General features: G+C 42.1%; 4 protein-coding genes and 1 pseudogene across 4 annotated transcripts; all 5 read left to right on the forward strand.

Annotated features, from left to right (window-relative positions):
- Window positions 1–788: 788 nt before the first annotated feature.
- On the forward strand, window positions 789–8,706 carry LOC146978300 (uncharacterized). Its single transcript, XM_085790577.1, has 2 exons — window positions 789–981; window positions 7,312–8,706. Exons 1-2 carry the CDS (start codon window positions 789–791, stop codon window positions 8,568–8,570), a joined length of 1,452 nt encoding a protein of 483 aa, XP_085646703.1. The 3' UTR covers window positions 8,571–8,706.
- Window positions 8,707–10,540: 1,834 nt separating this feature from the next.
- LOC146978301 (uncharacterized) lies at window positions 10,541–21,523 on the forward strand. The gene is made up of 3 exons (XM_085790578.1): window positions 10,541–10,733; window positions 19,127–19,740; window positions 20,812–21,523. The coding sequence occupies exons 1-3, from the start codon at window positions 10,541–10,543 to the stop codon at window positions 21,445–21,447; spliced, it is 1,443 nt and encodes a 480-aa protein (XP_085646704.1). The 3' UTR covers window positions 21,448–21,523.
- Window positions 21,524–25,167: 3,644 nt separating this feature from the next.
- Window positions 25,168–36,570, forward strand: LOC146978302 (uncharacterized). The gene is made up of 2 exons (XM_085790494.1): window positions 25,168–25,402; window positions 34,898–36,570. The coding sequence occupies exons 1-2, from the start codon at window positions 25,210–25,212 to the stop codon at window positions 36,106–36,108; spliced, it is 1,404 nt and encodes a 467-aa protein (XP_085646620.1). The 5' UTR covers window positions 25,168–25,209; the 3' UTR covers window positions 36,109–36,570.
- Window positions 36,571–50,162: 13,592 nt separating this feature from the next.
- On the forward strand, window positions 50,163–52,002 carry LOC146978303 (uncharacterized; annotated as a pseudogene).
- Window positions 52,003–58,421: 6,419 nt separating this feature from the next.
- Window positions 58,422–68,474, forward strand: LOC146978304 (uncharacterized). Its single transcript, XM_085790579.1, has 2 exons — window positions 58,422–58,614; window positions 66,976–68,474. The coding sequence occupies exons 1-2, from the start codon at window positions 58,422–58,424 to the stop codon at window positions 68,127–68,129; spliced, it is 1,347 nt and encodes a 448-aa protein (XP_085646705.1). The 3' UTR covers window positions 68,130–68,474.
- The last annotated feature ends 3,348 nt before the right edge of the window (window positions 68,475–71,822 follow it).

Raw genomic sequence — 71,822 nt, forward strand, 5'->3', positions numbered from 1 at the left:
AAATTTCACTCATTATCTACTCACCCTCATGTCGACTAAGAGCTGGGAGAAGTTTCAGAGTCCTCCGTGCCTTCTCTGAGTTACAAATACCTCCATGGTGGTCGTCTATAATGTCCCTCTTGTATTGAAGCCCCGACATGAGAAATTGTTCCGCCGGTCACAGGAAGAGCAGTGAACTGAGACACTGGGAGCTTCCGCTACAAACAAGCTTAAAATATAGACTTATTTAATTTTTCAGGAACAACGTCTCATGTAGCTATATGGATATATATCAGTAACATACAGTATATCCAGTCTGGCTTTTAAATGTTAAAATGGCTTGTCATACATTACACATAGCCTACCTAATTGTGAAACATCCTACTGGCAAATGTAGAACCTGTGACCAGCATGAGTCAGTGCAGCCTGTTCTGATGGACTGTATAAGGAGTATGAGAGAGAGAACTGGAAGTGGGGAAACAGGGTTAGTGGGCAGGATTTAGTCATTATTATTTTTGGTTTGTTTGTTTTTTCTTTTCTTTCTTTTCCTGCTAAATTGAATGTAACTGCAACACTCCAGTCCGGTTGGTGGCGGCAATGCACCTGCCAGCAGGATGTCAGCCGCCATTCACATCCGACAGAAAAACAACACAAGACACCCACGTGACACGGATACAGGAAACTGGCGCGTTGTGGACATGGATCGTGGATCTATAATATAACCTAATACATCCATGGTCGTGGAGCTTCTTCCTTCTCGCTGCTGTCTCACGGGGAGTGAGTGTGTGTCTGTGTGTGTCTGTGTGAACATGGCTAAAGTCCAGGTGCTGAGAGCGCTGGTGGAGCAGCGACTGAGTTCGGCCGTCGAAGAGATCTTTGTTCTGATTGAAAGAACCGTGGCGGAGTACGAGGAGGAGCTATGTCGGTCAGAGCAGGAGAAGCAGCGACAGAGGAAACAACTGGACGCTTTGTTAAACCCTCGGGTTTTGTTACAGAGAGCAGGTCAGTTATTAACGGAGAATCAGTTTGTCTCTGTTTGACTTTTTAATTTTTTATTATTATTGACAATTACATTTACAGAAACACTTGGCATAGTACAGTGCAAAGCTAAATAAACATAGGCTACAGACAAGCATTACATAGGCTATAGCTTCATTGGTACAAAAGATTTAGGTTTGCTTGTAAAAACAAATATTAAAAATAAATAATAAAATAAAATAAATAAAAAGAGAGAAAAGATAGGAGTAGAGTTAAAAAAAAAAGAAAAAGAAAAAGGGGAGAGAGCTAGGGGAATGTAGTGAGGTCAAGCTCCTCAACTAATTCATGAAGTTTCACAGCATTCTTTTTTTCCACACATTTTAAAGGTGTACAGAAAAGAAAATTGAATTTGAGCCCACTCTGGGTCATACAATTAGTGTAATAACTCATCTTTCAGACGATGTAGGCCAAACTTTGTGCAAAATTCTATTTTTGAGTAAATCCAGGATGAAAGTGTGTATTTTTTTCCCCGCATTGGATAATGCAGGCGCACAGATTATACGTCAGCCTGTACACGATTCATCAGCCACTGATATTGGATCCGTAATCCGTCATTCAAATGTCTGAGACACGCACACACACACGGAGCTCGGGCTCGCCCGAAACTTTGAATATCCCGCCCGCTCGATAACGACCAATCAAATTCGTTTTCCTTACTTGGGTAAACTCGTGTTGCAGCTCGTGACAACTCGGCGCGACAAACAGGACAAACGGCCATTTCTGTACACCTTTAAAGAAGAGTAATGGTGACACAGCTCCTTATGAAAGACATAGATTCGGGGCCTTGTCTTCATAACTTTGTTTTTGTGTATAAAGAATTTGGCAAGGATAATTATTGTGTTGATTCCGAGGTCATTTGAAGGTTCATTTATACGTATACCATACAAAATATTCTCCTTCTTTACACCAGAGAAATTGGCAAATCTGGAAGACAACCAGTCTCTGTTTGACGTAATTTAGCGGAAAAATGTTGGTGGTGTTTAGGACCAAGGGGATGAATTATCGGGCTATGACTATGTGTAACTCGCAGGCGGCCACATTGGGCCAGGCAACTTGCTCTGGCAGTAGATGAGTGATCCAGTCATCTCAAACTATTCAGAACTACTTTTGTCCGTATGTTACTTTAACTTTTTGAAAATGTTACCTTAGTGTTACTTGAAAAGTACATGATTAAAATCATTTGTGATTGTTTATGCAGTAGGCTATCATAACCGCATTTCTAGACTTGTAACCGAGACCAAGACACTACCAAGACCAGAGAGTATCAAGACCAAGACCAAGACCAAGACTAGTTCAGCTCAAGACCGAGACCAAAAAAAAAAAAAAAACGAAAACAAATTGTTACACTATATTTTGCTATTTTGCTTGAGTTGTAGAAAATAAACACCATACTGGGTTCAGCTGCTGTGATCAGTGTCATCCTGAGGTCCAGTACTACCAGTCTGAAGTGGAAGGGTCAAGTAATAACGGGTAGTTTTTAAGAAATATGAATCCTAACGTACATAGAATACAGTGAAATATGGAAGTTCAAAGGGCTTTTATTCTGAAATCCCACATCAGATCAGATTGACCTGTTTTTTTTCTGAGTGTCATCCTGAGGTCTAGTAGCCTACTAAAAGTCTAAAGTGGAATGGTTGAGTAATAACCATAGACTGTAAAAAATATGGACGTAGCGTCCGTGACATCACCCATTGGTTTTGGGGAGTCGTTTTTGTGACTCAAATATGGCGGCCTGAACAGCGCCATGTTGGATTGGCCGGCCGAGAACCCGCCCACTGTCTCCTGACCGATCCGGACCTGTCACTCAACGTTTCCGTGCCCTAATTGGCCAGAATTTTAACCTAATAACAGTAAAACGGTAGAGTTAAAAAGAAATTCACCCCCCTCAGAGTGTGTGCGGGGGTAGAAACTATCGGTTGAGACCAAAAAACATGTTGACACCAGGCTTTGATCATGTTTATTGAGGATGTAAAGTTGGCGATTTTAACATGGGGGTCTATGGGGAATGCTGCTTTCTGACACCAGCCCCCAGAGGAAGCTCTTGGGGGGGAGTTCCCTGTATATATCAGGGATGCAAACAGCGCGCCGAAAAGCGAAACTCGCTTTTTTCATGACCAATTAGGTGACAATATGAATCGTTCAGATCCGAAGAGTTTTTGTTTTTTGGGGGGGGGGGGTCTCAGCGTCTCAGCTGGGGTCAGTAAAATGTTTTTCTAACAGGCTCACAGTGACAATCACGTGAAACTGAGGCAAACTCATTCATGGTTGTCTCTGATTATACTGATAACAGACTACAGTACCTCCAATGTAGACGCGCGACGTGCGCGCTTATTAAAGCGGCGCGTATCCGCGTGCAGTCGGTGCGACGGCGACGCCGTTTTTCCCCCCGTGCACCGTGGAGCTGTGCGCCGCGGACATGCACGGTTCCCTACGTTGCTGTGTCAGGCAGGTGTCTCCCACGGAGCTCTGCCCCGTTTCAGAGGTGAAGGAAGCCCTGAGTGGAAAGACGTCGCCTCCGCGATGTAGAATGTGTTCAATTAAAGTGAAACTAACACATTATATATTTACACACTGAATGAAACATCCGATGTCTTTATTTATTCTGTTTATTTTAATAGTTATAATTAGGCTATGACTAACATTCAGTGAAGACCTAAAATTCAGTATCTCCAAAATGGAAATATTGCAAAGGAATTTTTTTTTTTTTTTTTAAAGCATTTTTAATATAGAAATGTTGGCCTTCTGAAAACTGTCCATCTATATGCACTCAATACTTGCTTGGGGTTGAACTACTGGAAATTGACTTTTCCGTGATATTGTAATGTAATTATTTGTTAATAGTGAGCACCCCCCACCCCCGGCAAATTCCTCTCTTTTTTGGTCCTGACCCGTTTGCATCCCTGATATATATCTATGGTAAAAACGCAGATGACATCATGCATGTCACGAACGGCAGTACGAGGTAAAACAAAACATAACAAAACGCATACTTCCTCCCCCTCAAGATGGCGGTGGCGCCGACGTTCCGTTCCAATGGGCAGCAGCGTCAGAGGCGGCATCTACGTGTATATATCTATGGTTTTTAAAGCAGAAGTAAGCGATCCGGTCGTTTTGGCTAATGCTGCGTTCCAGGCAGGCTTTTGAAACCGTAAATTACAGCTTCAAGTCACAACTTACGACTTTGTAGCGTTCCAGGCAACCCACTCGTGTTTTTCCGACCTGTTTTACCTGTGAAAGTCACTATAACGGCCACTCGTAACTTCCGACCCGTGAACTCGTACCAGATCGAACTGGTACGAGTTCACAGGTCGGAAAAACACGAGTTACGAGTTGCCTTGAACGCACCATAACGTCCTCGTCCCTTCGTCACCGCATTCACGGCGTCCCTTGGCTGCACACACAGCCCTGCATGCCGTTCTCTCTCCTCATTGGATAAAAATTGTAGGATACAAGAAAAGTTTTCTCCTCGGCTCAGAGCAGAGCAGAGTGACTGACAGACCCGTGTTTCAGTCCAAACACTCTATGTAAGTGATTGCTGTCGGAAGATATAACTATTTAAGACTTATAGTAACACAAAAATATCGCTTACTTCTGCTTTAAGTAGCTACTAACATTCTGAAGTGGAACGGTCAAGTAATAACGTTTTTTTTATTTTTATTTTTTATTACTAAGTGATGCCAATAGACAAGTGGAGAACTACAAAAACATACCAAGACAAAGCAAAACGAAACAAAAAAAAACAGGTGCAGACAGTGCTGTACATATATGGATACGTATATGGTGGAGGATAGTAAACGTGTATGTGTGCGCATCCATGTGAGTGTGTGCGTGTGTGTGTGTGTGGAAGTCGATGTTTTGAAACTGGAGCAACTAGTGCTATTGCTCAAGACAGAGCATAAGCAAGGAGAAATAGAAAGATGTGAGATAGAGAAGAAAAGAAAGTTAAGGTGCTGCTCTATGATGAGAGAAAGAGAGAAGAGAAAGAAAAGAGAGAAAAGTGGAGATTACTGTGCCCTGTGCCCTGTACCCCTCGTCACTCGCCACCAATGCCCCTCTACTCATACCCAACCCAACATCTTTGCCATCTTGTACCCGGAGTTACAGGGGCTCTCCCACTTCAGCTGCTTCCAGACCCTGGGAAGGAGGCCGACCGGTGGGGGCAACCTGCTCTTCAGCCTACATAGAACCACTCCCAGACCCATTCGGAGGGGGTCTGTTCAAGAGGCTAAATATTCAATTTTTGTGTTAATCCATTTTTTAATTAATTTTGAGTAATTATTTTTAATTAATTAATAACTGGTAGTTTTTTTTAAAAAACAAAACAATTACCGTAGATGACCATTTAGTAGCCCGGGCGTTTAATATGCTAAATCGACTTGGACCCCAGGCGTTTATAAGAACCAGGCGCGTATTTGCAACAGGCTACAATTTATTTTTGCAATGAGCAGCACCAGACCATCATGCAAAGAACGAAGAGGTCACCCTAGGACCACTGGAACAAAACTACTCCCGACATCGTTATTGACATTAAACAATAAATACAAAGACTGTGTAACCGCGACACAGGGAGCTGATCAGATCAGTGTTATGAACGAGGGGGGGTCGATCGCGGTAATTTCAACATAGCGCATTTATCTATTTGTCTTTGTCTATTAGTAGTCCAGCGCGACCTATCCCGCTGGCGCACCTGTGTTTGTGTGTCTGTGTGTGTGAGTGCGCCTGCATGCGAGAGAGAGAGCGAGAGGAGGGGCTGACTGACAGAGAGGTGAGAGCCGGTGATACGCTGTTAAAAAAAACTTTTTTTTCTGTGCAAGGCTATGGTAAACACGTAATCGCCCGGGCGTTTAATTGAACCGGCGTTTATTATGCCAAATGGGCTCGGACCGCCTGTGCTCTAATAGCGCACAGGCGCGTATTTGCACGCGGGCGACTATTTGGTCATCTACGGTATTCCTACTGTACATACAGTCACATTTAAAAGTTCAAAAGGCTTTTATTCTGAAATTCCACATTATATTGACCTGACTTTTCCTGGGTGTCATCCTGAGGTCTAGTACTACCAGTCTGAAGTGGAATGGTTGAGTAATAACAGGTAGTTTTTAAGAAATATGAATCCTAATGTACACAGGATACAGTGAAAAATCGCCTATACGGAATTCAATATAGAGGACTATATAGTGAACTCACTGGTCAAATGAAAAAACACTTTCAGACACTAACGTTACTCCGCCACACGGTTAATTACGTCATTACGCCGGGGCCACACCGGATGCAGAAGTGCCGAGAAGCGGAGCCATTTACATTTTGGCGAGGGCTGGGACGATATGCTTTTCTCCTGATTCGATTCTTCTACGATTTTTTGGATGCCGATTTGATTTAAATTGCGATTCTACGATATTGCCGATTTTCTAGATTTTTTAGTCTGCATTTTTAACACCTTTTCAAAACCTGGACTCTCTGTATGTAGAAAGGGCAAACAAATGCACATTGCACAATATATTTTTTTAAATACCCCCCCCCCCAAAAAAAAAAAATCGATTTTTGAAAATAAAAATCGATTTAAAAATCGTCAATAAATTTTGCGATACTTATGTGAATCGATTTTTTCTCCCACCCCTAATTTTGGCGCCCATGTTAACAGATTGTGTCCTTCTCACTAGACGCGCCGCGGCCGGCTCGTGCCCTGCCGTGATCGTTTCGGCGTCTGGTCTCTTTTGTGCGTGAGCCAGTGTTATTTATTGATCTATTTAATTATTGTGTATTCTTTTAGCAAAGAAAGCAAAGAAAATCCTCAAAGACACAACACACCCTGGTCACTGTCTGTTTGAGCTACTCCCCTCTGGCAGGAGATACAGGACAATTAAAGCTACCACAAACAGATTTAAGAACAGTTTTTACCCCAAAGCAGTGACTGCACTTAATACTGAGTAATGATGTTAATGTGTGTTTTATGCTTTTTAAAAAAAAAATGTTTTTATGAATTTTTGCACTGCAGGAGATGCACTTTTAATGTCGTTGTTGTGGAAATGACAATGACAATAAACGTATCTATCTATCTATCTATCTATCTATCTATCTACATTTTATACAATAAATATACGAGGTGGGATGTGGTTACATTAGCCATTTAACAGAACAAACAAACAATAAAACCAAACATGCATTAAAGGCCATAAATACAAGTCAGACTGAGAACACTGCAGTCATGTTTGTGCTCTCAAAGCGTATTAGAAAAGCAGTCTCTTCCCAAATGATGTGAGCTGTTTTAAGTTGTGTGTAATGTTTGTATTTCAGAGTGTGTGAGGGCACAGGAAGTTCCCACAGAGCAGCAGGAGTGGAGCTCCAGTCAGGACCAGAGGGACTCTGAGCCTCTTCATGTAAAAGAAGAGCTGGAGAACGCTTGGACCACTCATGGAGGAGAGCAGCTTCAAGGACCAGAGGAGTTGAAATTCATTCCTTTACCTGTGAAAATTGAACGTGAAGAAAATGAAAGGAAACCTCCGCTCTCACAGCTTCAACAGGGTCAGACTGAGGAGGACGGAGGAGCAGAGCCTCCAGCCAGCAGCTCCCCTAAACACATGGAAACAGACACTGATGGAGGACCTGAACCAGACAGAAACACATATTCAGACAGACATTTACAACCAGATACTAATGACAAGACCTCCGAATCATCTGACACTGAAGACAGTGGAGATGAGGAGAGGGAGAAAAAAGAACCTCAGTCTGGGTTGAACTCTGAAAATAATGACTGTGATACTAACAGGAAACTACTTAGCTGCTCTGAGTGTAATAGAATATGTGTAACAAAGTCAAAGCTGATAGAACACATGAGAACTCACACAGGAAAGAAACCATTTAGCTGTTCTGCGTGTGGTAAAACATTTCGCATCATTGCACAGCTGAGGACGCACATGAGAACTCACACAGGAGAGAAACCATTTAGCTGCTCAATTTGTACTAAAGGATTTACACAGAAGGGAAATCTGACGAGACACTTGGCCACACATAGAAATGAAACATCATTAAAGTGCATCTTTTGTGGCACAAGTTTCACCTGGATTCATAAGGTCATAGATCACAGTTGTGTTATTGAATCCTCACAGGTAACATTTGGATGTAAAACTGGAAAGAAACAAATGAGCTGCTCTCTGTGTGGTGAAAGACTTCCCTCCAAGACACATCTGGAGTTGCACATGGCACTTCACAGGGGAGAGAAACTATACAGCTGTTCAGTTTGTGAGGAAACTTTTAGATTTGAATCGAAATTGAAACAACACATGACAACCCACAGTGGAGAAAAACCATACGAGTGTTCAGTTTGTGGTCGACGCTTCACTTGGAGCGACAGTTTAACTGCACACATGAGAAAACATGCCGATGACAACACATTCAGCTGCCAAGTGTGCGAGGCCAGTTTCGAATGGAAAGGCAGTTTTGAGGCACACATGAGAGCCCATGGATGCAAGGACCCGTACAGAAAGGTTTATAGACGACCAATAGGCAATCAGCGTCGGAGGCATCGTCTTGGCAGCGATGATAAACCAGTCTGAAGGATTCAATGCTCTGCTGTTGTTGGGACATGGGTTAAAGTTCACTGTGGTAATACTAGTACTAACACCAATCTGTGAATTTGTTCTAGAAAACATTGTTGACCTTTTCAGGTGTGGTGTTCATTTGATAAAATGTTGCTAGGATGTAAATATATATTATTGGAATGATTTGAGTCTTGGCAAAGATTTTATTAGTGTTAAGTTTTGTCTTCTTGCCGCTGAAAAGTCAGTTTCATTCCTGATGCTTTTTCTGCAAGGACCTATTCGTTTATAGATTTTGTCTTCCTGTTATGTTTAAATGATGATAAATAGACGCATCTCCCGCTGTGGCAAACCTCGCCTGACACAGATTACACAAAGTGATTTGAAATGCAGGCGCCATCTTTCGCTTTTTATTCATTTTTTTATGCACCATCTTTCTCTAATGTCAACGATACTCTACTATGACAAGATGGCTACAAGCTGCACCAATGACATGAAATGGTACTTCCTGTTTACGAAGAGGGCGAGGTCATGTCACCTGTACCCCCACCTCCTGTTGTGAACGTGTGTGTGTGTGTGTGTGTGGATTTATAAAGGTTGTTGTGTTATTCATATTTTCTTGTGATAACATTAAATATTCCCACAGCTAAAGGCCCATTCACACCAGAGACATACTTTTCTTGTGAATAATTTGCGCGTCTGTATTTTTTACAACAACAACGACAGCGAATGTGACACAGCAAAGGCACGTACGTACTTTGTTTTTCGCAGTGAGGTTGATTTTTCTAAACTTTCGCCCGGTAACTAAACGCATCAACCAATCATGTAGCGTGAAAAGGAGGTACGTCACAACACTGTGACAACAATGGCGGATCTACCAGAGCCAGTCTATTGACGAGCCTTGCCACTCTCCATTAGCCCCATTGTATTGAACTTGGTTGCAGTTCCACCAGAATTCCACTAGGAGTGCTCGCGGGCAAGTGCAGAATGAATGGGGCCCTATGGAGCTAGAAGGCTAAATTTGTCCCTTTCACCTGGTAATAGTCAAAAAATCGCAAATATTGATGTATTTTCTGCAAGATCAATATGGATTATAGGTTAAAAGTGAAATTGTTGAGAAGTTTTGTCCTTTCGATTTCCTACAGGTTGGGCTGTTGTTGCCCATAAAACGCTAGCATTCTGCTAATGAATGCTGATTGGTCAGAGACCTGATGACACAATAGCTGTAAAACGGGTTTTATTTCCTTCTGTAACGCTGTTATTATGCACTTTATTAACTATTAATATTTTTTCAAGCGAGAAAGTAACTGTTTAGTCCCCCAATATGCGGTCAGTTTATCCCCATTTATATTTTATATTTATCCCCATTGACTCCTATTCATTCTGCACTTGCCTGCGAGCGCCCCCACATGGACGTGTTCCGAAAACCCGGAAGTTGGACGAGAGTGGCACTTCTCCTCAATATTAGAAATTCTCTGGGTCTACTAATAACCTGCGTCTCTCATCACCCTGTGTTATTTGACAAGGGACACAAAAATGTCAAGGACAACGAAGTGAAGGATAATGTGTGGCAAACAAGTGATTGCTGTCGGAAGATATAACTATTAACACAAACATTCCGCTCAGGAATTTTGTCTGCATTCTGGTTCCCAGCGAGCGGATCCGGAAATCGCCAAAGTAAAAGTGTTCACCAACATAAAACTTGTAAAATAGACATTAACTTGTAATACAATAAAAGCAAAATGTTGATTTAATGGCTCAGGGACTTTCTTGTGAATTATATTCCTTAAATTAAAGAGTTTCGCTGCATTTTATTAGCTTGGTGCTTTTATTTTGACGGGAAGGCCTGTCTCTCTCGCCCTGCATCCGGTTGCTGACCAAGACAGCGAGGCAACGGCCCCGGACTAAATGGACTCGTCGTGGAGCTTCTTGCTTCTCGCTGCTGTCTCAAGGGGAGTGAGTGTGTGTCTGTGTGTGTCTGAGTGAACATGGCTAAAGTCCAGGTGCTGAGAGCGCTGGTGGAGCAGCGACTGAGTTCGGCCGTCGAAGAGATCTTTGTCCTGATTGAAAGAACCGTGGCGGAGTACGAGGAGGAGATATGTCGGTCAGAGCAGGAGAAGCAGCGACAGAGGAAACAACTGGACGCTTTGTTAAACCCTCGGGTTTTGTTACAGAGAGCAGGTCAGTTATTAACGGAGAATCAGTTTGTCTCGGTTTGATGTAACGGGGAAATGTTGGCGGCGTTGAGGACGGACCAACTGACCGTTATAAACATGAAGAGTAGACGCCGCATCGGCTGCTGGGGAGCAAGAAATGCGGCCGCCATCTTGAACAGTTGAGCAGCAGAAGTAACAGGACGCCAGAGCACTGTTCGTCCAGGCAAAATAGCGTTTTCCGACAGAATAATTGTAACAGAATGTTTTTCACCAGACACCATTACTATGAGGTGTCCAGAACAACATACTAAAAGTCCTAAGAAATCCTAGTTGGGGAAATATGTTTAATTCTCATCAATCCAAGATTGATTTACTGTATAAAAGTCTATGATGCCAATGAGGCCAGACAACAAACACCCCAATTGGGCTATTTTTTTCCTTTACTGCTATCACAATAAAAGTTTACACATTGAAAGTATCGATGAAATGTAACATTTTTTGTATTACAAGTTCCTTTGAATATGCAAATGAGCAATACACTGAATATGTCCAAAATACACCCAAAGAGGCTTTTTTCCCCCCTTTACTCCAACACAATGAAACTTTACAAAATGTAATAAAAAGTAACATTTCTGTATTTCAAGTTTCTTGGAAAATTTATTTTAAATATGCAAATTAGCTCAATACTAATCGACTTATGGTCAAGAAGCCATAAAGCCGCAAACAGCAAAAACAGGGGCCAAATAACTTAACACATTCATTTCCATTCAGTAAATTAACCCATGCATACACACAATGTGAAGTCACTTGCCACACTTGACCAATGCATACACACAATTTGATGTCACTTGCCACACTTACCTGGGTCACTAGTTGCCACAAAAAGACTTGACCTTAAGAATTGATTGCACAGTCTTGTCTCCAGTTTCTTTCTAAATCCATTTTTTATTAGCAAACAAGCCTTACCTAATGACTTTCCCCTCAATTTGCAGAGAACATCAGAAGAAAGTCAGAATACATTAAAGTCGTTTCAATGACTGTGTGTGATGTTATGTTAAATATGCTGTTATGTTCAACAACATATGAGCGGGACTAATAACTTAGATATTTGGCCCCTGTTTTTGCTGCTTGCGGCTTTATGGCTTCTTGACCATAACTCAATTAGTGTTGAACTCATTTGCATATTCAAATTTATTTCCCAAGAAACTTGTAATACAAAAAATGTTACTTTTCATGTATACTTTCATTGTGTGAAGTTTCATTGTGGTAGGAGTAAAGGAAAAAAATAAGCCTATTCAGGTGTATTTTGGGCATATTCTATTAGTGAATTGCTCATTTCCATTCAAATTCATTTTAAAAGAAACTTGTTATACAAGATTTTTTACTTTTGATGGGGGTCATTCCTATGTTCCCTCAGCCCTATGTTCCCACATTTCTAACTTTTGTTGTCACTGAAAATTAGGCCCTATGTTCCCTCAGCCCTTTGGTCCCACCATTGGTTGGGTTTAGGCAATGAAGAAAGGAGTTGGTTAAGTTTAGTAAAAAGACCAGGTAGAGGCTAGACAGGCCAGATAGATAGAGTCCAGGGGCCTGTACTGCGAAGGAGGCTCAATATACCTAGGCTTTGTGCTCAAGATGCAGCTCAACAAACCCTCAAGTCCGCAATCAGAGCTAAACGGTACTGTGACGGTGGTTATCAACTTAATTAGTCAAGTCCGGTTCTCAGCTTTGTGCTCTGCGCGCGTTCACATAAAAGGGGGCGTTTGACGTCATATTATTCTACTTCCGCACGAAATTGATCCACAACGGGCTGATTTCAGCCAAGACGAGTGCAATTGTTTTAATGGAGAGAGTATGAGCGATATTTAAAAAAAGCATGAAGCAACAGTGTTGCTGCAAATATGACAAGAGAGGAGGCTGCTTTTAATTTTTCTGACAGCTCTTGCGCTACTTTTAAATATGAAGCTTTATCCATATAAACTAGAGCAACATCAACCGTCATTTTAAATTGTGTTATATTGTTATATATTTCACTGATCGCAATTATAACGCGAGTGTGTGTTTTATTGGAAGCGAGGCTGGATAGGTTACAGTGAGGATTTTTTTTGGGTGCTGTAGCTACAAGCAAATCTCATAAACAAAGACCTTTTTAAATGTGAAAACAGCGGAGACTTATTCAAGATTTGCGTTTGGGCAACACTGAAATATAACAGGCGACACATCGGAATTAATTTATTCACGGCCACATTAAGTGAAATTATTAACTTTACCGATTATCCATCTGATTATCTGTCCTGCTGCGAGCGGACAACTTCTATCAGTCGTGACTGACTGTACCTATATAAAAGTAAAATATAGGCTATAGTCTAATATATAATGAGCTCCTGACGCTCAGCTCAACGGGTGAGGAGGCGGAGACAACTCTCGGCGGAGACGCTCAGAGAGAAAGTCAACAGCAGCGGATCAGCTGATCTCTCCCTCCGTACAAACGCTCCGTCCTGATCCAGCTCCACTGGACTTTCAAAGTAAAGGTGCCGCCAGCTGTAAATGAGTTAAAATGGTGAAACAGCGGCGCTTTTATAGCCGGTTTTATGATTAAACTCTGAACAATGAGCTAAGCATAAGTTACCATGGTGATCTAGCCTCGTTAAAAGACAGCCACCTTCGCAGTACAGGAGAGGCTGGCTTTACACTCAACATACCTCGCTAACCCACTAAACTGGCTTCGCAGTACAGGCCTCAGATTAGGGCTGTCAGAACGAACTTCGCTATTCGAATACAATTCGAATGTTAGTCAAAATGAGAACATTCGAAGGTGGAAACTAAGGCTGTCACTTTTTATTCGACATTCGAATATTCGTTCGAATGTGGGGGGAAAAGTTCGTATTCGAGCAGTAATGACCTGCTCGATATGCAGGCTGCAGCAAAGATACTCTATTTACCGTCTTTGGCTGCAGTGCCCGGTGCCTGCATAGCGCCGCGGAACGTCCACCGGACGCGGAAGGGCCGCGAACAGCCGAGAAGCGGAGCCAGTTTACTTTCTGTGCCCATATTAACCGCTGGTGTGGTGTCGCAGCGTGCACCTCCGCGGCCGGCTCGCGCTGTGCAGCGTCTGGTCTATTTTGTGTGAGAGCCGCGAGCAATCGCGTCAAGCTGGGCAGGAAGTCAAACATGAAACAACGAGAGTATCCGGTCAATTTTCAAAATAAAACACCGCGACTGTGTGTGCTGCGGCTGCGCCGGCGCGGGGGGGGTAATATTCGAATATATCCGAACGAATTACGGGTCATTCAATAATCGTTCGAACCTCATTTTTCTAAAAACTGACAGCCCTAATGGAAACTGATGTTCGAACGTTAACGAGGCAAATTAACGTAGTGCGTCCCGACGTTCAGAGTAGTACACATGTTGATAAAACAAAATGCAGTTGTTGTTGTGCACAAGGTAAAGCTGCAGCTTCAAATATACGAGCAGAGTTTTTTTTAAATTGCCCGTTCATTCGGCCGCCACGGTGCGCGTATGTGTCCTCACACTACACGCACACCTTTTTTTTTTTTTTAATCGATAGATCCACGGACCACTTGTGTGCTGATCACGGATCAGCTGTGATCTGTTGCACCACTACTCTGTGCCCTCCCTGCAGCCCCCGCGAGGAGGGGGGAGTGGGGGGACGCCGCCCCCGCCTGTGAAGCCGGGTTTCCACCGAATCAACTATCCTTTTTTTTTTTTTTTTTAAATATATACCGCAACATATGGTTCACGTCAAGATAACTTCTGTATTTTTGCTATTCAAACTTCCACAGTCCATAGTTCTCTTTGTTTAACACTTCAAGAGACTTTTGGTTAAAAAAAAAAAAAACATTAAAAATTCGAATGTTAGTCGAATATTTAACATAAGATGGGTTAGAAATTCGAACCTGATTTGGGGGGAAGATTGACAGCCCTAGTCCAGATAGGTAGAGAGAGTCCAGTGGGAACATAGGGCTGAGGGAACATAGGCACGCTCCCCTTTTGATGTATACTTTGTGTAAAGTTTAATTGTGGTAGGGGTAAAGGAAAAAAATAAGCCTATTCGGGTGTATTTTGGGCATGTGTGTATATATGTATGGCTCATTTGCATATTCAAATTCATTTTCAAAGAAACTTATAATACAAAGATTTTTACATTTCATTAATTTTTTCATTTTCTAAAGTTTCATTGTATTGTATTGTATTGTATTGGGGGAAAAAATAGCCCCACTGGGGTGTATTGTTTTCTGGCCGTATTGGCACCATAGACTTTATACAATAAATCAATCTTGGATTGATGAGAATTAAACATATTTCCTCAACTAGGATTTCCTAGGACTTTTAGTATGTTGTTCTGGACACCTCAAAGAAATGATATATAGTGAAACACTGTTTCCGTTACAATTAGTTCTGTTTTTGGGTCCAAAATGTGGCAGCTCGCGTACGCGTAGTTTACAGCAAGTATATCTCGGCCCTTAATGGTGACGGTGTCTATCGGTCCACGGCTCCAGCGCTTCACCCGGACTGTGTTTTTTTTTTTTGGAGTGGACTGCTGCTGCTGCTGCTATCATGGACAGGAGGCTAACGCTTAGCCCCAAGGGAGGGGGCCAAGTTTGAATGTTTAGGTTAAAAGATGAAACGAATAAAACTATACATTCAAAAATTGCTCTGGCAACGCAGGTGATTGCCCGTTTTGAATGGGGAAAGCTGCAACGCTTTTCACCAGCAGCCAGAGTGGTCTGTCTCCTCAATATTAGAACGTCTCTGGTAAAGAGCAGACAGCAGTATGTCTCGAACACAAAGTGGAGGCAGGAATATTGTGGAGCAGGCTAGAAAATATTTAAGTCGTTACCGGGTGTACATACATATAACCAGCGTAGAATAGCAGGAACGGGTGCCGCCGTGTCTGAATGATTATTAAACCATAGCCTGCTAATGCAGCAGCTAATGCTGTTGTTTTTTATTGGTAAAATAAATAACTTAAAGGGATAGTTCACCCTAGAATGATATTTCGCTCATTATCTACTCACCCTCATGTGGACTAAGGGCTGGAAGAAGTTTCAGAGTCCTCCGTTCCTTCTCTGAGTTACAGGGGGTCTTGGTGTAGCAGTGCATGTCCATAACGGTTGTAAAGGGACACCAGAGCTCTTCGTAAAAAAACACACACAAAAAAACATCCAAATACCTCCATGCTGCTCGCATGTAATGTCCGTCTTGTGCTGAAGCCCCAAATTGCGTAATTGTCCTGAAAAAAATTAAATAAGTCTATATTTTAAGCTTGTTTGTAGCGGAAGCTTCTCAAAGCTCCTCTCCTATGGAGTTATTTTTGTCTCATTAATATCTGTAAACGCACAGAAGGTGATCTACAAATGTTCCTTGGTTTGCACACGTGTTTTGCTATCCACAAAGGGTGATCTACAAATGTTCCTTGGTTTGCACACGTGTTTTGCTATCCACAAATACAAATTTCTAATTTGTAACTTGTATTTTGGTTTTTACAAATAAATGTGTATTTGTAAATATATAGTATATTTGTAAATGTATAATTTCCCATTTGTAAAAACAAAAAAGCCATTTGTAAAACCGAAAATTCTGTCTGTGAAGTGTGACTCTGCATTTGTGGATCACCAATCACACACACGCATCTCTCTCCGCAATGACGTATTTCTGAGACAATCCTGCCGAGATCCACACAGATCCACAAACTCACAGCTGCTGATTCACAAAGGGCCGCTCTCCTCACCAGGAGGGGCAGTGTTGGCGAGTAGCTGAATGAAAACTAACGAAGAAGACTGCTACTGGCTTATCTCGAGAAATTATTTTAATTCCCACTGTTAATGCGTCACTTTATTAAGTTTTAATGTTTTTTCATGCGATAAAGTAACTGTTAAGACCCCCAATATGCGGTTAGTTTATCCAAATGACGCCTCTTTGGAAGTTTTCTCCGCCGTTCGCGGAGCAGTGAAGCTCCACCTGTGGAGCAGCTAAGCTAACTAGGCTACCACCGGACGAGCGGTCTATCACAGAGGCTACCGCCGGGCTGCTGTGGTGGTCGGCCGGCTAACCTCCGCTGTCATCCAGGTCTCCCCCGGCTCGTTTTTTTCCCCCGGAATGATGAAGCTGGTTAGCCAGCCCACCGCAGCAGCCCGGCTGCTGTTTAGATCTGATTAGATGTTTAGATGTTAGACTGTTTAGATCCCCAATATGTGGTTATTTTTATACAAATGACGCCTGTTTGGAAGTTTGCTCCGCCGTTAGCCTAGTTAGCTGCTAACTAGGCTACCACCGGGCGAGCGGTCTATCACAGAGGCTACCGCCCGGCTGCTGTGGTGGTCGGCCGGCTAAGCCGCGGTCTCCTCCCAGGGGAGAAAACGACCTGCATTGTTAATGTCAACTGACTGACCGTTTCATTGTAAAACATTTATTTATTGTTGAAGCGGTGGTGACTGTACATAGCCCATCATAGACTAAATAGTTTTGTTTGTTGATATAGCCTACAGACTACACCACTGAATGAGACAACATTTATCTCCTAAAAATAATTCATCCAGCCGGCGGTAAACCTCTAAAAAACTGGCGGTAGATTGATGGGCTCCTTTTCTCCCCTGGGGGGAGGACGATGCAGATTAGCCGACCGACCACCTCAGCAGCCCGGCTGTTGCTTCTGTGATGATCCGCTCATCCAGAGGCAGCAACCGGGTTGGGACTGGTCTCTCCCCTGGAATGACGCTGCGGCTTAGCCGGCGGACCACCACAGCAGCCCCGGCTGCTTCCTCTGTGATGATCTGCTCACCCAGAGGCAGCAACCGGTTTACTGAAGTGCTCGTTTTCTCCCCCGAGAAGACGCCGCGGCTTAGCCGGCCGAACACCACAGCAGTCCGGCTATAGCCTCTGTGATAGACCGCTCGCCCGGTGGTAGCCTAGTTAGCAGCTAACTAGGCTAACGGCGGAGCAAACTTCCAAACAGGCGTCATTTGTATAAAAATAACCACATATTGGGGATCTAAACAGTCTAACATCTAAACATCTAATCAGATCTAAACAGCAGCCGGGCTGCTGCGGTGGGCTGGCTAACCAGCTTCATCATTCCGGGGGAAAAACGAGCCGGGGGAGACCTGGATGACAGCGGAGGTTAGCCGGCCGACCACCACAGCAGCCCGGCGGTAGCCTCTGTGATAGACCGCTCGTCCGGTGGTAGCCTAGTTAGCTTAGCTGCTCCACAGGTGGAGCTTCACTGCTCCGCGAACGGCGGAGAAAACTTCCAAAGAGGCGTCATTTGGATAAACTAACCGCATATTGGGGGTCTTAACAGTTACTTTATCGCAAGAAAAAACATTAAAACTTAATAAAGTGACGCATTAACAGTGGGAATTAAAATAATTTCTCGAGATAAGCCAGTAGCAGTCTTCTTCGTTAGTTTTCATTCAGCTACTCGCCAACACTGCCCCTCCTGGTGAGGAGAGCGGCCCTTTGTGAATCAGCAGCTGTGAGTTTGTGGATTCTGTGTGGATCTCGGCAGGATTGTCTCAGAAATACGTCATTGCGGAGAGAGATGCGTGTGTGTGATTGGTGATCCACAAATGCAGAGTCACACTTCACAGACAGAATTTTCGGTTTTACAAATGGCTTTTTTGTTTTTACAAATGGAAAATTATACATTTACAAATATACAATATATTTACAAATACACATTTATTTGTAAAAACCAAAATACAAGTTACAAATTAGAAATTTGTATTTGTGGATAGCAAAACACGTGTGCAAACCAAGGAACATTTGTAGATCACCCTTTGTGGATAGCAAAACACGTGTGCAAACCAAGGAACATTTGTAGATCACCTTCTGTGCGTTTACAGATATTAATGAGACAAAAATAACTCCATACTCTTCCTGGTCCGTCCAAATCTCGCGTGATTTGCGCCGGCGTCAGTGCGGTTACTGCGAATCACGCGAGATTTGGACGGACCAGGAAGAGGAGCTTTGAGAAGCTTCCGCTTCACGGACTCAGCCATTACAACCGTACAGTGACGGCGGTGTCGTAAATCCGCACGCGCGAAAAATAGCGATTTAAACATCATTCTGCGGTAAAGTCTATGTTTTTTTGGTTTTTATTTGTATCTTATTTCACTGGCTAGCATGTCTGTATACAGCACTGATCTCCTTTTGTTGGTTGTTGGCTTAAGCTCAATAATGCATCAGTGTGGTTTATTTATCTATTTAATTTATTTTACATTTTATGAAATAAATACACAGGGTAGAACCGAACATGCATTATTAAAGGCCGTAATTACAAGTCGGACTGAGAACACTGCAGTGATGTTTGTGCTCTCAAAGCGTATTAGAAAAGCAGTCCCTTGCTTCTCAAGTGATGTGAGTTGTTTTAAGTTGTGTGTAATGTTTGTATTTCAGAGTGTGTGAGGGCACAGGAAGTTCCCACAGAGCAGCAGGAGTGGAGCTCCAGTCAGGACCAGAGGGACTCTGAGCCTCCTCGTGTAAAAGAAGAGCTGGACGCTTGGACCACTCATGGAGGAGAGCAGCTTCAAGGACCAGAGGAGTTGAAAGTCATTCCTTTACCTGTGAAAAGTGAATATGAAGATAATGAAGAGAAACCTCCGCTCTTACAGCTTCAACAGGATCAGGAGGACGGAGGAGCAGAGCCTCCAGCCAGCAGCTCCCCTAAACACATGGAAACAGACACTGATGGAGGACCAGAACCAGACAGAAACACATGTTCAGACAGACATTTACAACCAGATATTAATGACAAGACCTCCGATTCATCCGAGACTGAAGACAGTGAAGATGAGGAGAGGGAGAAAAAAGAACCTCAGTCTGGGTTGAACTCTGAAAATAATGGCTGTGATACTAACAGGAAACGACATAGCTGCTCTGAGTGTGGTAAAACATTTGGCAACAAGACAAACCTGATTGCACACATGAGAACTCACACAGGAAAGAAACCATTTAGCTGCTCTGAGTGTGATAAAACATTTGGCACAAAGTCAGAAGTGAAGAGGCACATGGTAATTCACACAGGAGAGAAACCATTTAGCTGCTCTGAGTGTGGTAAAAAATTTGGCCTCAAAACAAACCTGATGACACACATGAGAATTCACACAGGAGAGAAACCATTTAGCTGCTCTGAGTGTGATAAAACATTTTGCATCAAGGCAAACCTGATGAAACACATGATAACTCACACAGGAGAGAAACCATTTAGCTGCTCTGAGTGTGGTAAAAAATTTGGCATCAAGACAGAAGTGAAGAGGCACATGGTAATTCACACAGGAGAGAAACCATTTAGCTGCTCTGAGTGTGATAAAACATTTGGCACTAAGCCACAGCTGACAGTACACATGAGAACTCACACAGGAGAGAAACCATTTAACTGCTCTGAGTGTGATAAAACATTTGGCACTAAGCCACAGCTGACAGTACACATGAGAACCCACACAGGAGAGAAACCATTTAGCTGCTCTGTGTGTGGTAAAACATTTGGCGCGAAGCCACAGCTGAAACAGCACATGAGAACTCACACAGGAGAGAAACCATTTATCTGCTCTGAGTGTGGTAAAACATTTGGCATCAAGACAAACCTGATTGCACACATGAGAACTCACACAGGAAAGAAACCATTTAGCTGCTCTGAGTGTGATAAAACATTTGGCACAAAGTCAGAGCTGACACAACACATGAGAATTCACACAGGAGAGAAACCATTTAGCTGCTCTGAGTGTGATAAAACATTTTGCACGAAGCCACAGCTGACACAACACATGATGACTCACACAGGACAGAAACCATTCAGCTGCTCTGAGTGTGGTAAAACATTTGGCATCAAGACAAACCTGATTGCACACATGAGAACTCACACAGGAAAGAAACCATTTAGCTGCTCTGAGTGTGATAAAACATTTGGCACAAAGTCAGAGCTGACACAACACATGAGAATTCACACAGGAGAGAAACCATTTAGCTGCTCTGAGTGTGATAAAGCATTTGTCACGAGGCCACAGCTGACAGTACACATGAGAACTCACACAGGAGAGAAACCATTTAGCTGCTCTGTGTGTGATAAAACATTCAGCAGTAAGTCAGTTCTGACACGACACATGAGAGCTCACACAGGAAAGAAACCATTTAGCTGCTCTGAGTGTGATAAAGCATTTAGCTTCAAGGCAAACCTGATGAGACACATTAGAACTCACAGAGGACAGAAAGCATTTAGCTGCTCTGAGTGTGGTAAAACATTTGGCACAAAGTCAGAGCTGACACAACACATGAGAATTCACACAGGAGAGAAACCATTTAGCTGCTCTGAGTGTGGTAAAACATTTAGCTTCAAGTCAAACCTGATACCACACATGAGAACTCACACAGGAGAGAAACCATTTAGCTGCTCTGAGTGTGGTAAAACATTTGGCACAAAGTCAGAGCTGACACACCACATGACAATTCACACGGGAGAGAAACCATTTAGCTGCTCTGAGTGTGGTCAAACATTTGGCGTCAAGACAAACCTGATGAAACACATGATGATTCACACAGGACAGAAACCATTTAGCTGCTCTGAGTGTGGTAAAACATTTGGCAGGAAGTCACATCTGACAGGACACATGAGAACTCACACAGGAGAGAAACCATTTAGCTGCTCTGAGTGTGATAAAACATTTCGCATGAAGACGGACCTGACGAGACACATGAGAATTCACAGTGGAGAGAAACTATAAAGATGTCCAGTTTGTAAGGAACCTTTTAGATTTGAGTCGAACTTCAAACAACACATGACAACGCACAGTGGAGAAAGTGTTCAGTTTGTGGTCGACGCTTCACTAGGAGTAACAGTTTAGCTGCACACATGAGAAAACATGCCAAAGACAACACGGTTGAACTGCCAAGTGTGCGAGGACAGTTTCAGATGGAAAGGATACAAGGACCAGTTCAGAAAGGTTCGTAGACGACCAATAGGCAAATGGCGTCAGAGGCATCGTCTTGTCAGCGACAGTAAACCAGTCTGAAGGATTCAATTCTCTGCTGTTGTCTGGACATGGGTTAAAGTTCACTCTAGTAATACTAGTACTAACACCAATCTGTGAATTGGTTCAAGAAAACATCGCAGACGTTTTTAGGTGTGGTGTTTATATGTTTGGTCATTCTGATAACTCGATGGTTGTGTGTTGCATAAGGACCGATCTTATGTGTCCAAATATGAAGATGTTTATGTTTCATTCTGATCTGATTGAAGTACAAAAAACCTAATATGTTCTTGGGGAGTTTCATTCTGTACAAGTTTGGAAAAAATATCTGTATGTAATGTGTGTGTGTGTGTGTGTTTTGTGTTGCTCTGTGTTGTATTTATTCAGTTTGGGGGAATCACGGTGTCTAGAAAGCATCAGTGGCTGCAGCTGACAGGGACAGCTAACAGTAGCTAAGCTAACGGCAGTAGCAACTAGTAGTGGTAACATTGTAATTTCCTGCAAAGGATTAATAAAGTATCTTTAACTTTAACTTAACTAACGGTAGTAGCAAAGCTAACATCAGGACGTCGTCAGCTGTTAAAAACCCTCCCGTTGTCGGACACGACATGAAACTCCTCCAGTTAGCTCAGTCATGTTGTAACTCAGATATCCGCTAGAAAAAAAAAAATTCATGGACCGTTTATTGAGTCACTGAGTTATTAAAGTTAAACAGCCAACGGTTACCCCGGCTAATCTATGATAACCATGACTAATTGCAAAAACGTGCACACAAATAGTAATGTTTGTCCAATCATTGGTTTTATAGACTTTACAAACATCAGATTAGTCTAAACGGTGATATAGTGACGTGAAAAATGAGATATAGCGAAACTCTCGTCTGTCACTGTTGTTCTCATGCTGGTTTTCTACCCAGCAGTAGTTGTAAACAACGAGGCGATTCGTTCTCAGTGCTGTATAGACCGAATCTCCTTGTTGTTTACATTCTACTTCCGGGTAGAAAACCAGCACATAATTTGAATGAGATCAATAGTAACGAACGAGAGTTTAGCTATATATCATATTTTTCACGCCCTATCACCGTTTAGACAAATCTGAAATGGTTGAAGAAACATTACTATTTCTGTGTGTGTGTTTTGTGTTGCTATGTGTTGTATTTATTCAGTTTGGGGGAATCACAGTGTCTAGAAAGCATCAGTGGCTGCAGCTGACAGGGACAGCTAACGGCAGCTAAGCTAACGGCGGGAGCTAAGCTAACACCAGTACGTCAGCTGTTAAAACCCTCCCGTTGTGGGACACAACATGAAACTACTCCAGTTAGCTCAGTCATGTTGTAACTCATATATCCGCTGGAGAAAATATTTTTTCATGGAGCGTTTATTGAGTCACTGAGTTATTAAAGTTCAACAGGTAGCTAACCGTTAGCCCGGCTAATCTATGATAACCATGACTAATTACAAAAACATGCACACATAAATAGTAATGTTTGTCCAATCATTGGTTTTATAGACTTTACAAACATCAGATTAGTCTAAACGGTGATATAGTGACATGAAAAATGAGATATATATAGCGAAACTCTCGTCCGTCACTATTGTTCTCATGCTGGTTTTCTACCCGGAAGTAGTTGTAAACAACAAGGAGATTCGTCCTATTTACCCAGAATGCGTCGGGCTTTGTGCTGTCTAGAGCACTGGAAAAGAGAGTAACAACCTTGTAATACAAAAAATGTTACCTTTCATCGATACTTTCAATGTGTAAACTTTCATTGTGATAGCAGTAAAGGAAAAAAATAGCCCCATTGGTATTGTATTGTTGCCTTTGCCTTTGTTTTTTTACAGTCTATGATAACGACACACATTGGTTCAGTGGAAGCGCCTCCTGATGGCGGAATATGGGTATTGCAAGAAATGACATCTGACAATGACAATGACATTTTTTTAAGTATATTTTTTGGCTTTTTTGCCTTTATTTGATAGCACAGTGAGATAGACAGGAAAGGGGGAGGCAGAGAGAGGGGGAATGACATGCAGGAAAGGTCTGCCTAACGCGGTATTCGAACCGGGGACGCCAGCGTTGAGGACTGTAGCCTCCACATGGGGCGGCCGCCTTAACCACTGCGCCATGCGCCGCCGTATTTTCAATAATTTAAGGACATTTATAGATCACCCACGTTAATAGCATCATTGAGGATCCTTTACAGATAAATATTAACACAGAGGCGAGTAAAAAAAAAAAAAAAAGTTGTCTACATTAATGTTTCAATCTACATTTTGTAATAAACAAATTATAAGTATAATTTGATATGACCAAGACACCTAAAAACAAAAACACTGCTGTTTTCATCAATTTACAAGTAAGTGGGCAACACACATACATTGGAGTGAATGAGTTTTCTGGGCGCTTTTGCAATACCCATATCCTGATTCCTGCCACTCGGGGCGCAAAACCCTTACCACGGGAGTCAATGGTGGTGTCATTCTCTCTTTTCCAGTGCTCTAGTGCTGTCAAAGTCACATGTGCCAGCAAGGTCTATTTAGAGCATATAGAATGGACAAACTTATCAGAAAGCAAACATTTCCATTTTAAAAATGTTCTTTAAATTGGTCTTTTTTCCTATTGTTTTTTTTAGATAGGTACTGAATTTTAGATCTTCATTAAATGTAAGCCATAATCATTACAAATAAAGTAAATAAATAAAGACATGAAATGTTTCGTTCTGTGTGTAATGGTATGGTATATGTAATGGTAAACTATATGTATTAGTTTCACCCTTTGAATTGAATTACTGACATAAGTAAACTTTTCCTTAATATTCTAATTCATTGAGAGTCGTTAGCCAGGTGGAGCTTCACGACGGAGCAAACCTCCAAACAGGCGTCATTGGATAAACTAACCACATATTGGGGATCTAAACAGTTACTTTCTCGCATGAAAACATATTAAAACTTAATTAGGTGATGTACTAACAGTGGGAATTAAAATAACTTCTCGAGATAATCCAGTAGCAATCTTCTCCATAATTTTGATTCAGATACTTGCCAACACTGCCCCCTACTGGTGACGAGGGCGGGCCATTTGTGAATCACCAGCTGTTTGTTTGTGGATCTGACCACAGACTGCATAACAAAGATCTCGAGAAGAACGTCTCAGAAATACGTCATTGAGGAAAGAGATGCGTGTGTGATTGGTGATCCATGCTGAATCACCACAAACAGAATTTTTATAATAAGTTTTATAAATGTCTTTTTTGTTTTTACAAATGAAAAAAATATATATATTTATTTATTTACAAGTATGTAGTATTTGTGGATAACAAAACACGTGTGCAAACCAAGGAATATTTCCAACCCTCTGTGCGTTTGAGACAACTTGCTGCTGCTGGTCCCTGAAGGGGCGGAGTGGTGGCGACACCCACGTGACACGGATACAGGAAACGGACTCCTCGTGGAGCTTCTTGCTTCTCGCTGCTGTGTCACGGGGAGTGAGTGTGTGTCTGTGTGTGTCTGAGTGAACATGGCTAAAGTCCAGGTGCTGAGAGCGCTGGTGGAGCAGCGACTGAGTTCGGCCGTCGAAGAGATCTTTGTCCTGATTGAAAGAACCGTGGCGGAGTACGAGGAGGAGCTATGTCGGTCAGAGCAGGAGAAGCAGCGACAGAGGAAACAACTGGACGCTTTGTTAAACCCTCGGGTTTTGTTACAGAGAGCAGGTCAGTTATTAACGGAGAATCAGTTTGTCTCGGTTTGATGTAACGGGGAAACGTTGGCGGCGTTGAGGACGGACCAACTGACCGTTATGAAGAGTAGACGCCGCATCGGCTGCTGGGGAGCAAGAAATGCGGCCGCCATCTTGAACAGTTGAGCAGCAGAAGTAACAGGACGCCAGAGCACTGTTCGTCCAGGCAAAATAGCGTTTTCCGACAGAATAATTGTAACAGAATGTTTTTCACCAGACACCATTACTATGAGGTGTCCAGAACAACATACTAAAAGTCCTAAGAAATCCCAGTTGGGGAAATATGTTTAATTCTCATCAATCCAAGATTGATTTACTGTATAAAAGTCTATGATGCCAATGAGGCCAGACAACAATACACCCCAATGGGGCTATTTTTTTCCTTTACTGCTATCACAATAAAAGTTTACACATTGAAAGTATCAATGAAATGTAACATTTTTTGTATTACAAGTTTCTTTGAATATGCAAATGAGCAATACACTGAATATGTCCAAAATACACCCAAAGAGGCTTTTTTCCCCCCTTTACTCCTACCACAATGAAACTTTACAAAATGTAATAAAAAGTAACATTTCTGTATTTCAAGTTTCTTGGAAAATTTATTTTAAATATGCAAATTAGCTCAATACTAATCGCAGGGGTGCAAACTTGTCACCTTTCGGCGAAATTCGCCGTTTTGGATCCCAAATTGGTCATTTGTGTGGTTCGTGTAAATCCGCAATAAAAAAAATTTGAGAGGGGGGGGGGGTCCGGCGAGGCGAGGCGAGGCGAGCCGAGCCGAGCCAATGCACCTGTCTCTTTAAGGGCGCATGCACCTTATCTGGATGACAACGAGTGGTGGCAGCACTCCTCTTCTGTCCAGCAATACACACCTGAAGCTTCACTTTTAATACAGACTAACGCGACTTTTTGAGCATGGCGAGTGAAAGAGTCGGAGCTAGAAGATGCGCCAGCAGCGTTGTAGGTCTGCTGTATGGGACCGCGTGTGTGTGATGATCGCGATCGCGGCCAATTAGCGATTAGCGCTTTTAGCTTTTATTCAGGGCTGTAAACTAACGGTCGCCACTCGCCAAATGCGACTAAAATATTCCCCTGGCGACTTAAATTTGGAGGGCTACACGCCACGGGGGCGGGTAGATGTTTGTCCCGCTTATCCCGTGTTGTTGATGTTGTGTCGCACTGAAGTCGCTCCCCCGACAACCCCGCTGTAGAAAACAGTTGTAGCCTCACGCCAGTGTCACACGCGGACACCGCGGAAGCGCTGCAAAGCGCCGCGCACCGAGCCGGAGCCTCCCTTCCACACCAGACGTGCATTTCTCCGCGCCGGTTGACAGCGCTTTTGCCCCGCAGCTGTGTGTGTGTGTGCGTGCGTGCCTATTTCTCTCGCGCTCACGGAGCTATGGACCAGAGATGAGGACTCAGTTTGCGACTCGAACTCGAGTTGCACACACAGAGACTTCAGACTTGACTTGGACTCGTGTTTTGAGACTCGTGAACAATCATTATTATTATTTTTGGCTGGTGCCAGAGTGCAGCCAAACACAAGGGAGAGGGACAGCAGCTCCTCTGACAGCTCAGTCAGCTGCGAGTGAGTGACAGGTGACTGTAAACCGGCTTTTTTTTTTTTTTTTTTTTTTAATAGCCTATAGCCACACCGTCCGTACAGGTGAGGCACAACGTTTGTTGTCTGGCCCTCCTTCACGGGGACTGCTGCATAGCTAGTCTGGCACATATAAGGCTACTGTAGGATAAGTTGTTGTTGTTGTTCTTTTGCTGCAAAATATGACTGAAGGCCCGTATGGAAGTCTGCACGGGTCGACACGCCCCCATGAGTTGACTGTGCTAATTAAAAATAATAATAACAGCAGTTCTTCTGTCAGAAACATGCAGAGAGGCAGAGCAGCCTTGATTCTTTCTTGACTCAGAATACAGTTTTTCTTTAAAGGAAAGCTTTCATTGTGTGTTTTCTTCATATTGCATTGCAATAGCCTATTTAAAGTGATCATAAACAAGTAATCAGTAGGTACTGTTTGCTAATAAAGGAGTGATAATAATACAGTAAATGCTTTGAATTTCTTAGATTTAACTGTGCAGTAGCCTATTCTTAGTAGACTGGATAGCAGAAGGGTCATTACAACCAGAAGAGAGAGGAGACTTTTATTTTTTGGAGACTTGACTTGGACTCCTGACCAAAGACTTGAGACTTGATGAAGTCTCACCCCACAAAGACTTGAGACTTGACTTGGACTTGCAAAAAAAGACTTGTGAACATCTCTGAGTAACAGAATACAGAATAGAATAGAATAAAAGGAGTGTTTCGTTTGTTAGTTTTCCCAATTTGGAATGTTTTGATTATTCAATAAGATTACAATTTATTTGGCTTTGGCTTCTTTTCTAAGCATGTATTGCTATAAAATACTGTTATCTCAATGAAAAGTGCTGAAACTGATGTATATGTAACGAAAAGAGGCAACTTATTATTTGGCCGGTAAAAAATGTCCTTGGCCGGTAGATTTTTTTCATCTACCGGTCCCCTTGGCAGGTGAGCCAAAAAGTTAGTTTACAGCCCTGCTTTTATTAGCGCTGCAGCGACCTGAGCAGCAGCAGCAGGAGGAAGAGGAGGAGGAGGAGGAGGTTGTTGACTGACTGTGGCAGGACACCTCTGCCTCTGTTTCACTTTATGTTGCTGGTAAATAATGTGGTTGTAAAAGTAGTAGGCTAAAGTTAAATTATTTTGTATGCACTAATTAAAGGGGCAGAGCTATAAGAGACATTTTAGCTTTTATATTTTATAAGATATATTTTTTGTAAGAACCACAATTAATAAATATAGGTTATATATTTCAGTGAATATCTAATTGTTCTTAGCATTTGTTAGATAACTTTATTTGCCCAATAAATTAAAACATGTTGGAACTATGAATGTCTCCTCCCTTGCAGCCAGAATCTCACCTACTTTTAACCTCAGACTGTCACAATGATGTATCAGATGTCAGACTGCCTCATTCTTTAAGTTTTAACCTGAATATACAAGACATGATTGATTTTCCCAACGAACAAAGTATACGAAACCGAACCGAAAACCATGACCACAAAACCGTGAACCGAACCGTTTGCTTGAACATCTTTTAATATTGCCGCTTAATATGTTTTATGTAGCCTATGGCATTTTTAAGCTTCATGTGTGTTATTGGACAGAAAGAGCAGCGCTGCCTCGGAGCATAGCCTACGTAGCCTACAGAAAACACATTTACATCAATAAATAAATGTTTCACAATGAACCAATCAGTCTGTATTAAATTTTATTTAGTTTGAAGGCAAGGTTTGCAAGGTTCATCTGATGGACATCAAGGGACAGATTCTCCAAGTTTTGCACAGCTTTTGCTCATGCTAAACCTGCATAGGCTGAAGACCCCCTTCACATGTTTCAAAACCAAACACAGAGAGACAGGTTGTGCAGGTTTAACAGGAGCAAAAGCTGTGCAAACCTGAGTAAATCTGGACCCTAGTCTCATGCTAAAATTGACTGTAAATTCACCTTTAAAGTTGGTTTTTAAAAAAATTTCCCCGGGGGAGCATGCCCCCGGACCCCCATAGGGGGTCGGTATCTTGTCACCTTTTTTACCCCTGATGAGTTTGCACCCCTGTAATCGACTTATGGTCAAGAAGCCATAAAGCCGCAAACAGCAAAAACAGGGGCCAAATAACTTAACACATTGATTTCCATTCAGTAAATTAACCCATGCATACACACAATGTGAAGTCACTTGCCACACTTGACCAATGCATACACACAATTTGATGTCACTTGCCACACTTACCTGGGTCACTAGTTGCCACAAAAAGACTTGACCTTAAGAATTGATTGCACAGTCTTGTCTCCAGTTGCTTTCTAAATCCATTTTTATTAGCAAACAAGCCTTAGCTAATGACTTTCCCCTCAATTTGCAGAGAACATCAGAAGAAAGTCAGAATACATTAAAGTCGTTTTAATAGGTGCGTTTACATGGACACAAATATTCGGAATAAAGGGCTGATCCGAATAAAAATGTGTCATGTAAACACGTCAATTGGAAGATTCTGATCGGATTCGGCTCGATCCGAAAGAAATTCTGTTCAGATCGAGAGGGGTGGTTTATGCCGATCGTTATTCCGAATGAGGTCTATGTAAACACTTATTCCGATCATTACATCCTTTCCCACTAGCGCGACACGGCTGTCTACACAGTTCTACTCGGTTCTTATTTATTTAGCCTATTCATTTTTGCTTTTACACACTCCAGTGTGACGTCCGACAGGAATCAAACCTGCTAAGTTTAAAAACACCCTGGCAGCAGCGCACACGGATCTACTGAGACTTGTTCTGTCACCTGAGTTAACGAGGTGGACGAGTGAGTTTGGAGCTGATGAGAGGAGAGAAAAAGGAGAGTGAGTAGTAGCCTACCGACCCGATATCGCCGTGTATCTCGCTTTCAGAGTAGTCCCGCTTCTTTCCCCACTCTCTCTCTCCGTTGTCTTCACCGTCTTCCACTGACGTAACTCCCCAAATTTCCAGAGCGCACATGGCTAATTAATATGCCGCGCTGTTTTGCATTGACCATATGGTGGTGTTTGGGTGTATAGAGGGCGGGATATGGCGTGTTCACATCCGCACTTTTCATGGGTCCGGTGAGATTTATCAATGGCAGGAACAGTAGTACACGTTGCTGAGTCTGCTTAATAACGATATAGGAGTACAGCAACAGCTCTTAAAATCTGGCACAGGTCCATTTTGAGTAGGCTTCTGAATGGGATAAATTGAGCCACTTCCGCGTTTATTGGTTTGTTGACAGTAGTACAGGAAGTACAACTCTTCTTCTGCTGCTGTTTTAGCATGTCAAAATGCTGTTATTCTGAATAAAGCTTGGTGCACGTGTACGCACGTTATGATCGGATTATTTGATTTTGCGCCCATGTAAACAGTGGATTCGGATTTTCCGATCCCTCAAATTTTTAATCTGATTAAGAAAATTTGCGCATGTAAACACAGCTAATGACTGTGTGTGATGTTATGTTAAATATGCTGTTATGTTCAACAACATATCAGCGGGACTAACAACTTAGATATTTGGCCCGTTTTTGCTGCTTGCGGCTTTATGGCGTCTTGACCATAACTCAATTAGTGTTGAACTCATTTGCATATTCAAATTTATTTTCCAAGAAACTTGTAATACAAAAAATGTTACTTCTATACTTTCATTGTGTGAAGTTTAATTGTGGTAGAGGTAAAGGAAAAAAATAAGCCTATCCGGGTGTATTTTGGGCATATATATGTGTATGGCTCATTTGCATATTCAAATTCATTTTCAAAGAAACTATAATACAAAAAATGTTACATTTCATTAATACTTTCATTTTGTAAAGTTTCATTGTGATAGCAGTAAAGGGAAAAAAATAGCCCCATTGGGGTGTATTGTTTTCTGGCCTTATTAGAATTAAACACATGTCCCCAACTAGGATTTCCTAGGTCTTTTAGTATGTTGTTCTGGACACCTCAAAGAAATTATAGTGAAACACTGTTTCTGTTACAATTAGTTCTATTTTTGGCTTCTGGCTCTGGGGATTACTTTTAACAAATAAGATTGAACATTACTATTTGCTTTGTTAAAGGAGCATTATTGTAAATACAGCAGTAATAGCATTAAATAAGCTGACATATGCAAAAGATATGTCGGAGGGAGCCATAACTAAATTTACCAAGAAAATAGCCAACAGTGTAGTGTCTGCGGGGCAAATGCAAAATTTGTCTTTGTTATGACACAAGCCGGCCTGGCGCCTGCTGCGTTTGATTGCACTCGGAACTTGGAAAGATCCGACCTCTGAATCGGAAAAATGTAGTAAATTGTAATGTAGCAGTGTTGGGCTGCTTACAGTCACTGAATCGCTCGGTAGAACACCTTCTCTCCACGTCCCTGTGTTTATATCTGATATGCTTCGCCACTGGCTCCATCTAGTGGCCGAATGACGAATTTGGATTTGCATTAATGCTCCTTTAAACCCTCGGGTTTTGTTACAGAGAGCAGGTCAGTTATTAACGAAGAATTTAACAGTTTGTCTCTGTAACGGAAAAATGTTGGTGGCGTTGAGGACGGACCAACTGACCGTTATTGACCCTTTGCATGTGACGAACGTTCCACTTGTGCGAGATACGGACGCCATGATGGAAGATAAAAAATGTGAAATCTTAAAAAAGAAAAAAAAAGGAGGGCAAAAGAGCAGTGGAGTCAATTTAATTCAATGGGGCGCGTTATAGTTTTGTGACATGCCGTGGTTGTAGGGTTTCCCCCCTTTTCCACTGAGCTGGTTCCAGTGCTGGTTCGGAGCCAGTGCCTGACTAGCAGCGGTTCTTTGCTTTTCCACCAACTGGTTATTGGCTCTTTAAACTGGTTCCAAGCACCAACTCCTTGCTGGGCTAGCTACCAGCCATTGAAGAAAACCAACTCCAGTTTCAAAACACGATTAGATGCCAAAATAGAGGTTAAGATTTGTTATTTTCTGGGAGCGTAGAGTTATAGAGTAGTTATATGGTTTCAGTTATTTCATTGAAGAACATAAAGAGAGAAAACCAGATCGATGTAAACAAATACCCGGGAACTTGTTACTTGAAAACTTAATGCAAACAGTTTAATTATCTTATTTACTGTACCACAAAATGGTACAACAAAGACATTTTAAGATACAGTAAAGGGGTTAAAAACAAAAAGCAATAAATTATAAATAGATAATTGATAATAAATTATACATCCATTCAAGCACTGATCTCCTTTTGTTGGTTGTTGGCTTAAGCTCAATAATGCATCAGTGTGGTTTATTTATCTATTTAATTTATTTTACATTTTATGAAATAAATATACAGGGTAGAACCGAACATGCATTATTAACTCATTGAGTGCCAACCACGTAATTTCTCGTTTTTCGTTCCCATGCGTTGAGTGCCAAAAACGAGATTTTTCGTTTTTTGCTTTTTTTTTTTTTTTAATTATGAAAATAGACACTTTAATACACATTATATGTAAATTTGGGGACTCTACGACGAGGAGAACTGAAATAGATGACGATCAAAGTCACATGACAGCTCATGATCTGGAAGTTTTCATCATAACTCAGCTTCTGCAAACGGAGTTCTGCATGCAGATGCAGCGCAGCTGCTCCGCTGCTGCTCCGCTCTCACCCGCGAGGCTGCAGCAGCTCGGAGCAGAAACAGGAAGCTCTCAGCCGACTGTCCCGCCCGGTCTTCATCTGGAGCAACACCGTGTCCTCCCCAAAGTCCCCCCGCGGTAAAATCTGATGGTCTCTGGGCCAAAGCAGACCGGCATCACCGACCCGTACCACAGACGGACCGCGACCACCGGTGGGACCGGTGTTCCGGAGCCGCTGTGGCCGACAGACCCTCACGTTCCGCGGCGAGAGGCTGTGACACGGCACGGTGCGTCTGTGTTATTGTTGTTTAGTGGCGCCCCCCCCCGCCCCCGATGGTGGTTTTGTGAATAGAACAACAATTGTTGTATATATTTATCTTATACGAGCCCTTTGATCCAGAAATGCGAGTGTCAGAAGAGCGAGGCACGCAGAAACAAACGGTTTGTGGTCATTTGAAGCATAAAGTTAAACCTTTCAATTGAGCTACAGTATGTGTTGGTGGCAATAATATAGAATACACTATATGCTACATAAAAAGTCAAAAATGGTCTAAATTGCCGGTACACTTGACTAAAACTTTGGAAAGGAGCGTGGCACTCAATGAGTTAAAGCAGGGCTGTAAACTAACGGTCGCCACTCGCCAAATGCGACTAAAATATTCCCCTGGCGACTTAAATTTGGAGGGCTACACGCCACGGGGGCGGGTAGATGTTTGTCCCGCTTATCCCGTGTTGTTGATGTTGTGTCGCACTGAAGTCGCTCCCCCGACAACCCCGCTGTAGAAAACAGTTGTAGCCTCACGCCAGTGTCACACGCGGACACCGCGGAAGCGCTGCAAAGCGCCGCGCACCGAGCCGGAGCCTCCCTTCCACACCAGACGTGCATTTCTCCGCGCCGGTTGACAGCGCTTTTGCCCCGCAGCTGTGTGTGTGTGTGCGTGCGTGCCTATTTCTCTCGCGCTCACGGAGCTATGGACCAGAGATGAGGACTCAGTTTGCGACTCGAACTCGAGTTGCACACACAGAGACTTCAGACTTGACTTGGACTCGTGTTTTGAGACTCGTGAACAATCATTATTATTATTTTTGGCTGGTGCCAGAGTGCAGCCAAACACAAGGGAGAGGGACAGCAGCTCCTCTGACAGCTCAGTCAGCTGCGAGTGAGTGACAGGTGACTGTAAACCGGCTTTTTTTTTTTTTTTTTTTTTTAATAGCCTATAGCCACACCGTCCGTACAGGTGAGGCACAACGTTTGTTGTCTGGCCCTCCTTCACGGGGACTGCTGCATAGCTAGTCTGGCACATATAAGGCTACTGTAGGATAAGTTGTTGTTGTTGTTCTTTTGCTGCAAAATATGACTGAAGGCCCGTATGGAAGTCTGCACGGGTCGACACGCCCCCATGAGTTGACTGTGCTAATTAAAAATAATAATAACAGCAGTTCTTCTGTCAGAAACATGCAGAGAGGCAGAGCAGCCTTGATTCTTTCTTGACTCAGAATACAGTTTTTCTTTAAAGGAAAGCTTTCATTGTGTGTTTTCTTCATATTGCATTGCAATAGCCTATTTAAAGTGATCATAAACAAGTAATCAGTAGGTACTGTTTGCTAATAAAGGAGTGATAATAATACAGTAAATGCTTTGAATTTCTTAGATTTAACTGTGCAGTAGCCTATTCTTAGTAGACTGGATAGCAGAAGGGTCATTACAACCAGAAGAGAGAGGAGACTTTTATTTTTTGGAGACTTGAGACTTGACTTGGACTCCTGACCAAAGACTTGAGACTTGATGAAGTCTCACCCCACAAAGACTTGAGACTTGACTTGGACTTGCAAAAAAAGACTTGTGAACATCTCTGAGTAACAGAATACAGAATAGAATAGAATAAAAGGAGTGTTTCGTTTGTTAGTTTTCCCAATTTGGAATGTTTTGATTATTCAATAAGATTACAATTTATTTGGCTTTGGCTTCTTTTCTAAGCATGTATTGCTATAAAATACTGTTATCTCAATGAAAAGTGCTGAAACTGATGTATATGTAACGAAAAGAGGCAACTTATTATTTGGCCGGTAAAAAATGTCCTTGGCCGGTAGATTTTTTTCATCTACCGGTCCCCTTGGCAGGTGAGCCAAAAAGTTAGTTTACAGCCCTGAGTTAAAGGCCATAATTTTCAAGTCGGACTGAGAACACTGCAGTGATGTTTGTGCTCTCAAAGCGTATTAGAAAAGCAGTCCCTTGCTTCTCAAGTGATGTGAGTTGTTTTAAGTTGTATATAATGTTTGTATTTCAGAGTGTGTGAGGGCACAGGAAGTTCCCACAGAGCAGCAGGAGTGGAGCTCCAGTCAGGACCAGAGGGACTCTGAGCCTCCTCGTGTAAAAGAAGAGCTGTTGAACGCTTGGACCACTCATAGAGGAGAGCAGCTTCAAGGAGCAGAGGAGTTCAAAGCCATTCCTTTACCTGTGAAAAGTGAACATGAAGATAATGAAGACAAACCTCCGCTCTCACAGCTTCAACAGGGTCAGACTGAGGAGGACGGAGGAGCAGAGCCTCCAGCCAGCAGCTCCCCTAAACACATGGAAACAGACACTGATGGAAGACCTGAACCAGACAGAAACACATGTTCAGACAGACATTTACAACCAGATACTAATGACAAGACCTCCGAATCATCTGAGACTGAAGACAGTGGAGATGAGGAGAGAGAGAAAAAAGAACCTCAGTCTGGGTTGAACTCTGAAAATAATGGCTGTGATACTAACAGGAAACTACTTAGCTGCTCTGAGTGTGGTAGAAAATGTGTAACGAAGTCAAAGCTGATAGAACACATGAGAATTCACACAGGAGAGAAACCATTTAGCTGCTCTGAGTGTGGTAAAACATTTGGCAGAAAGTCACATCTGACAGGACACATGACAACTCACACAGGAGAGAAACCATTTAGCTGCTCTGAGTGTGATAAAACATTTGGCATCAAGACAGACCTGACGAGGCACATGAGAATTCACACAGGAGAGAAACCATTTAGCTGCTCTGAGTGTGGTAAAACATTTGCCCAGAAGTCACATCTGACAATACACATGACAACTCACACAGGAGAAAAACCATTTAGCTGCTCTGAGTGTGATATGACATTTGGCACGAAGCCACATCTGACAGTACACATGAGAACTCACACAGGAGAGAAACCATTTAGCTGCTCTGAGTGTGATAAAACATTTGCCCAGAAGTCACATCTGACAATACACATGATAGCTCACACAGGAAAGAAACCATTTAGCTGCTCTGAGTGTGATAAAATATTTGCCCAGAAGTCACATCTGACAATACACATGAGAACTCACACAGGAGAGAAACCATTTAGCTGCTCTGAGTGTGGTAAAACATTTGGCACAAAGTCACATCTGACACAACACATGAGAAAACATGCCAAAGACAACACGTTCAGCTGCCAAGTGTCAATGCCAGTTTCAGATGGAAAGGACGTTTTGAGGCACACATGAGAGCCCATGGATGCAAGGACCCGTTCAGAAATGTTCGTAGACGACCAATAGGCAAACAGCATCAGAGGCGTCGTCTTGACAGCGACAGTAAACCAGTCTGAAGAATTCAATGCTCTGCTGTTGTCTGGACATGGGTTAAAGTTCACTGTGGTAATACTAGTACTAACACAAATCTGTGAATTGGTTCGAGAAAACATTGTAGACCTTTTTGGGTGTGGTGTTCGTAAGTTTGGTCATTTTGTTAAATTGTTGCTAGGAAGTAAATATATATTGTTGAAATGATTTGAGTCTTGCCACAGATTTAATTAGTCTTAAGTTTTGTCCTCTTGCAGTTGAAAAGTCAGTTTCATTCCTTATTATCTCATTAAAGATACTACCACAGAGATATTTCGAGATCTTGCGAGAGTTTGCTGCTGAGTGAAACTGGTCACAAACTAGTTACTTCCTGATCAGTAATTCTAAAATAAAATGTAATTTTAATGTATCAAACTGTTTGCTGGATCTATGGCTTGTTAATATTGTCCCAACAGTTATTCTGTTGACTATGTGCAGAGAGAATCTGTGATAATTTGTGATCGTGGTAAATAGCTACAGCTACTTGCCAACACTGCCCCCTACTGGTGACAAGGGCGGGCCATTTGTGAATCACCAGCTGTCTGTTTGTGGATTTTTTTTTTTTGTCAATGAGCTTCATTGAAAACAGCTGTACATACAAACGGATGTACAACGAACAGGGTTGTACATACAATTATACAATAGAACATCAGACAGGTGCTCCAATATCTATCAGTAATCATAAACTAGAAAAAGCATTTCCAAGAATGGAAATGGTGTGACTGCTGAAAGCAGCTGAACGCTGTTGCAGAATTAGCAAATAGTGCAAGCAGTGATCACCATACAAATGTTTGACCGAGGTCGGAATCGAACCCACAACCTCATGGTCAGTAGACTTCCACTCTGCCTCTAGGCCACAGTGCACACACAGTTGCAGAGACTGTTGTCTGTTGATGAGCTGCACTCTGTCTCACTCTGAAGTTAACGAGCTGCACCTGGCTTCTGCTTAAAAAAAAGTAAGGAAAGTGCAGAAATTAACCACAACAAGTAAGTAGAGGACACTTTTGTGAAAATAGTGCAAGCAGTGATGACCATACAAATGGTTGACCAAGGTAGGAATTGAACCCACAATCTCATGGTCAGAAGACTTTGACTTTGCCTCTAGGCCACAGTGTACACACTGTTGCAAAGACTGTTGTCTGTTGATGAGCTGCACTCTGTCTCACTCTGAAGTTAACGAGCTGCACCTGTTGGAAACACACTGTGTCAACACCAAGAAAGCTTGAGAGTCAAGCTTGAATGACTTAGAATGAAAATGTCTGTGAATTTCAGGCTGAGAGCAGCAGTTTCAACATGAAGCGAGTTATCAGAAGTCAACAGAGGACGACTGGGAAAATAATTCACTATAATTGTTATTGAGGCAAGATTTGAACCAGTAACCTTCAGGTCTCCAGCTCAGCAAGCTAACCACTAGGCTACAGGCAGAGACAGTATGTGAGGGGCAAAGAAAACCTTTAATAAGAGGATCACTGGCTCCTGCTTAAAAAAAAAGGTAAGGAAAGTGCAGAAATTAGCCACACCAAGAAAGAAGAGGACTTTTTTGTGACCTGTGACTATTTTTTGGTGAATTAAAATGATTTAAAAAGCACTTAACAGCAAGTTACAAACTGTGGCACTAGCAATTAATGCGTCTCTTAACGACCACCTGTAACCAATTGAGGGTGATGGAGGGGAGCAGAATTCATAATAAGAGTGCTCAACCTGGATTTGAACCAGTGACCTTGGGGTTGGCAAGCAGCCACCCTAACCACTACACTAGAGTAGAGTTGGGGAGAAGAGAGGTTGAGACTTTGATGAATGTGAGATTTTTCAATGATGCTTAAAATAAAAAGAAATTAGTATAAATTAGCCACACCAAGTAAGAAGAGGACTTTTTTGTGACCTGTGACTATTTTTTGGTGAATTAAAATGAATTAAAAAGCACTTAACAGCAAGTTACAAAGTTGAGCTCCTTCTCCTGCTGCTGTGAAAAAAATGCATTGGGCTGAATGAGAGCAGAGAGCTCCCTGGCTGCATTTAAAAAATATTTTAAATTATTATCTAAGTCTCTTTGCATTTTTGACCAGAATTTTAGCCAGAAGACAAGTGTGGCTACAAAACTGGAGAAAATAATTTGTCTAGAGTTTAATTTGTGGCCGTGCTGACAGTTTAGCCAGAAAAACTCTAGAATGTTTTTTTTGCCTCTCTCCACTCTAGCACCACTCTAGCTCTGCTCGTTAGACGCAACACACACACATTATAAAGCTGAAAAAAATCAGAAAAAGTTAAATATTTGAAAAAGTATAAATAGTTAAAAAGAGAAAAGTAATGCCGATAAAGTTCAAAAAAAGCTGCACGGTTTGATATATGAATTGTTGAAATAGCACAAAGTATGAAGGACTAGAAGAAGACCGTAAAAAGGCGGAAGAAAATGGCCAAACAGAAGAACAATAGTGTGACTGCTTCCAGCAGTCACACTAATAATAAACTAGAAAAGGCATTTCCAAGAATGGAAATGGTGTGACTGCTGACAGCAGCTGAACGCTGTTGCAGAATTAGCAAATAGTGCAAGCAGTGATCACCATACAAATGTTTGACCAAGGTCGGAATCGAACCCACAACCTCATGGTCAGTAGACTTCCACTCTGCCTCTAGGCCACAGTGCACACACAGTTGCAGAGACTGTTGTCTGTTGATGAGCTGCACTCTGTCTCACTCTGACATCAAGAAAGCTTGAGAGTCAAGCTTGAATGACTTAGAATGAAATTTTCTGTGAATTTCAGGCTGAGAGCAGCAGTTTCAACATGAAGCAAGTTATCAGAAGTCAACAGAGGACGACTGGGAAAATAATTCACTATAATTGTTATTGAGGCAAGATTTGAACCAGTAACCTTCAGGACTCCAGCTCAGCAAGCTAACCACTAGGCTACAGGCAGAGACAGTATGTGAGTGGCAAAGAAAACCTTTAATAAGAGGATCACTGGCTCCTGCTTAAAAAAAATGGTAAGGAAAGTGCAGAAATTAACCACAAAAAGTAAGACTTAGAATGAAAATTTCTGTGAATTTCAGGCTGAGAGCAGCAGTTTCAACATGAAGCAAGTTATCAGAAGTCAACAGAGGACGACTGGGAAAATAATTCACTATAATTGTTGATGAGGCAAGATTTGGACCAGTAATCGAACCCACAACCCCATGATCACTAAACCTTTACTCTGCCACTTCACCACAGAGAGCACAGACATAAGCATGTTGCCATTGTAATGTGATGATGTGCAGAGAGCTCCCTGGCTGCATTTAAAAACTATTTTAAATTATTATCTAAGTCTCTTTGCATTTTTGACCAGAATTTTAGCCAGAAGACAAGTGTGGCTACAAAACTGGAGAAAATAATTTGTCTAGAGTTTAATTTGCAGAAAAAGTTAAATATTTTAAAAAGTATAAATAGTTAAAAAGAGAAAAGTAATGCAGATAAAGTTCAAAAAAAGCTGCACGTTTTGATATATGAATTGTTGAAATAGCACAACACCTAACACACTAACCATATGGCCACAGAGAACCTGAGTTACAATGAGCTTTATACTATGAGGAATCAAAGACTGTCCAATGACAGCTGAATAATTGGAATCAAAAGTCAAGCAATGATGTGAAATGACTGAGGCAAGAATCGAACCCATGACCATATGATCACTAAACCTTTACTCTGCCACTCGGCTACAGAGAGCACACTGCTTTCAAGACTGTTGTCATTCATTGTAATGTGATGATGTGCTGCAAACTGGTATGAGTAATCAAGGAGATAACAAACACCTGTAACCAATTGAAGGCGGGGGAGGAGAGCAGAATTCAACATAACATAACAAGAGTTCTTCCCTTGGATTCGAACCAGTGACCTTAGGGTTGGCAAGCAGCCACCCTAACCCCTACACTACAGTGGAGTTGTGAAGAAGAGAGGTTGAGACTTTGATGAATGTGAGATTTTTCAATGATGCTTAAAATAAAGAGAAATTAGTATAGATTAGCCACACCAAGTAAGAAGAGGACTTTTTTGTGACCTGTGACTATTTTTTGGTGAATTAAAATGAATTAAAAAGCACTTAACAGCAAGTTACAAAGTTGAGCTCCTTCTCCTGCTGCTCCAAAAAAAATGCATTGGGCTGAATGAGAGCAGAGAGCTCCCTGGCTGCATTTAAAAAATATTTTAAATTATTATCTAAGTCTCTTTGCATTTTTGACCAGAATTTTAGCCAGAAGACAAGTGTGGCTACAAAACTGGAGAAAATAATTTGTCTAGAGTTTAATTTGTGGCCGTGCTGACAGTTTAGCCAGAAAAACTCTAGAATGTTTTTTTGCCTCTATCCACTCTGACACCACTCTAGCTCTGCTCGTTAGACGCAATACACACCCATTATAAAGCTGAAAAAAATCAGAAAAAGTTAAATATTTGAAAAAGTATAAATAGTTAAAAAGAGAAAAGTAATGCCGATAAAGTTCAAAAAAAGCTGCACGTTTTGATATATGAATTGTTGAAATAGCACAAAGTATGAAGGACTAGAAGAAGACCGTAAAAAGGCGGAAGAAAATGGCCAAACAGAAGAACAGTCACACTAACTAGAAAAAGCATTTCCAAGAATGGAAATGGTGTGACTGCTGAAAGCAGCTGAACGCTGTTGCAGAATTAGCAAATAGTGCAAGCAGTGATCACCATACAAATGTTTGACTGAGGTCGGAATCGAACCCACAACCTCATGGTCAATAGACTTCCACTCTGTCTCTAGGCCACAGTGCACACACAAAACAAACCAAGATTGAAAGAGGTAAAGAGAATAGGTGGGGGCGCATATGCTATTATCAAGTTTGATCATGTGACCAGACCAAGTGGTTTTGGTTAAAGTTCAAAGTGGCTGACACATAACAAGACTGCTCAGGTGGGATTTGAACCTGTGACCTTGAGGTTAGATGGCAGGAACCTTATCCACTAGGCCATTCCAACACTTACGATGAAGTAGAGGTTGAGACTTTGATGAATGTGAGATTTTTCAATAATGCTTAAAGTCCCACTCCTGTGACCCTTTTCGGCCATTTTAAAACCAGCTCATTAGCCATGCACATTAGCAATTCACCTCTGGGGGGTGGGCGGAGACTGCGGTGTTTTGCACCCGCTGCGCTGTTTTGCACCCGCCCAAACAGAAGAACAATCACACTAACTAGAAAAAACATTTCCAAGAATGGAAATGGTGTGAATGCTGAAAGCAGCTGAACGCTGTTGCAGAATTAGCAAATAGTGCAAGCAGTGACTGATCACCATACAAATGTTTGACCGAGGTAGGAATTGAACCCATAACCTCATGGTCAGTAGACTTTCACTGTGCCTCTAGGCCACAGTGTACACATAGTTGCAAAGACTGTTGTCTGTTAATGAGCTGCACTCTGTCTCACTCTGAAGTTAACAAGCCCAAAGCTGTAGTTCCAGTGCAAATCAATCTTAGTGCAGTGGTATAAACAAGAAACATGTTAACACAAACCAAGATTGAAAGAGGTAAAGAGAATAGGTGGGGGCGCATATGCTATTATCAAGTTTGATCATGTGACCAGACCAAGTGGTTTTGGTTAAAGTTCAAAGTGGCTGACACATAACAAGACTGCTCAGGTGGGATTTGAACCTGTGACCTTGAGGTTAGATGGCAGGAACCTTATCCACTAGGCCATTCCAACACTTCCAATGAACTGGAGGTTGAGACTTTGATGAATGTGAGATTTTTCAATGATGCTTAAAATAGCATCATAAATGAGCAATTAGAAGTTTGTCTACAAATCAGAATTTGAATGAAGTCTCTAGCAGAAAGTACGACATAAATGAGGCAGGAATCGAACCCATGACCTCATGATCAATAAACCTTTACTCTGCCACTTTGCCACAGAGAGCACAGACATAAGCATGTTGCCATTGTAATGTGATGATGTGCTGCAAACGGTGGCAGAAGCAATTAATGCGTCTCTTAACGACCACCTGTAACCAATTGAGGGTGATGGAGGGGAGCAGAATTCAACATAACGTAACAAGTGTGCTCAACCTGGATGTGAACCAGTGACCTTGGGGTTGGCAAGCAGCCACCCTAACCACTACACTAGAGTAGAGTTGTGGATAGGAGAGGTAAGAAGGGTAAGAAGAGGACTTTTTTGTGACCTGTGACTATTATTAGCAGAATTAGCAGAATAAATTGACAAAGACATGCGGAATGGCATACAAGAAACATGCCCATGGAAGGAATTGAACCCACAATTTCATGAGTGGTAACCTAACACACTAACCATATGGCCACAGAGAACCTGAGTTACAATGAACTTTATACTATGAGGAATCAAAGACTGTCCAATGACAGCTGAATAATTGGAATCAAAAGTCAAGCAATGATGTGAAATGACTGGGGCAGGAATCGAACCCATAACCATATGATCACTAAGCCTTCACTCTGCCACTCGGCTACAGAGAGCACACGCTTTCAAGACTGTTGTCATTCATTGTAATGTGATGATGTGCTGCAAACTGGTATGAGTAATCAAGGAGATAACAAACACCTGTAACCAATTGAAGGCGGTGGAGGAGAGCAGAATTCAACATAACATAACAAGGGTTCTTCCCTTGGATTCGAACCAGTGACCTTAAGGTTGGCAAGCAGCCACCCTACCCCCTACACTAGAGTGGAGTTGTGGGGAGAGAGGTTGAGACTTTGATGAATGTGAGATTTTTCAATGATGCTTAAAATAAAAAGAAATGAGTATAAATTAGCCACACCAAGTAAGAAGAGGACTTTTTTGTGACCTGTGACTATTTTTTGGTGAATTAAAATGAATTAAAAAGCACTTAACAGCAAGTTACAAAGTTGAGCTCCTTCTCCTGCTGCTGTGAAAAAAATGCATTGGGTTGAATGAGAGCAGAGAGCTCCCTGGCTGCATTTAAAAAATATTTTAAACTAGAAAAAGCATTTCCAAGAATGGAAATGGTGTGACTGCTGAAAGCAGCTGAACGCTGTTGCAGAATTAGCAAATAGTGCAAGCAGTGACCACCATACAAATGTTTGACCAAGGTCGGAATCGAACCCACAATCTCATGGTCAGTAGACTTCCACTCTGCCTCTAGGCCACAGTGCACACACAGTTGCAGAGACTGTTGTCTGTTAATGATCTGCACTGTCAACATCAAGAAAGCTTGAGAGTCAAGCTTGAATGACTTAGAATGAAAATTTCTGTGAATTTCAGGCTGAGAGCAGCAGTTTCAACATGAAGCAAGTTATCAGAAGTCAACAGAGGACGACTGGGAAAATAATTCACTATAATTGTTGTTGAGGCAAGATTTGAACCAGCAACCTTCAGGTCTTCAGGCCAGCAAGCTAACCACTAAGCTACAGACAGAGACAGTATATGAGAGGCAAAGAAAACCTTTTATAAGAGGATCACTGGCTTCTGCTTAAAAAAAAAAGTAAGGAAAGTGCAGAAATTAACCACAACAAGTAAGTAGAGGACACTTTTGTAAAAATAGTGCAAGCAGTGATGACCATACAAATGGTTGACCAAGGTAGGAATTGAACCCACAATCTCATGGTCAGAAGACTTTGACTTTGCCCCCCGGTTGCTGACAGCTGGACATTGTATAATTACAGATTCAGCGCATTTAGTGTAAAACTCTACACTGGGATTCGATCACAGACTGGAGCATAGTCCTTGCTCACAGTGATAGCTGCTCTACCAGGTGAGCTATACCTATTATACCTTGACAGCTACACTGAGCTGCCAAGCCTTTCACCTCTGAGCCAGATGAAGAACGGGGCGGCAGCTTGTAGCACTAGTGCCCTCCCCTGGAGCTGTGACATGTCAGCTCCAGTCTCCCTGAAACTGCCAGTTTGAGTCTGCCATTGGTTCACAGCAGTTTGAAGGCAGAAAAACTCAGAAATGCAATTTTGCACTTCCTTTTCTGCTGATATGTGCTCTAACACAAGAAAAATGCCACAGGAACATGTGAAAAGCTCAAAAAACACGATTTTCACGGGAGTGGGTCTTTATAAAAGCATCATAAATGAGCCATTAGAAGTTTGTCTACAAATCAGAATTTGAATGAAGTCTCTAGCAGAAAGTACTACATGAATGAGGCAGGAATCGAACCCATGACCTCATGATCAGTAAACCTTTACTCTGCCACTTCGCCACAGAGAGCACAGACTTAAGCATGTTGCCATTGTAATTTGATGATGTGCTGCAAATGGTGGCACTAGCAATTAATGCGTCTCTTAACGACCACCTGTAACCAATTGAGGGTGATGGAGGGGAGCAGAATTCAACATAACATAACAAGATTGCTCAGCCTGGATTCGATCTAGTGACCTTGGGGTTGGCAAGCGGACACCTTACCAACTGGACTACAGACAGAGTTGTGAGTAAGAGAGGTTGAGACTTTGATGAATGTGAGATTTTTCAATGATGCTTAAAATAAAAAGAAATTAGTATAAATTAGCCACACCAAGTAAGAAGAGGACTTTTTTGTGACCTGTGACTATTTTTTGGTGAATTAAAATGATTTAAAAAGCACTTAACAGCAAGTTACAAAGTTGAGCTCCTTCTCCTGCTGCTGTGAAAAAAATGCATTGAGCTGTATGAGAGCAGAGAGCTCCCTGGCTGCATTTAAAAAATATTTTAAATTATTATCTAAGTCTCTTTGCATTTTTGACCAGAATTTTAGCCAGAAGACAAGTGTGGCTACAAAACTGGAGAAAATAATTTGTCTAGAGTTTAATTTGTGGCCGTGCTGACAGTTTAGCCAGAAAAACTCTAGAATGTTTTTTTGCCTCTCTCCACTCTGACACCACTCTAGCTCTGCTCGTTAGACGCAACACACACACATTATAAAGCTGAAAAAAATCAGAAAAAGTTAAATATTTTAAAAAGTATAAAGAGTTAAAAAGAGAAAAGTAATGCCGATAAAGTTCAAAAAAAGCTGCACGTTTTGATATATGAATTGTTGAAATAGCACAAAGTATGAAGGACTAGAAGAAGACCGTAAAAAGGCGGAAGAAAATGGCCAAACAGAAGAACAATAGTGACTGCTGAAGCAGTCACACTATTGTTCTTCTGTTTGGCCATTTTCTTCCGCCTTTTTACGGTCTTCTTCTAGTCCTTCATACTTTGTGCTATTTAAACAATTCATATATCAAAACGTGCAGCTTCTTTTGAACTTTATCGGCATTACTTTTCTCTTTTTAACTATTTATACTTTTTCAAATATTTAACTTTTTCTGATTTTTTTCAGCTTTATAATGGGTGTGTGTTGCGTCTAACGAGCAGACCTAGAGTGGTGTCAGAGTGGAGAGAGGCAAAAAAACATTCTAGAGTTTTTCTGGCTAAACTGTCAGCACGGCCACAAATTAAACTCTAGACAAATTATTTTCTCCAGTTTTGTAGCCACACTTGTCTTCTGGCTAAAATTCTGGTCAAAAATGCAAAGAGACTTAGATAATAATTTAAAATATTTTTTAAATGCAGCCAGGGAGCTCTCTGCTCTCATTCAGCTCAATGCATTTTTTTCACATCAGCAGGAGAAGGAGCTCAACTTTGTAACTTGCTGTTAAGTGCTTTTTAATTCATTTTAATTCACCAAAAAATAGTCACAGGTCACAAAAAAGTCCTCTTCTTACTTGGTGTGGCTAATTTATATTAATTTATTTTTGTTTTAAGCATCATTGAAAAATCTCACATTCATCAAAGTCTCAACCTCTCTTCTTGACAACTCCGCTGTAGTGTAGGGGTTAGGGTAACTGCTTGCCAACCCTAAGGTCACTGGTTCGAATCCAAGGGAAGAACTCTTGTTATGTTATGTTGAATTCTGCTCTCCTCCCCCGCCTTCAATTGGTTACAGGTGTTTGTTATCTCCTTGATTACTCGTACCGGTTTGCAGCACATCATCACATTACAATGAATGACAACAGTCTTGAAAGCAGTGTGCTCTCTGTAGCCGAGTGGCAGAGTAAAGGCTTGGTGATCATATGGTTACGGGTTCGATTCCTGCCTCAGTCATTTCACATCATTGCTTGACTTTTGATTCCAATTATTCAGCTGTCATTGGACAGTCTTTGATTCCTCATAGTATAAAGCTCATTGTAACTCAGGTTCTCTGTGGCCATATGGTTAGTGTGTTAGGTGTTGTGCTATTTCAACAATTCATATATCAAAACGTGCAGCTTTTTTTGAACTTTATCGGCGTTACTTTTCTCTTTTTAACTATTTATACTTTTTAAAATATTTAACTTTTTCTGCAAATTAAACTCTAGACAAATTATTTTCTCCAGTTTTGTAGCCACACTTGTCTTCTGGCTAAAATTCTGGTCAAAAATGCAAAGAGACTTAGATAATAATTTTAAATATTTTTTAAATGCAGCCAGGGAGCTCTCTGCACATCATCACATTACAATGGCAACATGCGTAGGTCTGTGCTCTCTGTGGCGAAGTGGCAGAGTAAAGGTTTAGTGATCATGAGGTTGTGGGTTCGATTACTGGTTCAAATCTTGCCTCATCAACAATTATAGTGAATTATTTTCCCAGTCGTCCTCTGTTGACTTCTGATAACTTGCTTCATGTTGAAACTGCTGCTCTCAGCCTGAAATTCACAGAAATTTTCATTCTAAGTCTTACTTGGTGTGGCTAATTTCTGCACTTTCCTTACCTTTTTTTTTTAAGCAGGAGCCAGTGATCCTCTTATTAAAGGTTTTCTTTGCCACTCAAATACTGTCTCTGCCTGTAGCCTAGTGGTTAGCTTGCTGAGCTGGAGACCTGAAGGTTACTGGTTCAAATCTTGCCTCAATAACAATTATTCACAGAAATTTTCATTCTAAGTCATTCAAGCTTGACTCTCAAGCTTTCTTGATGTCAGAGTGAGACAGAGTGCAGCTCATCAACAGACAACAGTCTCTGCAACTGTGTGTGCACTGTGGCCTAGAGGCAGAGTGGAAGTCTATTGACTATGAGGTTGTGGGTTCGAGTCCGACCTTGGTCAAACATTTGTATGGTGATCACTGCTTGCACTATTTGCTAATTCTGCAACAGCGTTCAGCTGCTGTCAGCAGTCACACCATTTCCATTCTTGGAAATGCCTTTTCTAGTTATAATCTAAGTCTCTTTGCATTTTTGACCAGAATTTTAGCCAGAAGACAAGTGTGGCTACAAAACTGGAGAAAAAAATTTGTCTAGAGTTTAATTTGTGGCCGTGCTGACAGTTTAGCCAGAAAAACTCTAGAATGTTTTTTTGCCTCTATCCACTCTGACACCACTCTAGCTCTGCTCGTTAGACGCAATACACACCCATTATAAAGCTGAAAAAAATCAGAAAAAGTTAAATATTTGAAAAAGTATAAATAGTTAAAAAGAGAAAAGTAATGCCGATAAAGTTCAAAAAAAGCTGCACGGTTTGATATATGAATTGTTGAAATAGCACAAAGTATGAAGGACTAGAAGAAGACCGTAAAAAGGCGGAAGTAAATGGCCGAACAGAAGAACAATAGTGTGAATGCTTCCAGCATTCACACTAATAAATCACAATAAAATAAGGTAAATATTAGCAATGTTAGTAAACATAGAATCGAAGGAAGGATAATAAATAAATGAACAAATAATATGACAGACGAAAAATAAAAAAATAAAAAAAATAGAAAAAGGAAAGAAATGACAGAATGTAAAAGCTTTATTCTTCTTTGAGCTGTTTGTTTGTGGATCTCGACCAAGGGGGCAGTTGTCGGTCTGAGAAGTGAAGCTCACTTCCGCGTTCAAAAAACTGCAAAAAGTTCTGGCCAATTAGGGCGCGGGAACGTTGAGTGACAGGTCCGTAGACCGCTGCTTCGAGGCCAGTGGGCGGGCTCTCGGCCGGCCAACGGCCGCACCGCTCCAAATATGGCAAGTAGAATCCAACATGGCGCGGTTCAAACCCCCGTAGTAGCGGCACAAAACAGACTCCCCAAACCAATGGGTGACGTCACGGGTGCTACGTCCATTCTTTTTACAGTCACTGGCTGTTTTCGAAACCGCATACTACCGTACTGCCTACTACATACTGCGTTATATGTACTGTATACTGCATACTGAATGTGGGATTCAGTATGCTACTTGAGCAGACCGACACCGTTATCATCGCAGTATGCAGTATACGACTTTCCCAGAATGCATTTCATGGCAACCGGTAGCAGCTGTAAAACAGGCTAAAAGCTGTTTTATTTCTCGCTCTAGCGCTGTAATTATGTAACTTTATTAAGTTTTAATATTTTTTCATGCGAGAAAGTAACTGTTAAGACCCCAAATATACGGCCAGTTTATCCAAATGACGGCTGTTTAAAAGTTTGCTCCGCAGCGACCGGGACATCACAGAGGCAGCAGCCGGTCTGCAGAGCTGCTCGGCCGGCCAGCACTACAACGTCATTCCGGAGGAGAAAACGGTCGCTAATTAACTTACCCGCAGGTTTTTAAAGGTTTACCACCGGCTGGTTAAATTATTTTCAGGAGATAAATGTTGATCTCATTGATGAAATCTCAATTGTGGTAGTAGCATTAGTTTGTTTGAATGTAAAGTGAAGCTTCTTGTGTGTAAGCAGCGCTGCCTCGGGGCTCTGGAGCCTAACGTTACGTACAGAAATCACCACATTTACAAAAAATAAATAAATATTTTACAATGAACCGATCAGTCTGCATTAAAGCAGATAACAGCGGCACGGCCGTTTCGGCTAATGCTGTGTTCAAGGCAGGCTTTTGAAACCGTAAGTTACAGCTTCAAGTCACAACTACGACTTGGTAGCGTTCCAGGTAACCCGTAGCTCGTGTTTTTACCGTCCTGTTGTCTGTGAAAGTTCCCTATAACGGCCACTCGTAACTTCCGACCCGTGAACTCGTACCAGATCGAACTGGTATGACTTCACAGGAAGGAAAAACACAAAGTACGAGTTTCCTTGAACGCACCATGAGTTAGCAGCCCCCGCCCTTGTCAGGCATCAATTGGTCCTCGTGCTACGTCACCACATTCACGCGCATCCCTTGGCTGCACACACAGCCCTTCATGCCGTTCTCTCCCCTCATTGGATAACACTTGTATCCCACAAGGAAAATTTTCTCCTCGGGTTACAGCAGAGCAGAGTGACGGAGAGACTCGTGTTTAGGCTGAAATACTTCATGTAAGTGATTGCTGACGGAAAATAGGACTATTTAGGACTTATATTAACAAAAACATTCCACTGATATCTGCTTTAAGTTTTTTATTTTATTAAACTATAGTTACGGTACACGGCTACACTACCGTCTTTGGTTACGCTCTGGTTACGGTTAGGACGTCAGGGGAGCATTGCATTGTGGGATACAGTACTCGATGTAGACTGGTCAGATGCATACTGGAGATATTTTCCGAATCAGTACGACATCCGGGAACTTTTCGCATACTGCAGATTTTGCTTTTGTTCGCATACTGCATACTGCATACTACATTTTGGCCAAATCAGTACTACTAGCAGTATAGTATGCGGTTTCGAATACAGCCACTGATCTCGACAAGAACGTCTCAGAAATACGTAATTGAGGAAAGAGATGCGTGTTGATGATCCACAAATGCTGAATCACACCTCACAAACAGAATTTTCAGTTTTACAAATGGCTCTTTTGTATCTACAAATTGAAAAATATACATTTACAATTTGTAAAAACCAAAATACAAGTTACACATTTTTAATTTGTATTTGTGGATAGCAAAACACGTGTGCAAACCAAGGAATATTTCCAACCCTCTGTGCGTTTGAGACAACTTGCTGCTGCTGGTCCCTGAAGGGGCGGAGTGGTGGCGACACCCACGTGACACGGATACAGGAAACGGACTCCTCGTGGAGCTTCTTGCTTCTCGCTGCTGTCTCACGGGGAGTGAGTGTGTGTCTGTGTGTGTCTGAGTGAACATGGCTAAAGTCCAGGTGCTGAGAGCGCTGGTGGAGCAGCGACTGAGTTCGGCCGTCGAAGAGATCTTTGTTCTGATTGAAAGAACCGTGGCGGAGTACGAGGAGGAGCTATGTCGGTCAGAGCAGGAGAAGCAGCGACAGAGGAAACAACTGGACGCTTTGTTAAACCCTCGGGTTTTGTTACAGAGAGCAGGTCAGTTATTAACGGAGAATCAGTTTGTCTCGGTTTGATGTAACGGGGAAACGTTGGTGGCGTTGAGGACGGACCAACTGACCGTTATAAACGTTATGAGCCGTTAAAGAAAAACAACTCCAGTTGCAAAACGCGATTAGACGTTAAAGATACTAGTAGTTACGATTTTTTATTTATTTATTGTGTAGTTTAGTTATATGGTTTCAGTTACATTACATTACATTACATTTAAGATGTTAAAAAAGGAAACCAGATCGATGTAAACAAATCTGCGGTAAAGTATTCTGATATTCTGACGGTTGCTAGGGGACTGTCCGTGGTGCTGATCACCATGGAAACCGTTAGCACTTGCAGCAGTTTGGGAACTTGTTAATTGCAAACTTCATATGCAAACAGTTTCATTATCTTATTTACTGTACTGTTAAATGGTAACTTACAACAAAGAGGTTTTAAGATACAGTAAAAAGATTAATAACAAAAGGCAATAAATTATTAATAAATAATAAATTATACATCCATTCAAGCACTGATATCCTTTTGTTGGTTGTTAGCTTAAGCTCAATAATGTATCAGTGTTACTATTTATTTATAGATTTAATTTCTTTCACGTTTTACAAAATAAATATACAGGGTGGAATGTGGATAACCATTTATCCAAAAGGTTTTCTCTGAGAAATGGGACGTTTTCAATAATATGAAACAATATGTTTCTGATGAGTGAACTGATAAACCATAAAACCAAACATGCATTATTAAAGGCAGTGATGTTTGTGCTCTCAAAGCGTATTAGAAAAGCAGTCCCTTCTCAAATGATGTGAGTTGTTTTAAGTTGTGTGTAATGTTTGTATTTCAGAGTGTGTGAGGGCACAGGAAGTTCCCACAGAGCAGCAGGAGTGGAGCTCCAGTCAGGACCAGAGGGACTCTGAGCCTCCTCGTGTAAAAGAAGAGCTGGAGAACGCTTGGACCACTCATGGAGGAGAGCAGCTTCAAGGACCAGAGGAGTTGAAAGTCATTATTTTACTTGTGAAAAGTGAACATGAAGATGATGAAGAGAAACCTCCGCTCTTACAGCTTCAACAGGGTCAGACTGAGGAGGACGGAGGAGCAGAGCCTCCAGCCAGCAGCTCTCCTAAACACATGGAAACAGACACTGATGGAGGACCAGAACCAGACAGAAACACATGTTCAGACAGACATTTACAACCAGATACTAATGACAAGACCTCAGAATCATCCGAGACTGAAGACAGTGAAGATGAGGAGAGGGAGAAAAAAGAACCTCAGTCTGGGTTGAACTCTGAAAATAATGGCTGTGATACTAACAGGAAACCATTTAGCTGCTGTGAGTGTGAGAAAACATTTCGCATGAAGACGGACCTGACGAGACACATGAGAATTCACAGTGGAGAGAAACTATAAAGATGTCCAGTTTGTAAGGAACCTTTTAGATTTGAGTCGAACTTGAAACAACACATGACAACCCACAGCGGAGAAAAACCATACGAGTGTTCAGTTTGTGGTCGACGCTTCACTCAGAGTAACAGTTTAGCTGCACACATGAGAAAACATGCCAAAGACAACACGGTTCAACTGCGAGGCCAGTTTCAGATGGAAAGGATGCAAGGACCAGTTCAGAAAGGTTCGTAGACGACCAATAGGCAAACGGCATCGGAGGCGTCGTCTTGGCAGCGACAGTAAACCAGTCTGAAGGATTCAATGCTCTGCTGTTGTCTGGACATGGGTTAAAGTTCACTGTAGTAATACTAGTACTAACACAAATCTGTGAATTGGTTCAAGAAAACATCGCAGACGTTTTCAGGTGTGGTGTTTATAAGCTTGGTCATTTTGATAACTTGATTGTTGTGTGTTGCATAAGGACCGATCTTATGTGTCCAAAAGTGAAGATGTTTATGTTTCATTCTGATCTGATTAAAGAACCAAAACCTATGTGCTTGAGGAGTTTCATTTTGTAAAAATTTGGAAAATACCTGTATATTCATGTGAGTTGTCTCTGAAACGTTCCTCCCTGTGGAGAAATAAATATGGAGGAACTGAACCATGGATTAGAAGACTTTGCATCATGTTAGTTACATCAGTTATAGTGTCACTTCAGGTACAGTCACACTGAACCTCAACAAATAGGAGCAGATTCCCAGATTTGAAAGAGTCTGAGGTCAAGTCCACTCGACTACATGAAAAGAGGTGAAACACAGTTTAAATGTATTTATTTAGTTGTGGATACAGTTCTGCTGCAGCAGCAGATGAAGACTGTAATGAAATAGATCACACAGACAGTTTAAAGGTTTTAGATTGTAACCTCAGATTCATGATTTTGGTTTTTAAAAAGTTTAAAAATATTTCAGTATTTTCAGCCTCACTCAGAAACCACATGACATGTCTGTTTTGACATCATTAATTAAACATTTCACAAAGCAAACTAGTTTGTGAGGATGCAGGTGGCTTTCATGATGCTGTCTGCAGCGTCAGGAGAGACTTGCAGCTGAGCCGGTGTTGATCCGCTCTCCAACTCTGGCAGAAGATAACAAAGGCATTTTCAACGGTGTGCCGGGGAGAAAAAGGTCTTTGTAGAAGCTAAAATATATTTTTGCCTGCCATTTTGCTTTAGGTTTGACGTCATTGCGTTGATGTCATTTGCGTTCACACATTGAGGGGGTGTGGTTACTTTCTTTACTTAGTGTGTGTGTGTGGTGGCGGGAGTTTCAAACACAAAGAGAGAGAGAGAGAGCTAAGTTCATATATTTTTTGTTGACCGTCAATTCACCATCATTTTCACTTTATCATCTCACCAGTATCATTATTATTATTTATTGAAAGGGCACGTATTAATTTCCCTTTTGATATAACTGCTTGTTGGCTCTTTTTGATTTTTGTCACAATAAACACTTTTAACTGATCGTGGACCCATGGAGCTTTAAGTTCCTCAGCGGCTGAAGTTTGTTGAAAGACAGCCACAACAGTCTTCATTGGGAAAGCCTCATCTGCTACGACCACAAATGGCACCTGCCCCAACTCGGGTGCTGAGGGGAGTGGGCATGTTGCTGGTACATTTAAGTTCCCACCTTGACGGGCCTGCCCCAGACGGGAGTTGGCAAAGATGCCACCGTCACTATAGCTACCAAATCCTCCCACATCGACAGCCAAACACCTGTAACTGGCATCCACCACCAGCGCAAGGAGGACAACAGAGAAGGTACCTTTGTAATTGTAATACTGTGAACCGGAATTTGCTGGTGCCTGTATTAGAACATGTTTCCCATCAAGTGCACCAATGCAGTTTGGGAAATCCCACCTTTCCTGGAACTTCTTGGCCGTGCTCTTCCGGAGCTCCTCATTTGGAAACGGCATGTGGGTTTCCTTCAGCTGTGCCCAGATGATGAAACATCACATGTGATTTTCACGATGCCAGCCACGGTCGACACTCCAAGCCGGAAACTGGAGGCTATAGTTGTAAAGGAGTCCCCTGTGCTGAGGAATCTGGGGAGAGTGGGAGAGGAGTAACATTTGAATCCACATTACTGTCAGTAATTTTTTTTTTCACAATATATCAAGGTGTGTTCTGGTAGTAGAAATAGGAATGTACATGTATCCAAACTAAAAAAGGCTGGTGCTGAGACAAAAAGAAGCAGATATAAAATTAAAACAAAATACCTTACATACTGCAGGGCTCTGACTGGCAGTATGGGAGTTAATACAATAGACGGCAGTAGTGGACAGACTGTCAAATGGATCGATTGACAGACAGATAAGGATGTGAAAGATGACAGGCTGTAACACCAGTATTTTACACGTGTCAATCTGAATATAGCAAATTAATATAATACTGTGGTGACCCACAATAGGGAAGCTAGGAGAGATGTTCACCAGATGGCTCCCCCGGGATGACGACGTAGGTTAACCGGCCGACCACCTCAGCAGCCCGGCTGCTGCCTCTGTGATGATCCACTCGTCTGGCGGTAACGTTAGCCAGGTGGAGCTTCACGGCGGAGCAAGGCGTCATTTGGATATAAACAGTTACTTTCTTGCATGAGAACACATTAAAACTTAATAAAGTGATGTAGTGGGATTAAAATAACTTCTCGAGATTATCCAGCAGCTTCGTCATAATTTTAATAGAGTGCCGAAGCGGAAGCAGCCCCATGGGTCCTCAAATCGAAAAAAGTCTCCATACGAATGAATGGGAGTCCAAGTTTTATTCCGTGGTCCGTTTGAATTGTGCCATGAGAAAAAAATGGCAGCGCTTCTGTTCACATAGCTGAGCTGTATTTACTCTGATGGACGTTGCAGTTGAAACTCTGAGTACAGCCTCAAGATGAGCATCTGTAAGCCTTGTCCTGTACTTGCTTTTATTAAAGTTCATTGTAGAGAACAGCTTCTCACACACATATGTGCTCCCAAAAAGGCACATAACACGACTGAAAACTCTGGACAGCTCTGGGAATGAAGGAGGCAGCTCTCTGAGGAACTCATCAGTCTTGTCTGCTTTTCCCTGTGCCTCTCTGAATGTAGTTTTCAGTTCACTGCTGCACTGTAAGTCAATGAGTTCAGTTTGCAACTTGCTGGGGACACTCTCCACATCAGCTGAGAAGGGGTCTGCAAACAGCTGGAAAGTGTCACAGTGAGCCTTGAAATCAGCAAATCGCTCATCAAACTCTTGCTGCAGGTTTTCAATAGCAGAGACATATTGATCACCACTGAATACTGTTCCCTCTTCTGCCAAAGATCTGCATGCAGCAAAATGGCAGAGGTTTTTTGCAGACAGTTGAGTTTTCCACAGTCTCAGTTTTGTGCAGAAGGCCTTCACGCTCTCATAGGCTGTTGTGATGAGCTGACCAGCACCCTGCAGCTTTAAGTTCATGTTTAGTTGTTGTGTTACATCCACAAGGAATGCCAAATCCATTATCCATTTTGGATCGCTTCCCCATTGTGAGTTCAGGAACATCCATATTGAGGATGTAAAGTCAGCGATTTTAACATGGGGGTCTATGGGGAATGCTCCCTTCTGACACCAGCCCCCAGAGGAAGCCGAGGGGATTGCAGTTTTTTGAACGCGGAAGTGAGCTTCACTTCTCAGATCGACAACTGCCCCCTTGATCTCGACAAGAACGTCTCAGAAATAGCCTACATCATTGAGGAAAGAGATGCGTGTTGGTGATCCACAAATGCTGAATACACCTCACAAAGTTTTACAAATGGCTCTTTTGTATAGGCTACAAATGGAAATATATAGGATTTCTAAAAACCAAAATACAAGTTACAAATTAGAAATTTGTATTTGTGGATAGCAAAACACGTGGTGCAAACCAAGGAATATTTGTACATCATCCTCTGTGCGTTTGAGACAACTTGCTGCTGCTGGTCCCTAAAGGGGCGGAGTGGTGGCAACCATAGATATACATAAGAAGACTAGATGACTCACCCGCAGCTGTTTCCCAATGACAAAGCGTAGCCAGTACGGCGGCCATCTTGGGACGGGCAACTCTCTCCCTCAGAGCATTAAGCCTGTGGTGCATGTTCTGCTATAATGACCATAACTTGCTCAGTTTTTGCCCGATTTCAAAACGGTTTGATTTTTTATGAACGTCTATGCAGTTATGATGCAGCATACTTAAAGCAGAAGTAAGTGGTCCGGTCGTTTTTGCTAATGCTGTGTTCCAGGCAGGCTTTTGAAACCGTAAATTACAGCTTCAAGTCACGACTTACGACTTTGTAGCGTTCCAGGCAACCCACTCGTGTTTTTCCGACCTGTTTTACCGGTGAAAGTCACTATAACGGCCACTCGTAACTTCCGACCCGTGAACTCGTACCAGATCGAACTGGTACCACTTCACAGGTCGGAAAAACACGAGTTACGGGCTGCCTTGAACGCACCATAACAGTCCTCGTCCCTACGTCACCACATTCACGGCGTCCCTTGGCTGCACACACAGCCCTGCATGCCGTTCTCTCTCCTCATTGGATAAAAACTGTAGGATACGATAAATGTTTTCTCCTCGGCTCAGAGCAGAGCAGAGGGACTGACAGACCCGTGTTTCAGACCAAACACTCTATGTAAGTGATTGCTGTCGGAAGATATAACTATTTAAGACTTATATTAAAGGACAATTCCAGGCGAATTCAACTCAGGGGTGTATTTTCATATCATTTTAGGTCTAAAAGAATGAATCTGAAGATTTTCAGTTTAATCGCTCCTGTTTTGCGGTAGTTGCGTCTGTCCGTGCATCGCCATGGCAGCAATGAATGGGAGTGGATGTAAGTTCCGCTGTTTAGGCTGTTTCCAGCCCTCAAAGCCACATTTTTTTTCCACAGACAGCATCAGATGGCTACTCAAACATGCACCGAGAAGTTTTTTTTACTTGAAGCAAGTAAAGAGTTGATATTCCTGTGTTTATGACACAAATGGTAGCTTTTCCCATTGCATGTGAACACACCGAGCACGGCAACTGGGTCTCGTGCGAGACTCCGGGAGACTTTGAATTAGATCGACTTTTACAAACATGTCGGCTTGCTTGAAGTAAATAAACTTCTCGGTGCATGTTTGAGTAGCCATCTGATGCTGTCTGTTGAAAAAAAATGCGGCTTTGAGGGCTGGAAACTAGCCTGGCTCTCGCCAGACCCTTGTAGTTCCGCAAAGCTACGCCAGAGGCGCTACGCTCAGCTTCGCACAAGGGTCTGGACTCGAGGCCAATGCAAACTTCTTCCCCGGAGCAAAAAATAATGAACCAATCAGGATCGCCGGGCGGGACTTTCTGAGGTGTGACGTAGCGCTGAAGCGACTGTTTGAGTCAAACAACAATGGCGGCTTGCAGTGAGTGGCTGAAGTAGCACGTCATTCAAGATAACGGACAAGTGGTTTATCCAATCACATACAAGATTTTTTTTACAAGGCCCCGCCTTCTGAAATGAATCGCCTATGGAGCAGTCCCAGACCCTTGTGTGGAGCTCAGCGTAGCTTTGCGGAACTACAAGGGTCTGGCGAGAGTCAGGCTAGCTGGAAACAGCCTAAACAGCGGAACTTACATCCACTCCCATTCATTGCTGCCGTGGCGATGCGCGGACATACGCAACTACCGCAAAACAGGAGCGATTAAACTGAAAATCTTCAGATTCATTCTTTTAGACCTAAAATGATATGAAAATACACCCCTGAGTTGAATTCGCCTGGAATTGTCCTTTAACACAAAAATATCGCTTACTTCTGCTTTAAAATCACGGATCATTTTAATCATGTACTTTTTTTGTAAAAGTAACATTATAGTGACATTATGCAAATAGTTAAATAGCTACATACTGATTTATTTTTCACAGAGTTATGAATCGTTTTTTTTAGTGCAGATGACTGGATCACCTATCTACTGCACTGTAGTCTGGCCTGACAGAAGTGCGTTGCTGCGATTAGCCTCTGATTGGTCGGAATGAGCCACCCGGCGGAAGTCCCGCCTCCATGCTGCAGCTTTCACAGTCCGCCCGGTGAAGGGAAACATCAACAAACAACAACAGGAACCGAACCATGGATCCGTGTCATGAACCGAACAGAAGAATACATATCTGTCAGCGGTTGCCAACCGCCCTTAAACCGAACAAAATAATAAATATCCGTCAACGGATGCCGACCGTCGTTACACCGCGGACCGAAATCCTGTTTCCAACCGGCAATATTTTGCAAGCGCGCCGTTGCTACGGCGTTGCTACGGCGTTGCTACGGCGCCGACCACAATGATTGTGACTGGTTGAAAGAATTCCAAACGGCCGGAGCGTTTTTTTCTCTGATCGCAGAATCATAGGCGGAGCAGCCAGACTCTCCTTCTTTTCTGGAGGAGGGTCTGGCAGGCGAGACTCAACTGCACTGTAACTGCAGCCAGAGTCAGAGCAAGTTGCCCGTCCTCATATGGCCGACTGTGAGCTACGCCTGCGTGTAGTCCGATCCACCCCCTTGGTGGGGACACCCACGTGACACGGATACAGGAAACGGACTCCTCGTGGAGCTTCCTCCTTCTCGCTGCTGTGTCACGGGGAGTGAGTGTGCGTCTGTGTGTGTCTGAGTGAACATGTCTAAAGTCCAGGTGCTGAGAGCGCTGGTGGAGCAGCGACTGAGTTCGGCCGTCGAAGAGATCTTTGTTCTGATTGAAAGAACCGTGGAGGAGTACGAGGAGGAGCTATGTCGGTCAGAGCAGGAGAAGCAGCGACAGAGGAAACAACTGGACGCTTTGTTAAACCCTCGGGTTTTGTTACAGAGAGCAGGTCAGTTATTAACGGAGAATCAGTTTGTCTCGGTTTGATGTAACGGGGAAATGTTGGCGGCGTTGAGGACGGACCAACTGACCGTTATAAACATGAAGAGTAGACGCCGCATCGGCTGCTGGGGAGCAAGAAATGCGGCCGCCATCTTGAACAGTTGAGCAGCAGAAGTAACAGGACGCCAGAGCACTGTTCGTCCAGGCAAAATAGCGTTTTCCGACAGAATAATTGTAACAGAATGTTTTTCACCAGACACCATTACTATGAGGTGTCCAGAACAACATACTAAAAGTCCTAAGAAATCCTAGTTGGGGAAATATGTTTAATTCTCATCAATCCAAGATTGATTTAGGGGAGAGTGGGGTAAAGTGAGACACTTTTTACATTTGCTCCCCTCTAAGCAAGCGAAAATGATTTATCAGTAAAATTTACACATTTCCAATTAATTCAGGATGTTTCCTAGCAATGGAAATGATCAGAATGTGTTCAGGATGAAGGACAGTGAAAATATGATAGTTTTAAAAAAAAGTGGTCTTGTGTCTCACTTTACCCCAGCTCAGGGGTAAACTGAGACAAACCAGAGAAATCAATGGGGTAAACTGATCCACTTACTGATCCACTCTGAAACTACCATAACAATGTTGTAACAGAGTCCTGACAGCTAGCTTGACAACCACACTTCCCAAAACTAATGTCGGACTAGTAACAGAATCATGGGGATTAGTCAATTAAGCACTTTTTTTTTCTCAACACAAAGTGACTCAAGAACAAAATCAAATACAACACAAAATGTTTTAATTAACATTCAAATGACAGATAGAATCAGTTAGATAGACTGGGGGTCAGATTGTAGGCCCCGACAATGGTGACCATTTTGATCAAAAGTCCTCTTTTATGTGGGGGAAGCCAACAAAGTGGAATGTGACTAAAATTGAATGTAACCAATACTAAGCGAGCTGACTGAAGAGCACATCATAACAAAGCAGTGTGGCTACAGATCATGTTTGATCACGCGAGATTTCTGGCTTGGGGGACGAGATTCTAGTGTAAATCTTTGTGTGTGGTGTACTCACAGTGTCTCACTCGTGGATTTATTATAATACATCCATGGTCTCACTTTACCCCGCAGCATTTGTCTCACTTTACCCCAACACCCCCATTTTAGAAAAAACGACCTCTCTTAGAAATTCAGGCAAATTTTCAGCCAGCATCATCACATGGTTTTATGTGTTGGAAGTTCATCATCATGTATCATATAGAGGGATTACCAGCCTACGTCACTGACGTTCTACTGCGCATGTCGCCTGCAGAAAGAGAGCAGCAAGAGCCGTGATCATGCCTTTTTGTGCTGTTAGTTGCACTAATTGTTTTGATAAAAACAACAAAACGCGCAAAATTTACAGAATAGCGTCAACTCGCACCCATTTCAAGGCAAACGAGAGAGAAAATAGTACATTGGCGATTCATTTCGAGCAATATAAGTTAATGTGTTAGACACGTTGGTTTGAATGGTGATAAAGCTAGATATGCCCACAGGCACAGCTGGAGAACTGCAGCGAATGAGTTGTGAAATGTTTACTACGACAGTGACTGAAGACGAGGTCACATACTAATGGAAAGCAAGCTGAGATTAATTAACGTTAAACTATATTGTTTTACATTACCGGTACATACTCAGTCATGCACGTAACGTTATAGTTACGTTATGCAGTTGTTCCAGACTTTAGACAGGTCCGTCCTCTTCCCTCGTCTCTGACCAGGCAGCAGCTCAGTCCTCACGGACACTGAGTTTTGTAAACGTGAGTATTTTCCTGAACATTATTGTCTGTTAAATAACTGTAGGTAACGTTAGGGATGTACAGTGACAGTGTTGTTTTTACCGCTGACCGACCGACGCCGTGCTGTGAGAGTCCGTGGCTTGTCCCGTGGCTGAGTTTCCGTTGCCGCGGTACAAACTCGATCCTCCGTCCTGACGTTTTTTTTTTTTCCTGCCGTTATAAAACTATAAAACCGTCTATGTATAAAACACACACTACATCAGTAGGTGATAAACTGTTGTAGTAGGCTGACAACATCGCTAACTAACACCGCTTTGACTACACTAGATCCATGGAGGTAACCATGACAACCAGTTCTTTCTGCAGTCAGGTTGCGCACGCATCCTGATTTGTTGGTAAACAGATAATCCCTCTATAAGTTTTTCTACCTGAATCAATTTGCTTTGGCACAACAGTTGATTAAGTTGACGGCAAGAAAATTTACTTTTACATGCAAAAATTACATTTTTGTGAAAAAAACATGCTTTCCACAGCATCATGAGGTCCTCTTCTTCATGACCATGGGGAAATGGAAGGGGCTTGAAAACATAATGGTCAGATGACCAAAAATGTGTTCCGTTTCCTAGATACAAGTGGTGTCTCACATTACCCCACTCTCCCCTACTGTATAATGTCTATGATGCCAATGAGGCCAGACAACAATACACCCCAATGGGGCTATTTTTTTCCTTTACTGCTATCACAATGAAAGTTTACACATTGAAAGTATCGATGAAATGTAACATTTTTTGTATTACAAGTTCCTTTGAAAATGGATTATGCAAATGAGCAATACACTAATGGAATGTCCAAAATACACCCAAAGAGGCTTATTTTTTTCCTTTACTCCTACCACAATTGCCCCGTTTACATGAGAGGGTTAATTCCGAATTAAAATCATTTAATTCTGAATTAAAGTTAATTCCGCTTTAAAAAGATCATGTAAACACTTAATTCCGAGTGAAAATATAATTCGGATTTAAACTTAATTCCGAATTAAGTGGGTGGTTTATTCCTATTTTAGAGCGGAATTAATTAATTCCTCTATCATGTAAACATTTATTCTTTTTAAAATTAATTCCGGTCGTTCTGCGCATGCGTATTAACTGACTCGCCGCTCTGTGCGTGTGTCGCGGTGATAATTTAACCGTGAAAAGTAGGTTACAGCACACACAGCATAACGTTACAGCCGCAGTGTTGTGAGTGAATCATGTCGGGACAACCAGGCTTCACGAACCCGCTCCACAGACCCCGGTGCCCGGCCGCCGGTGGCTCACACACCAGGGAAGGCGATCCGGGCAGTGAGGGTGTGTGAGCCCCCGGCGCCGCCGGCGCTGGGGGCAGTAGCAGTAGCAGTAGCGGCGGCGGGTGCGGCCAGGCTCACACACTCAGGGAAGGGAAGGCCATCCTGGCAGTTAAGAGGAGAAACTTTCTGCTTCTAAGTTGTTGTTAAAGGCCCCATGGCATGAAAAATGTGATTTTGGTTATTTTTTCATGCTTGGGGAGGTCTCTGGGCCACGTATATACTGCCCCATGCATCAAACTGGTCATAAACGGAGAAACACACACCGCCCATTTGTAGGAACATTCTCTTTAAGACGAGCAGATAGCACTTCCTCCTTTCTGTGATGTCACACACAAGGTAACTCTGCCCACCGTGACCAGTTGTTTTTTTTTCAATTCTTATGAATGCAGCTTAGGTTTCAGTTACTTGCCTGTGATTGGCCCGACCACATGCCACTCAAAAACAGTGAGCCAATCAGAGGAGAGGTTTTTTTTCACCCTGGTACCTGTCAGAGTCTTAAAATAGACACTTTAAAGATTAATAAAAAACAGGTGGGGGAAAAAAATCAAGACGTGCTCGTAGACCCCTGTTTCCATCGAGACTATGAAGAGTAGACGCCGCATCGCCTGCTGGGGCGCAAGAAATGCGGCCGCCATCTTGAACAGTTGAGCAGCAGAAGTAACAGGACGCCAGAGCACTGTTCGTCCAGGCAAAATAGCGTTTTCCGACAGAATAATTGTAACAGAATGTTTTTCACCAGACACCATTACTATGAGGTGTCCAGAACAACATACTAAAAGTCCTAAGAAATCCTAGTTGGGGAAATATGTTTAATTCTCATCAATCCAAGATTGATTTAGGGGAGAGTGGGGTAAAGTGAGACACTTTTTACATTTGCTCCCCTCTAAGCAAGCTAAAATGATTTATCAGTAAAATTTACACATTTCCAATTAATTCAGGATGTTTCCTAGCAATGGAAATGATCAGAATGTGTTCAGGATGAAGGACAGTGAAAATATGATGGTGAAAAAGTGGTCTTGTGTCTCACTTTACCCCAGCTCAGGGGTAAACTGAGACAAACCAGAGAAATCAATGGGGTAAACTGATCCACTTACTGATCCACTCTGGAGCCAATCAGAGGAGAGGTTCTCATTCTCTCTTCTGATTGGCCAAATGACCTGTGCCTGCTAGATCTCCAGAAAGAGGCAACAGAAAGGGGCAGTATAAACGATATTAAGCAGATCACAGGTACTTAAAACCAATGATATATCTTGTTAGGGATATCAGCAGGTAAATAAACCCAGAGAAATGTGCACAGCATGGGGCCTTTAATAGGAGCAGCGGCGCGGCTCGCGGCTCGCGGCTGCAGCTCTGTTCACTTCATGGACGTATTATATTAACGGTTCACTTCCCACACTGGGAATGGAGTTTGTTTTCTTCCGGTAGACGTAAATACGTAAACACGTGTACCCTCTGTCCAATCAGAACGCTTCCCGACCTCCAGACGTTGAACGGAATTAAATAAAGGCGATTTAACGTGTTTTCCATGAAAACCCTAATTCGGAATTATTATGTCCATGTAAACTCGAAGGAAAATATTTTAATTCCGAACTATTTAAAGCGGAATTAATTAATTCCGCTTTAAAAACATCATGTAAACGTGGTAAATGAAACTTTACAAAATGAAAGTATGAAAAGTAACATTTCTGTATATCAAGTTTCTTGGAAAATGTATTTTAAATATGCAAATTAGCTCAACACTAATTGACTTATGGTCAAGAAGCCATAAAGCCGCAAACAGCAAAAACAGGGGCCAAATAACTTAACACATTCATTTCCATTCAGTAAATTAACCCATGCATACACACAATGGCCCTCATTTATCAAACTTGCGCAGGATCTGGTGTAGATACTGGTGTAAATATCAGTGTACGCCAAGTGTCACGTGTGATTTACTAAAAGTGTGTACGCTGCTGATTTCGGCGTAGAACCGGCGTGGTGGTGATAAATCCGGCGGCTGAAAACGAGCGTAATTTAAAGGTCACGCCCCGATATATTCCTGCTTTAGAGGCGTCGCCCTGCCCCTTTTACGACATGGAGACACGGAAGACGGCCAAGAAGACGGACTTTACTGACGTTACCGCGTTGAACAGGGAGAGGGCGGCAACATTAAATATCTGCACATTGATAGATTGATAGGTTTTGTGATTGATAAGCGTCATCCCGGTGGATGGAGGCTGCAGACGCACGTGTCACCGACCACGTCAGGAAACCCAGCGATCTCATGAAATGCTCCTGCAGTTTACTAAACACAAGTGACTGAGGAGAAATCATAGGCATATTACTGCTGGGAACGCGACCGATGACATGACAGCACCCATGACATGGTTCGGCTGATGGAGGGATGTGAAACACCGGCCCGATGTCCCGCTGACAGGTCCCGGTGGCTGGGAAGAAAAAAAAAAACACTCCGCCGCGGAGATCAGCTGCACCTGGACAGGTAGCGGAGCCCCCCCCCCGGCCTCCGGTGTCCGGCAGAGAGAGAGACTGAGGAGCCGTCCGGTCATGCTCTGGTGCAGGAGATGTTGGAAGTTTGTGTGTGTGATCTACAATAACAGGTCTGTCTGTCATTGACTGTTTCTGTTTACACAGCTGATTAACGAGCATCTGTCACGTCGTGGTTTTTAAGTCATCTCAGTTGCTCAAAATAAAAGTCGAGTTAAATTTTCAACACGGACTTGGTTGTAGCGTTTCCTTTTTTTTTTTTGGCTACTTTTTATCTTTTTATCAATATAAACAACAACAACATGTGATCCACATCGCTGCGTTATTAGACTATGGTTTAATAATCATTGTGATACAGCAGCACTCCTTCCTGCATGTTCTACGCTGGTTCCAAATGTGCGTACACCTGGTCAGAGCTGGCGTGAGATTTGTGCGTACCGTACGCTCACGCTCAGATTGATAAATGCCGATCCTTGCGGTGAATTTGGTGTACACCCATTTTTTTGGTGTACGCAAGTTTGATAAATGAGGGCCAATGTGAAGTCACTTGCCACACTTGACCAATGCATACACACAATTTGATGTCACTTGCCACACTTACCTGGGTCACTAGTTGCCACAAAAAGACTTGACCTTAAGAATTGATTGCACAGTCTTGTCTCCAGTTGCTTTCTAAATCCATTTTTTATTAGCAAACAAGCCTTACCTAATGACTTTCCCCTCAAGAACTTAGATATTTGGCCCCTGTTTTTGCTGCTTGCGGCTTTATGGCTTCTTGACCATAACTCAATTAGTGTTGAACTCATTTGCATATTCAAATTTATTTTCCAAGAAACTTGTAATACAAAAAATGTTACTTTTCATGTATACTTTCATTGTGTGAAGTTTAATTGTGGTAGAGGTAAAGGAAAAAAATAAGCCTATTCAGGTGTATTTTGGGCATATATGTATGTGTATGGCTCATTTGCATATTCAAATTCATTTTCAAAGAAACTTATAATACAAAAAATGTTACATTTCATTAATACTTTCATTTTGTAAAGTTTAATTGTGATAGCAGTAAAGGGGAAAAAAAATAGCCCCCTATTGTTTTCTGGCCTTATTAGAATTAAACACATTTGCCCAACTAGGATTTCCTAGGACTTTTAGTATGTTGTTCTGGACACCTCAAAGAAATGATATATAGTGAAACACTGTTTCTGTTACAATTAGTTCTATTTTTGGGTCTAAAATGAGCTAGATTGCCTGGACTATGTGCAGCATATTATTTCTGTTCTAATCGGCAGACCATTGGAAACAGCTGGCTCTGGGGATTACTTTTCACAAATAAGATTGAACATTACTATTTGCTTTGTTAAAGGAGCATTATTGTAAATACAGCAGTAATGGCACTAAATAAGCTGAAATATGCAAAAGATATGTCGGAGGGAGCCATAACTAAATTTACAAAGAAAATAGCCAACAGTGTAGTGTCTGTGGGGCAAATGCAAAATTTGTCTTTGTTATGACACAAGCCGGCCTGGCGCCTGCTGCGTTCGATTGCTCTCGGAACTTGGAAAGATCCGACCTCTGAATCGGAAAAATGTAGTAAATTGTAATGTAGCAGTGTTGGGCTGCTTACAGTCACTGAATCGCTCGGTAGAACACCTTCTCTCCACGTCCCTGTGTTTATATCTGATATGCTTCGCCACTGGCTCCATCTAGTGGCCGAATGACGAATTTGGATTTGCATTAATGCTCCTTTAAACCCTCGGGTTTTGTTACAGAGAGCAGGTCAGTTATTAACGAAGAATCAGTTTGTCTCTGTAACGGGGAAATGTTGGTGGCGTTGAGGACGGACCAACTGACCGTTATTGACCCTTTGCACGTGACGAACGTTCCACTTGCGCGAGATACGGACGCCATGATGGAAGATAAAAAATGTGAAATCTTAAAAAAAAAAAAAAAAAAAAAAAAGGAGGGTAAAAGAGCAGTGGAGTCAATTTAATTCAATGGGGCGCGTTATAGTTTTGTGACATGCCGTGGTTGTAGGGTTTCCCCCTTTTCCACTGAGCTGGTTCCAGTGCTGGTTCGGAGCCAGTGCCTGACTAGCAGCGGTTCTTTGCTTTTCCACCAACTGGTTATTGGTTCTTAAAACTGGTTCCAAGCACCAACTCCTTGCTGGGCTAGCTACCAGCCATTGAAGAAAAACAACTCCAGTTTCAAAACACGATTAGGCGTCAAAATAGCGGTTAAGATTTGTTATTTTCTGGGAGCGTAGAGTTTAGTTATATGGTTTCAGTTATTTCATTGAAGAACATACAAAAGAGAAAACCAGATCGATGTAAACAAATACGCGGGAACTTGTTACTTGAAAACTTAATGCAAACAGTTTAATTATCTTATTTACTGTACCACAAAATGGTACAACAAAGACGTTTTAAGATACAGTAAAAGATTTAAAAACAAAAAGCAATAAATTATGAATAGATAATTGATAATAAATTATTCATCCATTCAAGAACTGATCTCCTTTTGTTGGTTGTTGGCTTAAGCTCAATAATGCATCAGTGTGATTTATTTATCTATTTAATTTATTTTACATTTTATGAAATAAATATACAGGGTAGAACCGAACATGCATTAAAGGCCATAAATACAAGTCAGACTGAGAACACTGCAGTCATGTTTGTGCTCTCAAAGCGTATTAGAAAAGCAGTCCCTTGCTTCTCAAGTGATGTGAGTTGTTTTAAGTTGTGTGTAATGTTTGTATTTCAGAGTGTGTGAGGGCACAGGAAGTTCCCACAGAGCAGCAGGAGTGGAGCTCCAGTCAGGACCAGAGGGACTCTGAGCCTCCTCATGTAAAAGAAGAGCTGGAGAACGCTTGGACCACTCATGGAGGAGAGCAGCTTCAAGGACCAGAGGAGTTCAAATTCATTCCTTTACCTGTGAAAAGTGAACATGAAGATAATGAAGAGAAACCTCCGCTCTCACAGCTTCAACAGGGTCAGACTGAGGAGGACGGAGGAGCAGAGCCTCAAGCCAGCAGCTCCCCTAAACACATGGAAACAGACACTGATGGAGGACCAGAACCAGACAGAAACACATGTTCAGACAGACATTTACTACCAGATACTAATGACAAGACCTCCGAATCATCTGACACTGAAGACAGTGAAGATGAGGAGAGGGAGAAAAAAGAACCTCAGTCTGGGTTGAACTCTGAAAATAATGGCTGTGATACTAACAGGAAACTACTTAGCTGCTCTGAGTGTGGTAAAACATTTTGCTTCAAGTCACATCTGACGAGACACATGATAATTCACACAGGAGAGAAACCATTTAGCTGCTCTGAGTGTGGTAAAACATTTGCCCAGAGGTCAAATCTGACACAACACATGACAACTCACACAGGAGAGAAACCATTTAGCTGCTCTGAGTGTGATAAAACATTTTGCTTCAAGGCAAACCTGATTGCACACATGAGAACTCACACAGGAGAGAAACCATTTAGCTGCTCTGAGTGTGATAAAACATTTGGCAGGAAGACAGACCTGATTGCACACATGAGAACTCACACAGGAGAGAAACCATTTAGCTGCTCTGAGTGTGATAAAACATTTGGCAGGAAGACAAACCTGACAATACACATGACAACTCACACAGGAGAGAAACCATTTAGCTGCTCTGAGTGTGATAAAACATTTGGCATCAAGACAAACCTGATTGCACACATGAGAACTCACACAGGAGAGAAACCATTTAGCTGCTCTGAGTGTGATAAAACATTTGCCCAGAAGTCACAGCTGACACGACACATGAGAAAACATGCCAAAGACAACACGTTCAGCTGCCAAGTGTCAATGCCAGTTTCAGATGGAAAGCCCATGGATGCAAGGACCCGTTCAGAAATGTTCATAGACGACCAATAGGCAAACAGCATCAGAGGCGTCGTCTTGGCAGCGACAGTAAACCAGTCTGAAGGATTCAATGCTCTGCTGTTGTCTGGACATGGGTTAAAGTTCACTGTGGTAATACTAGTACTAACACAAATCTGTGAATTGGTTCTAGAAAACATTGTTGACCTTTTTGGGTGTGGTGTTCGTAAGTTTGGTCATTTTGTTAAATTGTTGCTAGGAAGTAAATATATATTGTTGAAATGATTTGAGTCTTGCCACAGATTTAATTAGTCTTAAGTTTTGTCCTCTTGCAGTTGAAAAGTCAGTTTCATTCCTTATTATCTCATTAAAGATACTACCACAGAGATATTTCGAGATCTTGCGAGAGTTTGCTGCTGAGTGAAACTGGTCACAAACAAGTTACTTCCTGATGAAAAAATTAAAAGATTTTAATATATCAAACTGTTTGCTGGATCTGTGGCTTGTTAATATTGGCCCAACGGTTATTCTGTTGAATATGTGGAGAGGGAATCTGTGATAATTTGTGATCGTGGTAAATAGACGCATCTCCCGCTGTGGTGAACCTCGTGTGACACAGATACAGGAAGTTATATGAAATGCAGGTGCCTTCTTTAGCTTTATATATATTTTTTATGCACCACCTTTCTCTACTGTCAAAGATACTCTTCTATCAGAGATGTTCACAAGTCTTTTTTTGCAAGTCCAAGTCAAGTCTCAAGTCTTTGGTCACGAGTCCAAGTCAAGTCTCAAGTCTTTGAGGGGTGAGACTTCATCAAGTCTCAAGTCTTTGGTCACGAGTCCAAGTCAAGTCTCAAGTCTCTAAAAAATAAAAGTCTCCTGTCTCTTCTGGTTGTAATGACCCTTCTATCATCTGCTGCTATCCGGTCTACTAAATATACTGCACAGCTATATCTAGGAGATTCAAAGCATTTACTGTATTATTATCACTCCTTTATCTATACAGTATTGATTAGTTGTTTATTATATGATCACTTTAAACAGGATATTGCAATGCAATATGAAGAAAACACACAATGAAAGCTTTCCTGTAAAGGAAACTGTATTCTGAGTCAAGAAAGAATCAAGGCTGCTCTGCCCCTCTGCACTGGCCTTTTCTCTTTTTTTTGCTTTGTTGAATTCAGAAAACCCAGATGAACAACATGGAAAATGATTTACGCTGTTAGGTCATAAGATCTGGATAGCTCACATCTTTATGTGCAGCAAAACCTTTCTGGAACCGCATGTTTCTGAGAGAAGAACTGGTTGTTATTATTTTTTTAATTAGCTCCGTCAACTCATGGGGGCGTGTCAACACGTCCAGACTTCCATACGGCCTTCAGTCATATTTCGCAGCAAAAACATAAATAAACAGGAGGATTTAGCCTACAATAGCCTGATATGTGCCAGTTATTCAGCAGCTAGTCCCCGTGAAGGAAAGTTTCACAACAAACGGGCGTTGTGCATGTAGGCTATGGACGGTGCCGCTATTAAAAAGAAAAAAAAGCCAGTTCACAGTCACCTGTCACTCACCTGCAGCTGACTGCGCTGTCAGAGGAGCTCTGCTGTTCCTCTCTCTTTAGACACTGGTGTTGGGCTGCACTCTGTAGGAGTTCAATATGAAGATCTAACCTCCATCTGAATAACCGGCCATGTGGCGCTGCTCCGCTAGTGGTGTTAACGGCAAAACAAAAGAAAAAAAAAGATCGTCGGTCGTCCTGTCAGGAGGGAGGCACGTACGAGCCAAAAAAAATAAAGATTGTTCACGAGTCTCAAAACACGAGTCCGAGTCGAGTCTGAAGTCTTTTGGGCACGAGTCCAAGTCAAGTCTGAAGTCTCTGTGGGTGCGACTTAAGTGCGACTCGAGTTCGAGTCGCAAACTCGAGTCCCCATCTCTGTCTTCTATGACAAGATATCTACAAGCTGCACCAATGACGGCAGCGGCACAACAAAGCCAGTTTTGCTAACGTATACAAACCGGTGTATGTGAGGGATAATCAACGAGTAGGTTCTCGACGGGAGGTAAAGAAACACACGATGATAATTTTAATGTCGTTCCTTTTATGATTTTAGTTGAGGATGCAAAGAGACTGTGGAAAAACCTGAGGGCTTTCAGAAGGTAACATTAGCAATGGTATTTATTAGTTTATTGTTCATAGTCAAGCAGGGTGTCTACAGGTACTTAAATTTTCTTTCTTTTTTCTTTTTTTTAAGTTTTCAAATACCGTAGATGACCAAATAATCGCCCGCGTGCAAATACGCGCCTGTGCTCTAATAGCCGCCGGGGTCCGACCTCATTTGGCATAATAAACGCCGGTTCAATTAAACGCCCGGGCGATTAAGTGTTTACCATAGTCTTGCACAGAAAACAAAAGTTTTTTTTAACAGCGCTTCACCGGCTCTCACCTCTGTCAGTCAGCCCCTCCTCTCGCTCTCTCTCTCTCGCATGCAGGCGCACACAGACACACAGACACACAAACACAGGCGCGCTAGACTGAGGGATATAGGGATATGGATAAATGCGCTAATGTACAGTGTTGAAATTACCGCGATCGACCCCCCCTTCCGTTATCATTCATAACACTGCTCTGATCAGCTCCCTGTGTCGCGGTTACACAGACAAACTGTCTTTGTATTTATTGTCTGATGTCAATAAAGATGCGTCGGGGAAAAAAGTAGTTTTGTTCCAGTGGTCCTATGGTGACCTCCTTGTTCTTTGCATGGTGGTCTGGTGCTGCTCATTGCAAAAATAAATTGTAGCCTGTTGCAAATACGCGCCTGGTTCTTATAAACGCCCGGGGTCCAAGTCGATTTAGCATATTAAACGCCCGGGCTAATAAATGGTCATCTACGGTAGTCTTTCTCCTATGGTCTGTTGATTAGTACACATTATTTTTCATTCGTATCATGTGGGTAAATGTACTGTAGGCTACATCATTTGTACATAATTGCCCCGTTTACATGAGAGCTTTAATTCCGAATTAAAATCATTTAATTCGGAATTAAAGTTAATTCCGCTTTAAAAAGATCATGTAAACACTTAATTCCGAGTGAAAATTTAATTCGGAATTAAACTTAATTCCGAATTAAGTGGGTGGTTTACTCCTATTTTAAAGCCGAATTAAAGCAGAAGTGGTCCGGTCGTTTTCGCTAATGCTGCGTTCCAGGCAGGCTTTTGAAATCGTAAATTACAGCTTCAAGTCACAACTTACGACTTTGTAGCGTTTCAGGCAACCCACTCGTGTTTTTCCGACCTGTTTTACCGGTGAAAGTCACTATAACGGCCACTCGTAACTTCCGACCGGTGAACTCGTACCAGATCGAACTGGTACCACTTCACGGTCGGAAAAATACGAGTTTCCTTGAACGCACCATAACAGTCCTCGTCCCTACGTCGCCACATTCACGGCGTTCCTTGGCTGCACACACAGCCCTGCATGCCGTTCTCTCTCCTCATTGGATAAAAACTGTAGGATACGATAAATGTTTTCTCCTCGGCTCAGAGCAGAGCAGAGTGACTGACAGACCCGTGTTTCAGACCGAACACTCTATGTAAGTGATTGCTGTCGGAAGATATAACTATTTTTTTTTTTTTTTTTTTTAACAATATTTTTTATTGATTTTTAACTTTTACAAGAAAGGGATGGATACATAATATGGTCCACAGGAATGAAAAGCAAAACAAATAGACAAACAAAACAAATAATT

Source organism: Trachurus japonicus, chromosome 11 (genome assembly GCF_045865225.1).
Source record: "Trachurus japonicus isolate A0001 chromosome 11, Traja_1.0".
Lineage (NCBI taxonomy): Eukaryota > Metazoa > Chordata > Actinopteri > Carangiformes > Carangidae > Trachurus > Trachurus japonicus.

What these genes read in the sequence shown, in the direction of transcription:
- LOC146978304 (XM_085790579.1), top strand. Translation starts at nt 58,422, where the DNA reads ATGTCTAAAGTCCAGGTGCTGAGAGCGCTGGTGGAGCAGCGACTGAGT. An exon ending in GGTTTTGTTACAGAGAGCAG is followed by an intron (nt 58,615 to 66,975) that starts GTCAGTTATTAA and finishes TTTGTATTTCAG; the next exon opens with AGTGTGTGAGGGCACAGGAA.
- LOC146978300 (XM_085790577.1), top strand. Translation starts at nt 789, where the DNA reads ATGGCTAAAGTCCAGGTGCTGAGAGCGCTGGTGGAGCAGCGACTGAGT. An exon ending in GGTTTTGTTACAGAGAGCAG is followed by an intron (nt 982 to 7,311) that starts GTCAGTTATTAA and finishes TTTGTATTTCAG; the next exon opens with AGTGTGTGAGGGCACAGGAA.
- LOC146978302 (XM_085790494.1), top strand. Translation starts at nt 25,210, where the DNA reads ATGGCTAAAGTCCAGGTGCTGAGAGCGCTGGTGGAGCAGCGACTGAGT. An exon ending in GGTTTTGTTACAGAGAGCAG is followed by an intron (nt 25,403 to 34,897) that starts GTCAGTTATTAA and finishes TTTGTATTTCAG; the next exon opens with AGTGTGTGAGGGCACAGGAA.
- LOC146978301 (XM_085790578.1), top strand. Translation starts at nt 10,541, where the DNA reads ATGGCTAAAGTCCAGGTGCTGAGAGCGCTGGTGGAGCAGCGACTGAGT. An exon ending in GGTTTTGTTACAGAGAGCAG is followed by an intron (nt 10,734 to 19,126) that starts GTCAGTTATTAA and finishes TTTGTATTTCAG; the next exon opens with AGTGTGTGAGGGCACAGGAA. An exon ending in CAGAAGTGAAGAGGCACATG is followed by an intron (nt 19,741 to 20,811) that starts GTAATTCACACA and finishes TTCAGCAGTAAG; the next exon opens with TCAGTTCTGACACGACACAT.